At 55.5% G+C, this 69,866-nt stretch overlaps 1 protein-coding gene across 1 annotated transcript; it reads left to right on the forward strand.

Moving 5' to 3' along the window:
* Positions 1–9,681: 9,681 nt before the first annotated feature.
* LOC114697201 (RAP1 GTPase activating protein) lies at positions 9,682–58,984 on the forward strand. The gene is given in 28 exon segments (XM_028875362.2): positions 9,682–9,757; positions 11,553–11,588; positions 33,536–33,629; positions 39,292–39,327; positions 40,161–40,208; positions 40,951–40,989; positions 41,349–41,534; positions 44,895–44,998; positions 45,229–45,307; positions 45,652–45,705; positions 46,595–46,678; positions 46,876–46,976; positions 47,108–47,237; positions 48,163–48,318; positions 48,640–48,711; positions 49,284–49,370; positions 49,663–49,800; positions 51,375–51,506; positions 53,261–53,338; positions 54,196–54,305; positions 55,005–55,118; positions 56,255–56,375; positions 57,041–57,143; positions 57,406–57,509; positions 57,595–57,717; positions 58,014–58,098; positions 58,101–58,170; positions 58,172–58,984. Coding segments are annotated over 28 exon segments (2,661 nt in total). The 5' UTR covers positions 9,682–9,713; the 3' UTR covers positions 58,305–58,984.
* Positions 58,985–69,866: the final 10,882 nt, after the last annotated feature.

Below are 69,866 nucleotides of genomic sequence, written 5' to 3' on the forward strand. Positions count from 1 at the left end.
CTGATAGGTCTGTGGCATGGGAGAAGCCTTGTGACTGCTGCCGGCCTCCAGGATGATGATGGCTGTGCCGGGTGAGCCCCGGGGGTGTTTCTCTCTTAGGGAGTCAAGGCATTTCGGTAACTGCCTGTTCCTCAGGCACCCCTGGGAACTGGGAGCGGTTGGCAAGGTGCACAGGGCGACAGTAGGTGCAGAGCAGACACCTGAGCTGCCTCCTCAAGTCTGCAGGAGCCACACACTTGCAGAGGGAAAAGTGGAGGCCAGGCTGTGGGGTTCAGCCCTCTACCTCCTGAGAGCTGACTTGAATCTCTAAGGGACCGATTCCCCTGTCCTAGGTCCCCACCTTGAGTCAGGACTCCAGCGGCAGGTGGAGGTGGCTAATGGAGGATGACCTTGGTAGTGTCCCCTGCCTGGCTGCTTGGGAGCAGAACTTGGGGGGCCAAACCACTGACCTCAGGGTGTGCTGGGACAAGGCTGGGTTGGTGGTTGGCCAGTCTTTTTCCGTGATACTCTCTTCTGACCTTGGAAATCAGCAGAGAGGCCACACACCCTCTGGTAGACAGATGCAGGCCCTTGTGACAGCCTTGGTGGCAGGCTAAGGGCTACAGCGAGGTGTGTGTGGGCCTTGGCCTTGCCCGTTCACACATACCTCCCACCTTGGAGTCTGTCTCCCTGAGCTCTAAGTACCTCTGGAAACAAAGCTTGGCAGAGCCCTTAGGGCTGAGACCCCATCCGTCCCTGCCACCAGGCTTACAGCTGGAAAGATGTAGGTAGTTGTGGTCCCTAAGGATAGAGAAGCCTGCCGGGCAGTGGTGGCGCACGCCTTTAATCCCAGCACTCGGGAGGCAGAGGCAGGCGGATCTCTGTGAGTTCGAGGCCAGCCTGGTCTACAAAGCAAGTTCCAGGAAAGGCGCAAAGGTACTCAGAGAAACCCTGACTCGAAAAACCAAAAAGAAAAAAAAGAAAGAAGGAAAAGGATAGAGAAGCCTGAGACTCGCTCCTGCCCCACTACTCCCAATGTGTGCAGTCCTTACCAGCAGGATGGGCTGAGCAGCCGAACCCCGGAGGGGCATTAATTGAGCACTTACGGTGTGCTGAGTTCCATGTTAACGCTTTCCATGGACCCATCCCATTGACTTCCCAGCAACTGTTATTACCAGCTATAAGGGGCTCAGAGAGGTTAAGCAGCCTCCAGAGGTCACTCAGGGGGCTGAGATTTTAATTAGGGCTGTGTTAACCTCTGTTAACCACTGTGATGTACAGAGTAAGACTGGGAGGGAGAGGGGGCTGCTGAGAGAAGTGGGCTGTTCCCTAGCAGCCCTAGGAAGTTTGCTCTGGCCACGGGGTAGGGGGGGTAGGGGGCTAGGCTGATGCCAGGACAGGGGCGTTCCCTAACAGTTCTGCTCATCACCCTGTCAGTGCCAATATGGAGAACGTGGATGTCTCGTGATCGGGACTAAAGAAGGCCTCCCTGGCTACCCAAGGACCTTCCTTGATTCTTGCCCTGTCCCCGTGGGGGCCTTCAGAACCAACCCTGTGCCAGTAGAAGATGTATCACAGAGCCACAGCACAGGACGCCCCGAGTGGCCCAGTGTGTTCAGGAAAGGGCTGGACCCAGAAGCAGGGCCATGTGCATACCCACCGAGGCCTCTCTCTCTGGACCTGTTTCATCATGAGATGGAACAGCAGCTGCCTCAGGAGTCACACTGCCTCCCAGGACACAGGGGGGCCACCCAGATGTGACTCAGTCCTACTCAGGGAGACCATCTGTGAAACCAGGGGTCTGGACCCCATCACGGGCTTCCCTGCAGTGCTTAGGCTGAGGACGGTTTGGGGGTTCCAAGCTAGAGGGTCCTGTGTACAGAGGGGCCAGGATAGCCAGAGAACACCCCTCACTCCCTGCCCCATCCTAGTCTGGGGTACTGGACCCCAGAAATAATCTGTGGGGGTGTGGGACCGGGGACTTCAGGGCCAGGTCCTGCATGTCGAGTGGAGGGTCTTGGAGTCTGAGCGTCACCTCTGCCCCTGCCTGCCATGCCCGTGGGGCTGGGCTACCTGGGTAACCAGAGTGAGAAGGTCCCTTGGAGATTCCTTGTTATAGACAAAGAAAGAGGCCCAGAGAGGGGATGGGACTTGTCCCAAGTTACTCTGGGAGCCAGCGTGGAACTTGGCTCCTGGGACAGTTCATACTAACATGTCCACTAACCATGTTAAACACCCACCTCAGCCTTGCTTACTCGGCCTTTTCTTGGTAGGGTCTCACTATGTTGCCTAGGGTAGTCTTACACTCCTGGCAATTCTCCTGTATCAGCCTCTCAAGTACTGAGTTTACACGCATTTCTGTTTTGTTTTTGTTTGTTTGTTTGAGACAGGATCTTGCTATACAGCCCAGGTTGACCTCGAACTTATAATCCTCTTGCTTCAGCTCCCCAAGTGCTGGGATTATAGGCATGCACACCACACAGGGCTGTGAGTCCCTGTTGATTGGTGGCTCCTGTGTTAGGGCTGAGAACTTTTGAGTTCTAAAACCAACTGTGTGAGATAAGTACAGTTACTTCATCACCATTACCTGTTAAAAATCCCAGGCTTTGAAAGTTTATGAAAAGGACCCAGAGTCGCCAGTCAGGAATAGTGGAGCAAGGGATTCGAACACAGGCCTGACTCATTCCAAGCTCAAGTCATCACTAGACCATGTATGTTATGATAGGGATAAAACTAACTTTCTTTCTATCCATAGCTGGCCTAGGACACTATTTATGCATTCCTTGAACGCATATCAAGTGCTGAGTATGATGAGGCTGAGAGTCAGAGACTAGACAGTGAAGTGCAGGACCTCCAGACACCCCTCCACTCTCTGCCTCACCCATAATGGCTGCCACTCTCCTGTCTCCAGTCAGCCTTTTGAGTGCCCATGGTGTCCCTGACCTCCTCTTGTGAGAAATGGGGCAGGACCCAGCGGGTGCACCTGCTGCCATTGGTATAAATAACCACCCTGTGGAAGCCCTTTGTGAGCACCAGGCATCGCCTCTGTTACCGCTCAGCATCAGCCTCCACTCATGGGAGCTGGGCCCCTGTGCTGTGTGGCTCTTGTGGACTCTGCCCGGCCCTGTGTCCAGGCTTTGTGCCCAGGCTGTGGCTGTGCTGTGTCTGGGAGGTAGAGTATCTACCAAGCAGCTGGTGATTATTAAGCACTTACTGTGTGTCTTATGAGGCTAAGGCTTGGGCAAATGGGGAGACCTTGTTCCTTGTGAGGGATGTGGAGCCTCAGCTCCATCCACTCCAGCCTGTGGAAACCAGAGCAGAATAGTTGTTTTCTTTTAGAAAGCGCAGTGAATGTCTCAAGGAGTGTCTGCGGCCATTCCCACGCCCCACTCTTGGGCAGGCCCTTCAGCCCCCAGGATCCTGGGGTTCCTAACCTGCGGAATGGGGACAGCAATCCAACCTAATCTACAGAATGGCAGGAGATGTGCTTGGCACAAAGCCTCAGTAGTGGGTAGCTACTGCTTTTCTGGGATGGGACATGAATGATGGGGATGGAGGTCTTGAGGAGCACCCAGGGAGCCATTGCCAGCCTCAGTTTCCCCATCAGTTATGGCAGATTCACAGTTCTTGCACGCTCTAGCTCCTGGGGCTGTTATGAGATCACAGAGGCCCAGGGTGCGTAGGTGCAGCTCAGCAATCCTCAGAGGAACGAAGGGCGGAAGGAACACAGTAGGCGGTGAATCAGCAGGTGCCACCATTGTGGCACGCAGGTGTGCCATTGTGGCCTGGAGAGGCGCAGCCTAGAGGGAAGGGCGAGGACAGACTGTGGGGCCGCCTCCGCATCAGGGGAGGAGGGAGGGAGGGTGCCACAGCGGGATCTGGGGCGCTTTCTCTGGGGGCTCAGGGTCTCCACCCTTCCAGAGAGACGCTGGGGGGCTGGGGCTGGGGCGCTGTCCCTGGTCCTGGAGTGCTGCCTGCTCTGGCCTGCAGTTCCATCGACGGCCAGATGAGGGCGCCAGGGACCGCCTCTGACTCCCAAGCTGTGTTCAGAGAGCAGTCTTCATTTCCAGACTTAACACTCCTAGATAACAAGCCAACCTGCTCAGCTCATTTCCGAAGCCACTGACATGTCACCATGAGGGAACCAAACAGTGCTCCACTTGTCGGGGTGAATGCCCTGGCATGACCACACTGCAAGATCACAGAAGTAACCAAACCCTTGGCATTTATAACAGAGACACTTTTCCATTTAACAGTGGAAAAATCTTACTGCTGCACCTGACCTCCAGCTCTGGATGGCTCCAGTAATTGAACCTAAGAAAATTTCATTATGGATTAAAGCCACATCAAAAAGATACTCACGGGGTTGGGGCTGTAGCTCAGTGGTAGACCAATTGTCTGACTTACTCAAGGTCTGGGTTCCATCCCCAGCCCCCGCACCATGAGAGAGAGAGAGAGAAGAGAGAGAGAGAGAGAGAGAGAGAGAGAGAGAGAGAGAGAGAGAAGCACAGATCAATACCGGTGTACGAAGTACTTAGGGACTAGGCTGCCTTACCAGTCTGTGCCCACACGCAAGGCAGGGTAGTGTGTGTGCAGGAGTCTGCCTTGAGTGGGACTCTCCCTGAATAGCTCTTTGGGCTGCCACCCTCTGAATGGCTGTGGTGACTCTCAGTAATTGCTAAATTAAAAACCACCTTCCTCTATTTCCCTAATGCTTCTCGGGGGCGGAGTTGTCCTCATTGAGAACCACAGCCAAAGTGGGAGCTTTGCGGCTCTGCTGAGGCTTACTGGGTCCTACACTGGCCGACTGAGTGGAAGGGGGTGCTTTGGGAATTGTTAGGGTACTCCCCCCATCTTATACGTGAACCAGCAGAGGCCAGAATAGGAAGGGTACTCCTGGGCAGCAGCAAGTGACTCACAGATCTGGGGGCTGGATCCAGGTCTCCTGGCCCAGGAAGCAGGGCTCAGGCAGCCCGCTGCCCCGGTAGGTGTTGTGGGTACATCCCGGAGCTTTAACCAACTGCCCTGAAAGTGGGCAGGGAAGGTCGTACACTTAGCAGAGATAGTGAAATAGGGAGGCTAAATGGGTCCCTGCTGTACCACAGGACAGTGGCCTTGACCTCCCCTCTGTATTCTCCTCCGGGGTGCCATGGTTGGTCACACACCTCTCTGACTCACCAGGGACCATTCTCTTTATCTCATTTCTTCCCAGAGGCTTGCTGGTTACCACGTAAGATAGCCATGCATGTGTGGACGTGTCTGTCTGTCCACACACTGTATAAGTGTAAGACAGCCATCGTTAGGGGGTACGACTTCTGTGCACAGATCTGTGGTCTTGTGTGTCATGTGCGTGTGCAAACCTGGCCACAGTCAGTAGGTGAGCACGCTTAGATTTGTGACTCAGGCAAGTAAACTTCATCTGACCTTGGTACGTGTGTGTGCATGTGAGCTGACAGAATGAGGGCTGACTTCCATGTGAGCAGGTCTACACCTATTGTCTAGGCACAAGTTAGACATCTGTATGTGTGCTCTGTACAAGTTCAAGTGCGTGTGAACCAGGGAAACCTTGTGGACAGATGTGTACTCGGGTCCTCCAGGGAGTGTGTTATGTTGATGCTCCTGACCAGAACCAGGACAACAGAGGCATCACTGGCAGCAGCTTGGAGAGGGTAAGCTGAGCCACACCTCCTCCCTCCCCAGGGAATACCCCAACCCTAATGCTTTAGAACTTAGATCACAGCTCCTGGGACTGGATGGATGTCACCGGGCTGGAAGGGTGAGGGGGCTTCCATGGCCGGCGACATTCCTCCTAGGCAAGTGTACTTTGCCAGTGCCTTTAGGCTGGCGAGAAAGAGGTTGGTGTGCATGTGTGAGGGAGATTGATTAACACATGAGCAAACCTGAGCCCTGGGAGGAAACAGATTCCAGCCAAGCCACTCAGGAGCTGCCAAGGCCAGGGCAGGGAGCCCAGACCTGCCATGTCTCCTGCCCAGGAGGCTCTGAGCATATCCCTGCATGGGAATGACTTGAAGGGGAAGGGGCTGTTTGGGGACCCTGGCAAGAGCCCACGAGTAGCATGCGGAGCCCAGCCTGGGATCTTCCCAGGGCTTGCCCTTCTCTCTATTCCCCGGTTCCCTGCTGAGGGCTGGCAAGGGCGTGCTGAAGGCAGGTGGGTAGGATGCTCAGAGTTCAGCCTGGGGTGGGCTTGGGAAAGGAACTACTCTGCACCCCTGCATTCTCCCTTCTTCACCAGGTTTGGAATGCGTTCATTTAACTTGGGTGCACATTCAGGAGGTCTAGAATAGGAGGTTTCTTCCCAGAAGGAGGCTGGCCATGGAGAACAGCCTGGCTCTGTTTTCTTTTTGAGAGAGGATCTCATGTAGCTGAGGATGACCTTGAACTCCTGGCCCTCCTGCCTCCACTTCTCTAGTATTGAGATTAGAAGTGTGTACCACCAGACCTGGCTCTATTATTTGTTAATTGAGACAGAGTCTCACTATGTAGTGTTGGCTGGCCTGTGATTGGCTCTGTAGACCAGGCTGGCCTGGAACTCACAGAGATCCACCTGCCTCTGCCTCTTGAGTGCTGGGATCAAAGACCATGCGCCACCACATGTGAGCCTGATGCCCGGTTTTATTTTGTACAGGAGAGTGGACCCAGGGTTTCATGCATGCTAGGTGAGTGCTACTCCCAGCCTGTAGTTCCTTTTCTAGGTGAGAGACCGAGGAAAGGGGACTCTGACCCATGCAGCCGCCATTCCCCAGAGCCAGCCTGCAAGCACCCCTCCCTGTCACAGTGGTCTGTGGTGGCTGAGGTGGGTCCCTTGTCACGCTGTCTCTCTATGCGGCTGTCTTGGAGTCTGTTCTGTAAATCTGCTCACACAGATTTACCTCATTCTTCAACAGTATTAAAGTTTTGTTTTTATTTTATGTGTATGAGTATTTTGCCTGCATGTCTGCATGTATGTATATATGTGTAACATATGCAGCCTGGTGCCTGAGGAGGCCAGAGGAGGACTCTGTAGCCGCTAGAACTGGAGTTACAGATGGTTGTGAACCACCACGTGGATACTGGGAACAGAATCAGGGTCCTCTGCAGAAGCAGCCAGTGCTCTAACCACTGAGCAATCTCTCCAGCCCCACCCAGCCCCACCCACCCTTTTCCTGAGACACTTGGAAGTGTGCACTGCCATGCCTGGGTCTATATTTCAATTAATTCGTTAAATTGAGTCAGGGTCTCATTATGTAGTGTTGGCTGGCTTGGAATTGGCTATGGAAACCAGGCTGGCCTCGAACTCTCAGAGATCCACCTCCCTGTGCCTCCCGAGTGAGTGCTGGGATTACAGGAGTGGCTACCACACTTGGCCCGTCCTTTCTCATAGCTGTGTGGCCCTGCATCTCCATCTGGGTGGCCAGTTAGTTAGTATACTAGTAATTCTTTGCTATCCTTGTAGAATGAGGCAAACTCGTGTAGTTAGGCCTCCTCCAAATCATGCTGCAATGAAGGTTTTATTTACCACACACACACACTATGCCAGGCAGGATCTCCAGTGCTTTATGATTGGCAGTTTAATTTATGGGCAGTCAAACTGTTTGAATAATTAGCACCTTCATTACCAGCCCCACTTTACAGATGAAAAAACTGAGGCACAGAAAGGTTAAGCACCTTGCCCTAGGTCACACAGCTGACAGACAAGAAGGCTTGGTTGGGACCTTAGGCGAGCCCACAGGATGCAGGCCTCCCCACCCCTTGTCCTTGGCTCTTCATCTTCAGGACCCAAGCTGTGACATAAAGAGTGAATTCTTGTAGGTAGTCTTGCAGGCTAAGAGGGTGCATTTAATGGTTGCTGGCCTGAGGGGCCAGGGGCTGGCATGGAGTGCCCTCCACATCTGTGGCTGAGAGAACATGACCTCACTGACCGTCCCACCCCCATCTCTTGCCAACGAGGCAGCTGCAGTTGGGCAGAGCTCAGAGGCCGGAGTCCACACTGGGCTCTTTGTCCTCGGTGGGAACCCTGCAGCCCCCATGGCCCATCTCAAGGGCCTTCTGTCCCAGCCTCAGGGGGGCCTTCCTGGGGCCAGGCCCAGCTGGGAAACTTGGCGTGTTGGCAGCTCCTTGGCCAGCCTGCCAACTGGGCATTCAGAACCCACTCAGGACTTGGCCCCTTCGGTGAGCCTAGGGAGGCTGGAGCCCATGCTGCAGGGGTAAATGCAGTGCAGAAAGGGCTGGAGTCCTGGGTGAGCCAAGGGCGAGCCAGCCCGCAGCACACACATACTGCCTAGGCTGGATCCAGGTCCTCTGGCCCCACCCAACTCCTCCCTGGAAACCCCTGCCTCTCCACAGAAAGGGGTTGGGTTGTTCTCTTCTCAGTGGATGACTCTGGTGCTCCCACACTCGCCCCTCCCCACTACCCAGCCCCCCACCACCGCCACATACAGAGTGAGCTCTTCACGCTGCCCCTCAGAGGAGGTCCCTCTTCAGCGTCTGCAGCTGGGGTCCAATGCAGTCTCCTCAACCCCTTAGCCCCACTCTGAGCACCCTGCCAAGAGGGCCAGGAGGCAGCCAGACGAAAACCTCCAGAGCTGAAAACCAAAGCAGGAGTTCCGTGTCCTCAAACCATCTCTGACCCCTTCAGGCCCCTCCTCAGGGCTCCTCCACTCATCTGAGCTTGGAGCAAAGGGGCAGGGGTGGAGCAGGGCTGAGGCAGCTGGCTCGGTCACTGCCATGAGCCCTGCCCAGCCCTGGCCAGCCCTGGCCAGCCCTGTCTGGGTGAAGCCAACGGGAGTCTAGACCCTCGTCAGTCACAGCTGTCATTTCCCAAGAGATGAAGGAGCTAGCCTGGCCCTAGCTCAGTACAAGCCTCTGAGGAGCCCTGCCCCTGGCCTTGTTCCTTTGGTGGCCCTTCTCCCTCTGCGTTTACAGCCGTAGACCCTGAAGTCCCCCCAAACAGAAAACCCCACAGAAACACCCAGGGCTCCTGGGGCCTCCCTGGACAGGGGTGAGGGAGCATCGCAGGGTGTGTGTGTGTGTGTGTGTGTGTGTGTGTGTGTGTGTGTGTGTGAGAGAGAGAGAGAGAGAGAGAGAGAGAGAGAGAGAGAGAGAGAGTCCCAGAACAGGGACTGTGTCCCTCTGTCAGCTGGTATCTTCAGGAGTGTCCCAGCTGGATGTGTGGAGAGGAGAGAGCTACTGTGTTTGTTGAGTGACTATATGAGGGGACTCTAGGATTCAACCCTGTTTGTCCCCAAAGGTGGATGGATGAGGGATCCTAGATGCATTTCCAAACCTAGCCCAGGATCCCTCATGCATGCTGAAGGATCGTGCTGAGAGTCCTGAGGGGGCTTCAGATGAGACAACAGGAGGGTCCCTCTCTCTCTGACCTGCGGAACTGGTCCCAGGGCATCAGCCCGGAGACTTAGGGACTACGTGCTCTGTCTCCGCATTAGCTCAGTGTCTCATCGCCCTGGAAGCCAGGCTGACCCAACTTTCCCAGTGGGACACCCTTGGCACCTCTCCCCGGGGAGGACTGGAGGTGGCTATGTAGATGGGGCCGGCGTGGGGGTGGCGCTCTCCTCTCTCGGAAAGTCCCACAGCCCGGAGCGAACAAGCGACGCTTTCTGCGCCACCGGGGCTCAGCTGGCTGGCGGCCGGGGCGCACACGGTCCCGCCGGCCGGCCGGGGCAGCGTTGCCAAGGTGACCCCGCGCTGGGCAGGCTGCGGGCGGCGGCGACCACACCATGAGCGGCCGGAAGCGCAGCTTCACCTTTGGCGCCTACGGAGGGTAGGTGCGAGTGCAAGCGCTGTGCGGGGCTTGCTTGGGTGCGGTGACCCCCCGGGGTGGGGAGGGCTGCGGAGGCTGAGGCGAGCTTCCATCCGAGTCGTGAGTGGGATGAGTGAGCTCCCGCGTGCTCTGCTGGGTGTTCACGTGCGCGTGTGGGGGTGAGAGAGTAAGTGTGGATTGCAGTGTCTATGAACATGAGCGTGAGCGTGTGGAAGATGCCAAGATGCCTGGACCTGTGTGTGTGTGTGTGTGTGTGTGTGTGTGTGTGCCAACTGGGTGGGCACAGGGCTAGGAGTGTGTGGTGGGGCAGACAGCCTCAGAAGGCCCCGCGGGGACCTCCCCTTGGCCTCTGTGGTCCCCCTACTGAGGCTTTGGAAGTTGATCCCCAGGAGCCCTCAGTAGCCGCCTCCTACTCTGACCACATCACCTTGTGGAAGCCAACCACCCTCTATATTTCCTGCTTGACCTGGAGGCTGGGGCTGGGGGCAGAGTAGTAGATGGTCCATCTTAGGTAGGGTGGCTCAACTCCTTGACCCTAAGCACCCACCTGAGGGATCCTGAAGGATGGGATTGTCGCCGGTAGCAGAGATTTGGCAAACCAGAGGGAGCTGGTTACACAGACTAAGCCAAGTGGTCTCTCCTGGGCCAGCCAAGGGGCTGCGTGACCTTTGCCAGCCTGAACTCCTAACTCCCCGAGGGACAGGGCAGGTTTGGTGTGGTGCTGTGGGGTACAGTCAGAGCCCCATGAGCTAGCTGTGTGTAGGACAGGTCCGGTCCAGTATGCTTCCTGGCTGCTCAGTCTCTGAGGGGACTTCCTGCAGAGGGACAGGGTGAGCAGACAGAGAAGCGCATTTTGGGAGTGAGATCCTGGATGTCAAGCAAAGCTAGGCGCCTGGGCTGGGTGGGGCTTCCTGGTCATGACATCCAGGGGCAGCCCAGACGGGAAGACAAGGTCTTCTTTGTGACCTCGGATGAGCCTTGGTCTTCTTACTTTCTCCCCAGCAGGATCTACTCAGTACCCCAACCTCAGCCATAGCAGCCCAGCCTTCCTTCCCTCTGCTCCCTGCTTGCCTCAGGCAGAAGGCAAGGGTTGTTTATTTTCCCAACAGCTGCCCAGTCCTGCGGAACCCTGCTAGGAAGGAGGGGGGAGTCCCAGTGCTCCCCCACCCCAAGGTGCCCTCTCTGAGAACAGTGGGGTGAGAAGCTGGGGAGGCCATACCTACCCACTCTCCTCTAGGCTGGGCTCAGGGAATGCGGCCTGGGGGGGTGGTGGTGGTGCCCATGCACTCAGGCAAGAACATGAGTTGGAGTGAGGGGAGGATTGTCTAGGTCCTCAGGTGATTGGTTCCCGGTGGATATGAGCTGGGACAAGGCTGTGGGACTTGGAGAGATCATCGTGGGATTCTGCCATAAGCCATAGACACCTAGCTTACCTCCCAGCCTGTCCACACTCCTGGAGCCTTGCGCCGACCTAAACTGGAGCCACACGGTCCTACTCTGCTTGGCTCAGAACTACTGACTCCACCTCTGCCAACACTTATATTCCCTGCTTCCCTGGGCCCCAGACCCCCAATCCAGCTTCTGGTCCTTATTTGCATAGCCCCAGCCCACCTACCCAGGTGTCTAAACTGACTGTGTGAGTCTGGCCACATAGGATTTTGGAGGGCATCGGGTACCTTTAGCAGCAGTGCCTCCCCAGGCCACCAGGGGGCAGCATGGAATGGAATGGGTCTGGTGTGCCCTGCAGGGCCGCGATGGATGTCCCCTCATGGGCTGCCCGCTTGCTGTGTTTCAGGGTGGACAAATCCTTTTCCCCGCATCAGAGTGTGTGGTGAGTACTGGGGGCTCTCAGGAGCATCTGGCTACCTTGGCCGCTCCCTGGGGGCACCCCAACCCATTCCTACCCTCTATAATGTCAAATCAGACCTACCAGCCCCTCCAGGAAGGGCATGGGAGACCTTTCCCCCAGAACCCATATATCCTCCCCACACAGTTCTTTTTGGAGCTCAGCCTCGGAGTCAGATCTTAGCTCATGCTGGCTGGGTGATCACCAGTGCTTTGCCACCTCTCTGAACCTCAGTTTTCTCATCTGGGAAATGGGGGTATAGACGTCTATTTAGTAGTGTGATGTTGGGGAACTCAGGCATGTGAACCCAGCTGGCATATGAGAGGCCCTCATTCAAATTGTTCCTTGCTTTCCTCTTCTCCAATCCTTGCCCTGGTGTTGCTCCCAGCTGGGCAGGTGGTGGCCTGCCTTCTTACTGACCCCCAAGCCATCTAGTCCCATTCATACCCAGCCCCAGAGCCACCTCCTGTGTCTGAGGCCTCCCTCTCTCTGGAGGAGGTGACATCTGCAGCTTCCCCAACACCGAGAGGTGCCAGGCAGTGGGTGGAGGTGCCGTATCACCTCGGGATTCTCACAGCACTGGGCACCTGATGCCCCACAGGCGGGCACCTCCTGGCTTCCCTGGCACCAACATCACATGGCCCTGACAGCTGTTCTTCCAGGGGGAGGCTCCCCAGTGGCTCCAGCCCCTGTTCTAGGTTCCTGCCCCTGCTGGGGGCTTCCTGGGGTCTGCACACCCCACGGTGATTCGGTTGCTATAAGATTTCTAAGCAGCCCCCATGGGCCCAGGACCCTGGGAAGCAGGAGGCACACGGGTGTCCAGGCTGAGCTCCGGGGCTACTTCCTCACTTCCTTTTATTACCAGCTGGGCAGCTGGGAGCCCGTGACTCTCTCTTTCTGAGCTTTACTCCTGATGCCATGGGGAGTCAAAGGGGTGTGTTATGCCCAGAGCAGGGCTTAGAGTGGGGAGATGAACAGGTGAGGCGGACAGTTCCCTTGCAAGGTTTCAATCACCAATAGCTGCCATTTGTCAGGTCCCCGCTGTGACCGATAGGCACTTGGTACGTGTTGACCACACCACCGATCGGGGACTGTTCTCTCTAAGTATGCACAGATGAGACAGAGTGACCTGCCCAAGGCCACACAGAGTTGGGATTTGAACTTTGACCTGATGTAGAACCATAATGGGGACCAGCAGCTGCCTCCAGGCGTATCTGTCTTCAGCTCTGAGTAGAGAGATCTCCAGGCCTCAGAGAGATTCTAATGGGGGCAGGTGTGCAAGGCTGTCACAGACCAGCACTCTGAACCGAGAGGGTTCAGACAGACAGGGTACCATGGCTGAGAGTAACTGGCCAGCTGTCTGGCTTTGACCCTATCCGGGATGTAAGGATCTTGACACCTCAGGATGCACCTGTTACCCACAATTCCTTGCCCTGTCCCATCGCTGCTTGAGCCGCTGTCCAAGGTGCTAAGTCTGGGTGTGCCCCACCCTACCCCACCCCTGCCGCCAACCCTGACCTAGCCTAGTGAGTGGCAGCCTTCTCCACAAGTCATGATCTGATCCCTGTGCTTTGCCTCTGCATTCCTCTCTAGCAGAAGTTTATTTCTCACATGGCCTGCATCTCTGTTCACCAGGGACACTTGATTAGAACCACCATGATGTTTTGCTCATGTGTCTCCCCTGCCGTCCCCACATCTTCCTCCAGACACCTTCCTCAGCTGCTGGGTGGTGGGGGAGGGCGCTCCTTTCTAATCCCACATCACGCCTCCCTCTCCCTGGAACGCCCCCCCTGTTTATCTCACACACATTACTGATTGTTCCCTGGTTAGCAGAAAGAGCATGGATTGGGAAGGCTGACAGGTGTGGGTGGAATCCGCCTCTGCCATGTTCTAGTTGGGGACCTTGGGCAGGTCAGTCCCCTCTCAGAGCACTGCTTGATGCTCAACACGTTTGTTTGGAAGTGTCTGCAAGGCAACCTCTGTGGCATTGAATGTGTCCACGTGACTCTGAAATAGGAGGCAGGCTCTGTACTCCTCCAGGTGGGGTGTACTGAAGTTCCTCCAGGACTTGACGTCTTATACCTGTGTGAGTCCGAGATCAGCAGGGCTCTGTCCCCCACAGAGCTATTGCACCCAGCCGAGTGCCGGGTGGATATCGTGGAATGAACCTGTGATTCTGCTTCTGCGGCCCTAAGAACCCAGCTATCCTGGTGTAGGGGCTGGGCATTTAAGGTCGGTCCAGACAGGGGCAGGAAGATAAAGAGTATTAGGGCAGCTGGTGGACTTGCTCATGGCAGAGGCTTCTGGGAAGAACTGTGGAAAAAGCAGTTGATTCATCCTTAAAACTAGGAGCCTTGGAGGCAAAGGCAGAGGCAGAGCCCAGCAGACAGGGTGCTGATGATTCTGGTGGCCTCGGTCAGTCATGACATCAGGCCTGAGAGTAGACCTCTGTTTCACAGGTCACAGCTTAGCCAGAGTATGGCTGGTGGAGGCTGGATTTGAATCCAGCTCCCTCTCTTCCTGGAGAGGGAATCTTGGTCAGGCATGGAAACTCCAGAAACAGGAGTCTTGCTGTGGGAAAGGTAGAGAGAGGCAAGTGATCCCCAAATACCCTCAAAACGGGAGCCAGTGCTGAGTGTTCCATGGGGAGGGCTCACCTGCCACAGAGATGTGTCCCCTCAACACTGTGGCCAGGCCCTGTGTCTCCCTTGGATTATTTTATTCTGGAATAGACTTCCATTCCCACTTTACAGATGGGGAAACAGACTCAGAGGGCTAGTGGCTGACCCAGGGCAGGAAGTCAGTAACTGATGAATGGGACCTGTCAGCTCCCACAGTCTTCTAGACGCAGGAATTGAGAGGCGGCCTGAGGTGGTGGCCTCTGTCCTCAGGAGGCTCCTTCAGCCCTCAGCCAGAGCTCTTGGGGCCTGGTACTGCTGCAGGAGGCACAGGCTGGCCTCATTAGCTCTGAAATGCCAAGCAGGTACAGCCCGCTGGGCCACCTCATCTATTATGCATCTGGTGGGCAGGCCCCTGGTGGGCAGCGGGGCAGAACCCAGGCCGGAGCCAGCAGCTGCTTCTTGAGCCCACACCTGCTCCCAGTTCTGGCCAGGGACCTTCTGGGGCCAACACCAAGGCTGGGCTGGCCAAGGCAATGCCATCTCCTCCAGCTAAGCTGGAGTGAAGAATCCCACTGGGCATGGGGGCAAGAACACATTCCAGCAGCCACTTCTGAGAGGGTGCTAAGTTCCTAGACCTGGATGGGCAGAGGTGGCTGGTGTAGTCTGAGGTGTGCATGCCCTCTCCTGCTGGCCCAGAACCACAGAGGAGTGGAGCTGTGATTATTTACCATGTATTCACTTGGCCTCAAGCGACTCTGGTGTACCTACTATGTGTGGACAGGTTTCCAAGAACTGAGAATCAGCAACAACCATTGAACACCTACTATGTACGAGGAGTTTGCAGCAACCACTAAGTACCTACTGTGTGCTGGCAGGGTTCCAGGTGCTGGAGTTAGTGATCCATGAGACAGGCTGACCCTTCTCCTGAGACATCTATGCTTGGCCAGAGTTGGCTGTACTTCTCTGGGCCTTGGTATCCTCACTTGGGAAATGAGTAGGGAAGAGGACTGTAAGTAGACAGAAACTGGCCTCTGATCCTTGCACTGAAGTCTGAAGCAGGCTTACAGGAGAAGGAGGAAGGTAGCTGCTCGGGGCTCTGCCACCGCCCTTCACACAGGTAGACACACTGCTTTGTCCCAGTGACTCCATGAACCATGTGTGGTTCCTGGGCCAGGAGGAAGCTGAGGCTGGGAGAAAATGTCCTGAAAGGTTTTTAGAAGATCTAGTGTTTAGACTCTTGAGGAAAGGTGGAGCCAAGAAGAGCTGGGTATCCAGAGAGCAGCAGGTGCTCAATACGTTTTGTAATGGTGAGGAGCCAGGTGTCTGGAGGACCGAGGGAGTGTAAGGTCCGAGGTTGGGAGAGGCTTGGACTGTGGGAGTTCTACAGGAAGGATGGGAGTTTAGGTGTGTCAGCCACTGGCCTGTGGAAGCACTGAGTCTCAAGTGCCTGGCTTCATGGAGTCTTAGAGATTGCTGGCTTCACGGAGTCTTAGAGATTGCAGGCTTCACAGAGTCTTAGAGATTGCAGGCCTCCTGGAGTCTTTGGAGGTGGAAGAGACTTTGAAGCACCTCTCATGGCCTTCCACCTGGCAAGGAAGTACCGCTGCATTCACTCATGCCCCTTTAGAGTGTTAGAAGTGATTGGGGGGCCTTGTGAAAAAAACACAGTTCAGGGACTCATGGACCTCTTGAGTACCTTGTACCTCAGCGGAACCCTTCAGCCCCTTTGTATTTTTTTATTACATTTATTTATGTATTTATTTGTGTGTGTGGGGGGTTCAAAGTGCCAATTCTCTCCCTCTACCAGATGGGTCCTAGAGACAGAACTCTGGTTTTCATGCTTGGCCGCAAGCACCCTTAACTTCCTATCACGCCTTCTCGAATATTCCCAGTGACGGGTGGCTCCCTGCCCTTGAAGTGGCCCTTTGCATTGTTAAGCAGTTTAGATGGGTATCAGAGGGTCTTCTTTTTTTTTTTTTTTTTTTTTTGGTTTTTCGAGACAGGGTTTCTCTGTGTAGCTTTGCGCCTTTCCTGGAGCTCACTTGGTAGCCCAGGCTGGCCTCGAACTCACAGAGATCCGCCTGGCTCTGCCTCCTGAGTGCTGGGATTAAAGGCGTGCGCCACCAACGCTCAGAGGGTCTTCTTTTCAGCTCCCTGAGCCTGTACGTGTTCTGGGGTCCCCCCGCCAATGCGCACACAGCCCTTCAGAGACAGGCACTCTCTGAGGCTGCTCTTCCTGGTCAGTGTTGTGTGTTTGCGTCCCGGCTTCCATTTCATCCTGCAGCTCACTTACTGCTGCCCTGAAGCCACAGCCACTCTCCTCGATGGGGCCTCAGAGAGACACACACACACTCTCTGCCAGGACACTTCTTTGCAGATGCAGGAGACAAGAGTCAGGTCCCTTCCAGGTGGGCTTTGGTCCCGGACTGTAGTGGTTTTGCAGTGTGGCCTGGGGAAGTGATTGCCACGAATCCCATGCATATCACCCGCACCATGAAGCTGGAGTGTGTGTGTGTGTGTGTGTGTGTGTGTGTGTGCTTTGCCTGCCTGTATGACTGTGCACTATGTACATATAGTGTGCACAGAGGAAAGAGGACAGTGTCAGATGGTTGTGAGCCACCATGTGGTTGCTGGGAATTGAACCCGGGTCCTTTGGAAGAGCAGTCAGTGCTCTTAACCACTGAGCCATCTTTCTAGCCCTGAAGCTGGGGTTCTTGTTCAAGGTTCCTGGTTTTTCTTGCTTGGCCCTACATCCTGCTGGTGCTCAGGCTGCCCCTTCTGTCAGGAAAGATCTGAACTCCGCAGTTAGGCAGACCCAGGTTCAAATGCCGACTCTGGTTTCCACTCAGCTACTGTATGGCCTTTGCCATTATCCATACCATGTCAGCAGTACTGCTTAGAAATGACTCACTGTGGGTCTCAGGGATGTTTCCTGCCTCGTGAGTATTTGCACTGAAAAAGAAAAAGAAAAAAAAAAAGACTCATTAATCCACAGAGACTAAGTGTCATGTGCCTGAGCAGCTGGGGCGAGTGGATGATTGAGGAGGGTGCCCTCTTGGTATCTTAGGGCCCAGGGTTTTATGAAAGATCATTACCCAAGTAGTCCAGTTCATATACTAAGGTGGGGAACCCACCGAGTGCCAAAGCTTGTGCAAACCAGAGGGCAGGGTGGTGTGCAGTGGAGACCGCAAAGAGGCCATGCCTCTTGGAGTTTCTCAGTCCAGAGAGGAAAAGGACGAGGCCATACTAAAAGTACAGACCATCGTGGCAGAGACATCAAGGCGGCAGGAACTTGAAGCGGATGTTCACATCCCACCCACAATCAGGAAACAGAGCCGTGAATGCCTGCCGTCAGCTTGCTTTCTCTACTCAGACAGTGCAGGATACCAGCCAGGGAATTGCCACCCACAGTAAGCGCTCTTCCCATCCAATCAAAACAATCCCCACAGGCATGCGCAGTGATGCTGGATTCGATCAAGTTGACTGTGAACACTAACCATCTCACTACAGTGACCCAACATAGAAATGGGCTGCATGGCATTGTGCATGTGTGAGACGGAGGGGTGGGGAGACAGAGATTGTGTCTGGTGGGGAGAGAGCTCCATGCAAGAGAATGTTCTAGCAGATCATGGTGGGGAAGAGCAGATGGCATGTGTCGGCCACAAAGCCTGGGCTGTGCCCGGCCACTGAGGGCAGCAGAGTTACTCACCAGGCCATGTGTCTGACCTCCTTTAGGGGACTCTGGAGTCTCTGAACCCTCAAACTAGGACTTATCCCGAACTCCTCTTTAAAGCTGCATTGTTGCTTGGGGCTTTGGAGCCCAGCACCCTGATGGTGCTCAGGGGGGCTGAGCCCCACACCCGGATTCTGGGCCTGGATTGTGGCTGTCTGGATTTAGTAAGCTAGGGAGCTTCTCTGGACTGCAGTTTCCCCCCTTGTTAGGTCTTTAACCTGCAGAGATGGAGAGAGAGAGAGAGAGAGAGAGAGAGAGAGAGAGAGAGAGAGAGAGAGAGAGAGAGAGAGAGAGAGAAATCCTAAATGGTCTTATAATAAAAACCTGGAGCCAGATATTGGGGTAAATGCTGAAAGATCAGAGAGACAAAGGAACAAGCCACTAGAGAAACTTCTCACTACTACTGAATCCTCAGGCCGAATGGAAGGCGAGATCCTGTCTCCATGAATCCTCTGACTTAAAGCTTCTGAGTCCTCAGCCAAAAATTCTTGAGTTCCTGTCTCCTCATGACTTACATGCCTTTCTCTGCCCAGCCATTTCACTTTCTAGTGCTGGGATTAATGGCGTGTGTACTTCCCAAATACTGGTAGCAAAGGCATGAGATCTCAAGTGCTGGGATTAAAGGCTTGTGACTCCCAAGTACTGGGATTAAAGGTGTGTGCCACCACTGCCTGGCTCTGTTTCTCTCCTAAACTGAATCAGTCTCATGTAGTCCAGGGTGACTTTGAACTTAGAGAGATCCAGACAGATCTCTGCCTCCCAAGTGCTAGGATTAAAGGTGTGTGCCACCACTGCCTGGCTTCTGTGTTTAATCTAGTGACTGGCTCTGTCCTCTGATCATCAGGCAAGCTTTATTTGATACACAATATATCACCACAAGAGAGAGGGGGAGAGAGGAAGAGAGAGAGAGAGAAAGAGAGAGAGAGAGAGAGAGAGAGAGAGAGAGAGAGAGAGAGAGAGAGAGAGATTAACAATGGAACAAACCAAGACCCAGGGAAGAAGCAAGGTCACATCAAGCCACCACACACAAGTCCAGGCTTGCTGTGTCTCTTGCCCAGACCCCAGGCAGATCCTGAATGAGAAGAACTAGAGAATGGGTAAGTTGTTTGGGACCCTGGCAAGAGTTGGCTAGAAAGAGTTCCACAAGGCAGTATGCACCAAGGGCCAACTTAGGGACTGGCACAGAGCTGACCCTGACCACGGCAGCTACTATAGTTACTCCACTGTCATTGAATGCACAGCAGGTCAGTCTGCTTGGTGTCATGGAGGCCTCTCCTGTAGATGAGGAGACTATTCCCAGTTCCCCATGTGAATGAACATGCTACCTACTGGTGCCCTGGCACTGGCCCACACAGGCTGGCCCCCTCAGCTGACAACTCTGCGGAGTCCCTCACCTGAGTTCTGCTTTCTTCCTCTGTGCCGTGGATGTATGGGATTCCCTCTTCAGGGCCAGTGAGGTGGGAGGACATGCTGGAGGGAAGCCTCCCTGGTAACCCTGGTGACCCTGGTGGCCCTGGTGACATGTGGATGTATCCCTTCTCAGAGGCTTTTTTTTTTTTTTTTTTAATTCTCCATAAAACAAAGGTCGTCCCCGATAACAGTTTCTGCTGGCGAGGCCACAGCAGGGCTAGGTTATTTGTCCTGCTCTGGCTATTTGCTGTGTGGGTTTGGGTTAGAGGCTTGCCTTTGTCTGAATCTGTTTATGCTCATAATAAATACATAAATGGGGATCTAGTCATCACGGAGGTGTCCTTCAAGGCTTTATTCTTTTCTTTCATTCCTTTTTGTTGTCTTGAGACAGGGTCTCTCAGTTTAATACTGGTTGTCTTGGGACTCTATGTAGACCAGGCTGGCTTCAAACTCACAGAGATCCTCCTGCCTCTGTCTCCCAAGTGTGATTAAAGGCATGCGATACCACACCAGGCCCTGCAAGGCTTTTTATTAGCTATTTGTTCATTTAGCAAATACTTCTGGGCTCATGTCCTGGGCCAGTTGTTATCTGAGCTGCAGTTTGCAGGGAGGCCAGATGAATGAGGTCCCTGGCTTCCCACGGCTTCCTTCCAGCTCAGGGGGGGACAGGCATAAGATGAGCTAAGGGACCAGTGAGGTGATTTCCAATGGGTAATGTGGCCTACAAAAGGAGTCTGCCTTGGAAGGATACTGGGTGGCCCCAAGGACTGATGGGAAAGTCTGTTGTGGGAAGAGTGGTCCAGGCAACAGAAGCTCTGATTTAGGATAGAGAAACAAGAGAGTTGATGTTCTTACCTCAGCCAGCCTGGTGTCAGTCCTCTGCCTTCCTCCACCAGCTGCCCATGAGGCCAGAGGTTCCTTGCGGCCTCTTACATAGGTGCCCATGTGCCCAGGCACCTCCAAGTCCACCCTCACAGGCTGGTCTAGTAGACAGCTGCGTGGTGAACACAGGATCACATGAATATGCCTAACAAGCCGGGTGTCCAGTGGGTCACACTGTGCACTGAGTGAATTCCGGTAACAAGGTTCTGTGGGCTTGGTCCAAGCTTTTGAGGCACGCTGGTTCGTGGGGCACCTCTCCTGGTCTGGTAGGGACTTCAGGGGAGGCTGGAGAAGGGTAGAGCACACGAGATTCTATTGCAAGCGGGGACAGGCTGTGTGTGAAGGCCTGGCATCGTAAAGGGGCTTGGGAGCTGCAGGGGCTGGGGAGGGAGGCCCAGACTGAAGGGGAGAGGGGGGCCACGTGAGACAGCACATCTTCTTTCTTACGCAGAGTGAAGCCATTAGGCAGGTGGGTGGCACAATCCCATCCAAGTACACTGGCACGCAAGCCCACGCACACCCCAGACACAAGAGCGTTCTCTGCCACCTCTGCTTCCTGTCGTGCACACCCAGACACTTCCCACCTATGATGCGCCCCCCCCCCCTTGCTGCAGGGAACCCGGTACTCAGAAGGGACAGACACACCCACAGCAAGCAGCCTGGCTCCTGGGGCCCCGCCCCTGTGCGTGAGGTGGCTGACTACCAGAGAACTTTCCCGTGAGCCTGCAGGGTAGAGCTGCCGCCACCCCTACACAGCGGAGGAAGCTGAGGCTCCTCCACACACAGGCCACACTCACAGATCTTGACACAGCCAGGAGCTGAACTTGGGGCCCTCAGATCTCCAGTTCTTTTCTCAGCCCCCCTACCCTCTGACTCCGGCACCTGCAGGTGGAGCCGCTCTGCCGTTCTCCCTGAGACGGGCACAGGTGACTTTCAAGGCCAAAGTCTTCCACAAACAAGCTGATTGACACAAAGTTATTCAGAGCTCAGGGAGGGGGCTGGGCCAGCCTGTACCCACCTGCCAGGTGACCGGGAGGTTTCTGAGGTGGGACTGGGGTGCAGTGGGGCAAACGTGCAGCTGGTGGCCAGCTGGGCACAGAGCCTGGGTTTGCATTTACAAATGAGATAGACAGTGTTGGCTTCCTGAACACTGGTGTCACACACCAGTGTCCTTCCTCAACCCTCAGGGAAAAGAGTGTGGCATGCCAGGGAGGTGAGTTTCCGGCTCTTCTCTCCTGGCTCTGGGCTCCGATCGCCCTAGGTCAGCTTCTCCCTCTCCTGGTGACTGGAGAAGGCAAAGGAGCTAGGTTCTAGCAGTCTGAATAAATGCTCAGTTTCCCTTTGTCTTTATTTTTTTTCTTTTATCGATTATTTGCCAAACACTTCCTTCACATCCTTTTTATCTGCAGTGTAATAATCTGTAATTTTGCTGGGGGGGGGGGCGGCGGCGGCGGTGGCTTTGGTCCCAGTACTCAGGAGGCAGAGGCAGAAGAATCTCTGAGTTTGAGGCCAGCCTGGTCTACAGAGTGAATTCCAGGACAGCCAGGGCTACACAGAGAAACCCTATCTCAAAAATACAAAAAAAAAAAAAAAAAAAAACCTGCAATTTCTTGTGGATCCATTAACTTTTCTGCATCCATACCTACAGTTCCAAACCCATATTTGTCTTCTGTGGCTGTGATGACCTCTACTTGGTCCAAACGGTCTAAGCCCAGGTCTTGCCAATCTATGGAGCCTTTTCCTGGGTCAGTCTTGTCTCAGAGTTTCAAGATGTACAGAGGCTGATCCTCAATTCTGTCTAACGTCAAAGCTGGAGTGTCATTACTCTGTCAGTACACACGGGAACCTTCTGTATACCTGCCTGAGGACCAACCTCACTGCATAGCCTTGGACCCCATCCATTCCTAGAGGCTCAAAGTGGTGCTGAGTGCCTGGGCCAGCCAGTATGGAAACCCCAGGCACTAGCTTGAAGACCGTAAGCAAGCAAGGGGTGGACACAAAGGACTGGAGTCACCATGGCTCCCTGTTTCCTTTCTTTCTTTCTTTCTTTCTTTCTTTCTTTCTTTCTTTCTTTCTTTCTTTCTTTCTTTCTTTCTTTCTTTCTTCTCTCTCTCTCTCTCTCTCTCTCTCTCTCTTCTCTTCTTTCTTTCTTTCTTTCTTTCAGATTTATTTATTTATTATGTACACAGCGCCAGATCTCATTACAAATGGTTGTGAGCCACCATGTGGATGCTGAGAATTGAACTCAGGACCTCTGGAAGAACAGTTGGTGCTTTTAACCTCTGAGCCATCTCTCCAGGCCCCGCTCCTCTGTTTTCTTAAAAGACAGCGTTGGGACCAGGGAGATGGCTTAGCTGGTGAAGGACCCTGCCTCCAAGCCTGACAACCTAAGGTCAATCCCTAGAATCCATGTGGTGGAAGACAAGAACCAACTCCCCCAAGTTGTCCTCTGACCTCTCCATGTGCACGATGGCATGTGCTCCCCCAAGTAAACAAATGTTTTGTGTTTTGTTTTTAGAAAGGAAGGGTGCTTGGTGAGGTGGCGTGCATCTTTAATCCCAGCAGGCAAATCCCTGTGAGTTTAAGGCCAGCCTGGTTTACATAGTGAGTTTCAGGCTAGCTAGGTTACAGTGTGAGACACTGCGTTAATCAATCACAATCAGTCAATCCGTATAAAAAGGCGGGGTCTAGGGCTGGAGAGATGGCTCAGAGGTTAAGAGCACTGGCTGCTGTTCCTGTTCAATTCTCAGCAACCCCATCATGGCTCACAGCCATCTATAATGAGATCTGGGGCCTTCTTTTGGGGTGCAGGCATACATGCAGACAGAATGTTGTATACATAAAAATAAATAAATAAATCTTTTTTTTTTTTTTTTTTTTTTTTTTTTTTTTTTTTTTTTAAAGTCAGAGTCTAATTGCCACCCAGCCTGTGAGCCTCTTCCTCAGACTCCCAAGGACCTGGGCCTACATATGGGCTATCAGGGTTCTTTATTTTAAAAAAAAAAATTTTTTTTAGCCAGGCGGTGGTGGCGCATGCCTTTAATTCCAGCACTTGGAAGGCAGAGGCAGGTGGATCTCTGTGAGTTCCAGGCCAGCCTGGTCTGCAGAGTGAATCCCAGGACAGGCTCCAAAGCTACACAGAGAAATCCTGTCTTGAAAAAACAAAAAACAAAACAAAAAAAATTTTTGAGACAGTCTCACAGCCTAGGTTGGCCTTGAATTTACTGTATAGCCAACAATGACCTTGAATTTTTAATTCTCCTGCCTCCACCTCCCAAATGCTGGGATTACGGGCATGTGTGCCCCTACACTTGACTTTTCTCCTGTTTTAATTACAAAACTAAGACCTCAGGAAGGGCTGAGGCTAGCTCTCGGTGGTAGAGCGGTTGTCTAGCATGTGCGGAGCTGGAGGAGGGAGCCTATGGCACGGCACACTTGGCTCTCATTAAAATTGAAAGTAGAAGCCGGGCGGTGGTGCCTTTAATCCCAGCACCTGGGAGGCAGAGCCAGGCGGATCTGTGTGAGTTCCAAGACAGCCTGGTCTACAGAGCGAGTTCCAGGATAGCCAAGGCTACACCGAAGAACTCTGTCTTGACAACCCCACCCCTCCAAAAAAAAAAAATTGAAAGTAGAAAAGTGTGTCACAGAAAAAGGCAGAAGTTCCCACTGTCCTGCTTCTTAGACACAAGCTGTGGAGATGTTCACTGTAGTTTTGATTTTTTATGAAAGATGGCATATTTTTGTTGCAGCTTACCTTTCTAATTCCCTCCCTCCCGCCCCCCCCTCCCTTCCATCTTGCTTGCTTGCTTGCTTTGAGACAGAGTTTTGTAGTCCTGGAGCTCATTATGTAAACCTGACCTTAAACTCCCAAAGATCTATCTGCCTTGGCTTCCCAAGTGCTGGAATTTGAAGGTATGCACCACCACGCCAGACCTAGTTTGCTTTATTTACTTAATGTGCCCCAAGCCATTGGGACCAGAGACCCCCATTATCCCTGCCGCCTGGTAGTTCACACTTTGTATGTACCTTGAACTATTTTCCAGTATCATTTTATTATGGTGGTGAGGACCAAACCCAGGGCTGCACACATGCTAGACAAATACTTTTTTTCTGAGCTACATGCCCAGCCTTTGCACATTTATTTGGGGTCATTGTCTCACTAAGTTGCCCAGGTTAGCCTGGAACTTTCCATCCTGTCTCAGCCTTTAGAATGATGGGTACAGGCTTTGACTACCACACCTGGCAATGTTTTAGTTTTTGCGATACTTTGGATGAACTCAGAGCCATGTGAGTGTTCTGCTGTTGGATTCGTCCTCAGAGCACCAGCTTCCTTTAATGGGTGCTGAGGAACCTTCCAGACTTTAGCTCTTGCAAACCCCACTGGCATTGAGTTGCCGGACCCCTGTGCATCCTTGCGTGTGTTTATAGAGGAGAAAGTAGAAACTGAGTCTCCAGGCCAAAGCGTGTATCTTTTGCTCTTGACTAGGAGATGGATAACATTGCCTGAAATACTGTGGTTGTATCCTTTTTGCCCTGGTGCATCTAGGGAAATCCTGGAAGTTATGGGGATTTATCCACTACCCCATCCCTGGGATCCTAAGCACCTAGGGAAGCTTGGGCACCTTGGAAGCCTGACCCAGGCTTCTCTCTGCTCCTTCAGCTGCAATCCAGTGCTGGCCCGCCTTGGCTTCCGGGGCACCAATCCCCCACACAGCTGGCTGTCTCACTGTTCGTATTTACCTTCTGGAACAGAGACTGGTCTGTTGTCAGCACAGAAAAAAAGACAGAGAAGGGGTAGGTTCGAGATTAGCATTTACCACGAATGTTCTGTGTATAAACTTATGAGTCCTCACAGGCTAACATTGTTATTATCCTTCCTTTTAAATCTGTCTGTGTGTGTGTGTGTGTGTGTGTGTGTGTGTGTGTGTGTGTGTGTGTATGAACTCATACAGTGGAGATGGAACCCAGGGCTATGTACACAATGGGCAAGCACTGTGCCACTAAGCTAATTCCCCAGCTCTTTTTCCTATTTGTTTGTTTTGTTTTGTTTTTTTAAGATTTATTTACTTTATGCTTGGTGGTGGTGGCACGTACCTTTAATCCCAGCCCTCAGGAGGCAGAGGCAGGCAGATCTCTGTGAGTTCCAAGCCAGCCTGGGCTACAGAGTGAGTTCCAGGATAGCCAGGAGTACACAAAGAGATTCTGTCTCAAAACAAAACAAAACAAAACAAAACAAAACTTTATTTCTATTTTATGTGAATGAGTGCTTGTCTGTCTGTCTGTATGTGTGCCATGTATGTGCAGTGCCTCCAGAGGCTGAAAGAGGGTGTCAGATCCCCTGAAACTGGAGTCACAGACAGTTGTGAGCCAACATGTGGGTGCTGGGAATTGAGCCCGGGTCCTCTGCAAGAGCAGCCAGCTCTCTAACCACTGAGCCATCTCTCCAGCCCCTCTTCATTCTGATTTTATAGATGAGGAAACATAGGCTCTAGGAGATTGGGTAACTTTTCCAAGGTTACAAAGCTGTTAAGCGTCAGACTTAGGACTAAAATGTGGGTAGCTCCATCTTAGGGCCTTCTCTGTGAACTAGACTGCCTCTGCAGGTGGAAAGAAGTTCATAAATCATAAAGTGCCTACTGTATACTCAATTCTAGGCTAGTCAGAATATACATATGGCATCTAATTTATTACAAATAACAACCCTGCCAAGTAGGTGTTTATTATCCCATTTTGCAGATAAAAAAAAAACTGAGGCCTGGATCAGAGAAGCGCCTCTGAGGGGTTTAAGGTCTTCTCAGTGAAAGGTATCCTTCTGGGTTTTGATTCCAAACAGCCCTTGGCCTAGTTCCTGTCCTCCCATTCACCTTCTGTGGGGTCTCCCAGCTGTGCTTCAGGAGTGTCCAGCCTGAGACCCAGTGTCCCATGTCAAAGCCGATGCTCAGAGAGAGGTGGCAGTCACACACCCACGTACCCAGATAGTCAGAGACAGAACCGGGGCTCGCCCTTGCCATCTTTGGTCAGGAGACGATGACCTTCTCCTTCTCCCGAGGTTTCTGTCCCAGCTTGGAGCCCTCAAGGTGGTGAACCTGATCTTTCGTAGGGCTGGTGCAGAGGGGGAGGGGTGGGTTTAACAAGGCCTCAGTCCTGGGGGTTTGAGCATCTTGCTGGTGAAATCAGAGGAGTCCTGGGCACAGCTAGAGAATCTGGGTATCCATGTGGATTTGCTGGGGGGGTGTCACCCACTGGGGGGGGTCACCCACCCTCACCCTTTGCCAACACCCAGCACCATTGTCTGGCTCAGAGCAGGCGGCAAACCATGTGCTTTGGGTAAATGACGAAGCGTAGGAATGAAGGGCATGGGGACGGGGTGGGGGTGGGGGTGCGTGGGGCACTGATGGGCTGAGTGAGCACAGGAATGCTAGGAGCTTGGAGAAGGGGGACCCCCTGGGCTGCAGAGGCTGATTAGGACAATAGGTCAAGGGTGGGGTGGGGTGACACAGAGACTGTAGGCAGCTATGGAACTCAGTGGCCTGTGGGTGCTGGAAAGGGCACTCTGGCCACTCTTGCTCTGTGTCTAGGGTGGGGGTGGCAGGCCCATCTGAGAGAGCTGGCACATGGTGCTCTGTCCCATGGCAGTGTAGGCAAAGACTAGAAATAGAAAGTGTGAGCTTTGGGTGTCACCACGGGCAAGTCCCTGTCTTCCTGCCGGGCCTGTGGTTTTCTTCCTAGTACAGCATGGATTGTGTTACCTGCCAGTGCATTTCTGGGTAGCTGGTACAGAGGTCCTGGGGGAAGGCTGGTGGTGTGTTAATTGGAAGGTGCCTGGCTGCATTAGCAGATGTCCCCAGCAGGAAAAGTCCCAAGCTGCGTCTTCTCACAGACCTTCTCCTATACGGTGAGAGCCAGAGTCCTTGCCTCAGGACCAGGGGAGCTGGGAGAGTCAGGCCACCTGAGCTGCACAGGCCAGCACTCCAGGTTGGGGCCAGCCCATGACCTCCTCTCTGGCTTGCCAACCTGCTGTTTGCTCAGGAGGCCACGGCCTGGCCCAGCTCCGGGATCCGGGTATCTGGGCTCCCAGCCAGCACATGGTGAGGGCCCCACGTGCCACCCTCCTGCCCACTAGTGACCCCGGCCTGGAGTAGAAGGCCTCTTATCTGCATGCTCCATGGGGGCCCTGGCAGCTGTAGCCCCGAGCCCATCTTAAGACTTTTTGGGGGGACCTGGACTCATCTCCAAAATGGGTAGTGGCAGCAGTGACCTCGTTAGGGCATGTTGTTTTAAGGACTAAGTGACATCACTGTCAACAGCAGCTCTTGGCCCCTCCCCACAGCCTCATGCTCCCTTCCAGTTGCTATGAGGTCAGAGGTACCTAAGACCTAAGGATCCAGGCGTAGCATAGCTCAGGCCTATGTCTGGCTGCCTAGGCTCCTGCCTCCACCTCCACAGAAGCCCCCTACCCACCCACCCCCAACTCCCCACACCTTGCTTTGAAACCTGTTCACCTGGCTGTGCCTAGCCACATTTCCTGGTACCTGGGCACAGGCAGGGATGGGCAGGCAGGGCATGGGGCATGGAGGAGGGCTGTGCCAGATGGCTGAGCTTCGAAAACAATGGGCCTCTGTGCCCCCTGGGAGGGGGCAGCTCCGAGGCAGCCGCCTGGCTCCCATTCTATAATAGAGCCCTCTCAGACTCAAAGCCCCAGGCCTGTGCCGGGAGACTGGGGCTCTGGAGGGCACGCCCCCCCCTCAAACCCCATTCTCACTGGGAGATCTCTGCCCTTTTCCCACCAGGTGGGTAGAAGCACTTGGCGGGCAACCTCTGCCCCCAGTCCCTGCTGGCAGGCACAGGCTGGCAGGCACCCCTTAGGCCTCTGTCCCTGGCTAGCTCTGCCTGCCTAAGCCTTCATAAGCTGGCAAGTTCTCCCGACTACTGTATCTGGTTGCTCATGTGTGTGCCAGGTGGGTGTCCTCAGGACAGGACAGGCAGAGGAGCATGAGAGGTGGAGGCTGGGAAGGAAAGTCAGCAGGGGCCAGATGCACTGGGGCCTCCATGTTTTTGGAACGCCTGTGTCGGCTTGACTCCCCTTCTGGTGCTTGGCATCGGCGTCCTCCAGGCTTCTAGGCGGTCCTTCACAGAAAGCCCCTCAGCTCCCACTCTGTAGATTCAAGAAAAGACGGGGCTCTCTGGCCGCTCTCCAGCTGGGTCACAGAAGGAATGTACCCTGGGGAAGTGTGCCGTCACTTATCCTCAGCCTGCCCTAATACGTCCAAAACCCCTCATGTTCAAACCTGGCTCAGACCCTGCTGTTTTGCAGGGCAAGACCTCGTGAAGCATCAGAGCCCTGAAGGGTGTGTTGTGGGGGAGCTTAGATTTTCATCTCTGATCTGCCGTCGAATGCTGGGCCACCTCCACATGGCCCCTTGACCTCCCCAAGCCTCAGTTTGCCTTTCTGGGCATGAGGAGCCTGGGCCAGAGCCTTATCTGCCAGCTTAGTTGTTCGGTTCCGGTGAGAGTCCCAGGAGAGCCGATAAAGCAAAGGATAAAGAAAAGAAGCCTTTGAAAAGCTCAGAGCCTGCACCCCCCCCCAGGTGTGATTATTATTGTTACCTTGATTCAGTGATAAGTGCAATGCAGAAGAGTTGCCAAGAAACCAGGAGCTGTCTGCAGCAGCTTCCAGCTGGCCCACTCAGGAACTGGGCCCTGTACCCCAGACCCCTGCCTGACTCTTTCTCAGGGAAAGATGGACACCACCAAGAGGTGAGGAAGCTGGGCCAACCAGCTGGGGACCATGGAGTTGCAGGAGCTGAAGGTCACTCTCAAGTGTGCCTGGCCCGGGCTCCCAGGTTGGCTCTCCCTGTGACCTTGGGCAAGTCACCTCTTATGTGGCTGCCACCTGTTCGTATGTCAAGGATGTGCCCAGTGCAGACAGGGCAAGCTTAGAGCCAAGAGCCAAGAAGGCCATGACAATGTCCGCAGAAGCCCAGGGCTGGGGTGGAAAGTTGCTGTGGACAGGCCAGTTGACAAGATGAGGGGCCTGTGTGATGGACAGCTGGGACATACGTAGTGGAGTCAGACCCCAGCCTTGCCCTTTCCTTGCTGTGTGATCTTGGGCTGCTTAGAGAAAGTCTCTGTGCTTCTGTGTTTTCATCTGGACAAAAGTGTGATGAAGTCACACCTCAAAAAGCCATTGTGGGGTGGGGGGCAGGGGGCATCAAGATGGCTCAGCAGGAAAAGGTGCTTGTCACCAAGCCTGAAGACCTAAGTTTGACTCCTGGAACTCACGTGGTGAAGGAGAGAACCAACTCCTGTGAGTTGTCCTCTGCACACATTGTAGTTAGCATACACGCACACACACATACCCACGCGCGCGCACGCACACACACGTACATGCACAAATGCACATCATTTTCTTTTTAAACACCTGTAGTGGTGGAAGGAGACTCTGTCTGTGTGAACTGTAGAAGCCGAACAGGGCATCTGGCAGGGTGGACACCTTACCCTGGCTGCTGGAGTATGAAGAGTGGGAGATTCTTTTAACTGAGCTAGGCCTGAGGGTCAGGAAGGGTTTTGGAAAAGTGGGAAGGGGACAAGATTTAAGGGACCTCCTCCCGTGTAAACAGAATGACAGAGACGAGGATGGGATAGATGAGATGGGAGGGACCTAGAAAGCCAGGCTCCTGAAGGTGGTGGGAGATGTGCAGAGGCCGGGGGTTGCAGGGAGTGAGGCTGGAGAGGAGCAGGAATGTCTGAGCAGAAGCCAGAGTTGAGGGGAGGGAGGCTAAGTCTGTGGCTTCGAAGTATTAAATGAACAGCTGCTATTTGCTAAGAGGCTCTGTCATGTGGGGTTGAAGGGATAATTACTTCTTCACCCAGATCCCCGGGAGTTTTATGGTCTTGGACTCACTGAACGTGACCTTCGGCAAGCACTCAATCTTGCAAGGTTTTAGTTTCTTCTCTCAAAACTTAAGGGCCCCAGCTGGTGAGAGGGCCCAGCAGGTAAAGTTGCTTGCCGCCAAGCCTGAGGACCTGAGTTCAATCCCTGGGACCGTGGTGGAGGGAGCGAACCAATTCCTCTGGGTTGTCCTCTTTCTTATCATCATCCATGTGCCGACCTGGCTGCGGGTACTGGCGTCTCTTCAACTGTCAACACGGTGTGGTTAGCAGTGCTCAGCCCTGGGGCTGGGATGGCTCTGTGAGGATTGGTCCCTCAGGGTTGGCCACACGTTAAGGAGTTCAGATCTTGACTTTGGGGGCCTCAAACTAGGGTGCAGACGCCTGCTCTGCCCGCCTTTCTGAGCCTGTTTCCTCGTGTAGGAAGTAGGCAGTTTGAAAGCACTACCTCGTTAGGCTAGGAGGCTTTTGTTATGACTGCCATTCCACCCATCAGGACTGAGGACAGAATGTCCTCTACCCCAGTCCCACCCCGCCCTTGCCCAGTCCTTTAGGACCCAGCTGAGGAGTTGCCTAGCTGGGGGAGGGCCAGGACTGTGGTCAATAGAGAGGGGGGAGCCCAGAGCAGGGAGGTGAGGGTGGAGGTGGGGGTTACGTACAGGATGAGGGTCCTATAAAGGAGCTGAAGTATCCCCCCACACCTACACACCCCACAGCTGTGAGACACACCCCCTAGTTCTGTCCTGGCTTCAGTAGTTCTGAGAGAGATGGACATGGGATCTGGGGAGCAGACTAAGTTGCTCTGTTAGGACTTGCCACCAAGGTGACCAGCAGCTGTCAAAGCCCGATTCTGGGGCCATGAAATGGATAGAAAGTACTAGTTATTGAGCCTGGCTATGGAAATCACCATCACATGCAGCCAGAGGGTCCAAGGACAGTGGTCCTCACTAAGAGCACCCGTCCGGCCTCAACAGTACTTCTACTAAGTATATTCTTCTTTTTTTGGTGGGAAGGGGGTTCAAGACAGGGTTTCACTGGATAGCCTTGGCTGTCTTGGAGCCCACTCTGTAGACCAGGCTGGCCTGGAATCCAGAGATCCATCTGCCTCTGCCTCCTGAGTGCTAGAATTAAAGGTGTGGGCCACATCTTCTTTACACTGCTGTGTGGGTACAGTTTATCATCAGGATCACCAGCCAACTCCCAAATAAACAACAGGGAGACTTAATGTTAATTACATGTTCTGCCAATAGCTTATGCTTGTTACTAACTAGCTCTTACAACTTAAATTAACCCATATTTCTTATCTACCCTCTGCCACGTGGTGGTGCCTTCTTTCAGCATGGCATGTTCATCTGCTTCTCTTGCATCTGGCTGGCGACTCCTCTGACTCTGCCCTCCTTCTTCCCAGCATTCTCTTTGCCCCGAAAATCCTGCCCAGCTATCAGCCAATCAGCTTTTTATTAACAGTGAGAGCAATACATACTTAGAGTGTACAAAGACTGTTCCGCAGCCCTGCTGGTCAAGGCCGTGAGCTTTGAAGTCCAGCTGTCCTTTGTCTGTAAAATATGGGGGTCAGCAGGGGGCCTGAGAGCTGGCTCCGGAGGTAAAGTGTTTTCACTGCAAGTATCAGGACCCGAGTTCAGATCCCCAGCACCCAGGTAGAAAGCTGGCACAATGGCACACATTTTTAACCCCATCTCTGAGGAGACAGAGACAGGAGGATGCCCGGGTCTCATTAGCTCACTAGGCAATCAGTGAGCTCCAGGTTCAGTGAGGGCCCTTGCCTCAAAAAAAAAAAAAAAAAAGATGGAGATCAACTGAGGAAGACATGTGACATTGACCTCTAGCTTCCAGATACATGAACACACACACACACACACACACACACACACACACACACATTGGGGGGAGAGAAAGGGAGAGAGGGAGAGAATAAGTAACCCCAAACTCCAGTACAATAAGGGCAGAGTGGGTCTCCACAGAATCTACCTGAACACTGTGTGGGCCTCTGTCTAATCTCCCACCCCATCTCCCCCTCCTCCTCCCCCCTGTCAGCGCACACTATGACAACAGAAGTTGTGTTGAGCACATTCCCTCACTCACCAACCTTCCATGGCTTCTTCCTGCTGCCCACCTTCAGTCAGTCAGTCAGTCAGTCAGTCAGTCAGTCAGTCAGTCGTCAGCAAATACTCAGTGGGGCCCTACTTGGGAGAGAGTTCGTTGTGGAATACCTGTGACTGTCCAGTCATGGTGTGAACTGTTTTGGAGACAGGGTCCAGAGGGACTCAGGCCACACCAGCCAGTTGTCTGCCATCCTGCCCACACTGATGCTATGGCCTCAAAAGGCTGCAGCCACCAGGTCTGTCCTTCGAGTCAAGCAATCCGGGACACAGACCTTGGAAGAAGTTGACAGCCCTTGGGGGTAGGGGGTCCCTGTGCTAAGCGGGGCTGAGGCTGGTTCCTCTGACCCAGGGAGAGGCAAAGAGGCTTAGAACTTGCCAGGGTCGTCTTCTGGGCCAGGATCCTGCGGGTCCTGCCTCTCCTGGGTGTGTCTGCCTGTCTGTGCCTGACTCAAGCCTGCCACAGGCCACTGAAGCTCCTCTGGAAGGTGACTCACCCTCTTGGGACTAGCCTGCCTTGGTGGAACTGGGGCTGGGGCGCAGCCATGTCAGGCTGGCCTCGGGCAGCGATAGAAGCCAGGCCTGCTTCACGAGGCCAGAGGTTCCCTGGATCCGGGAACCACTGGGCACGTCTTCCCCTTGACCTGGGAGGTGGACTCGGCAGGATTGTGTGGGAGACAGGCGCTGACGTCACTCTTTAGACCTCTCCCCTGTCCTTCAAGGGTTGTGGGTGTAACTTCATCTAGGCTTAGCGTCAGGTGGGTCATAAACGGTGGCTTGTTGTGGGCTGACTATGTGACCTCTGTGTCCATCGTAGTCCATGTCCTAAAGTAGAAGTGAGGAGCTGTGTCTATAAGGCCCAGGGTGTGGCTCACACAAGTCTGGCCACAGTGGGCCCACTGTGTGGCACTTACTGGCATTAGTAATAGCAGTCCTCAGGCTGCTGCCCACTAAAGACTCTGGGAGGGACCCAGAGAGCTGGGGAACCTAATAGCTCCTGCTTCTACAGCAACATTTGCTGTGCTGACTCAGTTTCCATCTTCAGAATGGGCTGGAGAACTGGTGGAGAACTTGGGGGTCCATTCCTCTGACCTCTGGGAAGAGGAGCCCGCTTGTCAGCCCTGCTCAGGGAGGGCTGCCCCTGCCCTTCCTCCTGGAGAGCCCAGAGCCCTCCCTGCCTCGCTCCCCCAGTTCTCAGAGGACTCTTCTTCCCGGAGGTCCCGGATCTCCCAACCTGAGGCTCTCTCTGACCTCAGACTCCTTTTTCTCTTCCAGGAAGAGTGATGGACAGAAGCAGTGCTTCCCTCAGGCACTAGACCTGCTCCTAGTGGACTCAGTTCCCTCCCATCCTGCCTCACCTTATCCTAAGGTAAGTGACCCCAACCTATAGCCCTGGTCTGTGCCCCGCCATGCCAGGGCTGGGAGATGCCTAAACATGGCTATTGGGAAGATGTCAGATATTCGGTCGATGCCACTGGGGCTAAGTCCCCAAAAGGACACCATTCCTGACCGTGGGGTGGCTTGTGTGGTCTCAGAGGCTGAACCAGTGTCTACAGAATGTTAGCAGTGGGACTTAGGGATAAACTATTAAGCAGCAGCTCCTTTGCCTTCTTTCCATTATCATCATGGCCACAGCTGCCCCCACTATGGGCCAGATGTGCTAATAGTCACAGACCACACGCATCAGGACTGGATAAAAGGCATCTCTCCCACAGCCTGGGCTGTCTCTGGCTCCGAGCCCTGTGGTGAAGACTCTTGTTGCTCTCATCAACAACCAAGGTTTGCCTGGTACCCGCTTAGTACCAAATTTAAAGATTCCTGGCAGGCCAGGACACAGCCCCTACCCCCAGAAGCCATGCCCTGGCTAGGAGATGAGTGACTGAATGGCTTCTGCACCGTGTCAGGGGCCAGGGGCGCTGGTGTTTCAGGGGATTTGGTCAGTGCTACATAGTACTTAGTGTCTTGTCTATGGCGTCCTCTGTCCCTCAGCTCTGTCCACTCTGCTGTAGCCATGGCCATCCAAATCCAAGCTCAGTGATACTGTTATTCGCACAAAGGGCTGCGGGCTGGATGCTGTGGGGCCAGGAGCAGCTGATGCTTTTTGGCTGGTATGGGGCTCATGGACTCTCCGGTACTGAGGCAGGGTGTTCGGCAGTGACTGAAGCCTGCCTCCAGCCACCTTGCCCTTGGCCCTTTCATCGACCTCAGGCAGGGAAACTGCTCTCACCTGGGATCTAAATGCTCAGAGATGTGAAGTAATCTTCCCCAGGGTTGCACAGCCAGGAAGGTTCTGTGAGGAACATCCTCCAGAGCTCTAGAATAAGGATTGACGCCTTTCCTAGGCCAAGAGGACAAAGGACCAAGGAGTGTTATCTATGTGTAGGACTGCTATCTCCATGGAAACCCCAAGCAGCGTGCTTTAAGTCACATGCAGGCTTCCTGGGATCTTCTCCTGCCTTCCCTGGTGGGCAGCAGCCCCAGGCAGGGCCAAAAGCATCCTCAGGAATCAGAGACTTGATGGCTGCCACTTGCTCAAGCAGCTGGGTTTGTGAGTGAGGTCTTCCCGGGCTCTGGACTGTTACTTGTCCTCTCTGGGCTTTGGTCTTTTCGTCTAGGAAGGAAGGTGGGTGTAGCACATCCTTGGAGCCTTGCACCTCAGACAGCCCAAGGTGGGTCCTTCTGATTTCCATGGATGCCCCTTCAGCCTCCTGGCCTCCACCCAGCTGGCTACCACGTTCCAGTTGTGCTAACACAGCTCAGTGAGTTTCAGACCACTCCATTCCCACAGTCCGCTGCTCCTCCAAATTAGGACCCATTCTGTCAACAGTTGTCCCTTTCCAGGGCTGGACATCAACTCCCAGACACTGAGTGACTCCTCTGGGGTTTCCAGCAGGCTCCTGGCTCCTGGAACCAGGCCTGCGATACCCTCCAGTTTTCCTCGGCACCCTTTATTGGTACATGTTTATCACGATCCTGGAACCAGTCTGAGGGGCACATGACCTCCCTGTGCATAAGGGCGAGTTCCGCCTATAACATAGAGTGGACAGTGTCTTCTCTATCAACCTTGCCAGCTCGCCACTGGGCGATGCCTGTGAAGTGTTGGGAATAATCAGTCTGCCTGCGTTCTCAGGGCTGGGCAGGGGAATTCTCTTCTCTTTGGTGAGCCACACTTGAATAGACTCTAGCTGCCCTCTGCAGGACTCAGGGACTATAGACTCTACATACAAGGGCACAAGTCCTATGCCTAGACACTGGGGGCCTGGCCACAGACAGACAGACAGACACAAGCACATATCTATAGCGTATTCAGACTTGCACATGAACACATGAAGGAGATGGACAGTAAACACCCCTACCCATCCCTTCCACCCCCCCCCCACTTCTGTGCTACAGAAACGCACTATGTCACATACAGTCACAACTAGCCTTGGAGTTGCACACGTACACACTGGAAGCATGCACAGCATCCACTCTACCTGGCCTACATATCGCTGGTGATATGAGCAGGCTTGGCCTCCCCCAGGGCCAGTGTGGGAAAGGATGTTCCTCTGGCTGCATTGTGATGGGTGCCCGGAAGTGTGCAGGTCTGGAAGTGGTTGCGTAAATCAATATTTGCTGCTGTTAATTATTAAAGCCAAAGCTACTTGGTGTCTGGAATGCACATCTCTGGCGTTCCCGCTGGCTCTCTGGGCCCGAGCCTGACCTGGGGCCAGGTCTGGGAGGGAAAGGAAAGTGCTGCCTGCCTTCCTCGCAGAGGCTCCCCGGCCCTGGGGACAGAGGGTAGTGGGCAGTGCTTCTGGGAAGTTGCAAGAGGTCTGGCCCCCCGAGCTGGAGGACAGCCCTACCCCTGCAGCACCCAGGATTCTCCAGCCTCTGTCTGGAGGATGGGTGCTATGGCTGGGGGCCTGTCCCCACTGCACAGTGGCTGCACCAGCCCAAGACACAAGGACAGTAGTGTCAGATGGGAGGACTTCAGAGGCCTTGTACTTCAGATGTCGAACTGGGTCAACAGAGGTGCCAGAGACTCCCTTCTACACTCTGAAGTTGTAGCAAGGCCAGAGTTAGACCCTGAAGAACCTAAACTATAGAATACCGGTCCTAAGGTTCGCATGTGCCTTTCTCTCCATTCCAGGCTTTCCCCCAGGGTTGGGCAGGGTGCTGAGGTGGAGAAGAGGTGAGGAGGAGGCAGGTCCACGCTCTTCCAGGGATCCCTGGTTTTCCTAGTGGTGTGATCTCGGATAAGCTCTTGCACCTCTTCGAATATGGTTTTCTTATCTGTCTAATAAGGATAGCCAAATAGCCAAGACAATGACCTCCTTGGCTATGGCAAGACGGTGAGCCACGCAAAAGGGTCCAGCTAAGGAAGTGCTCAAGAAAATCACCGTCTCCAGGACTTTTGCATTCCCTGGGCACAGCTGTCCTAAGAACCTTGTCCTTGAAGCCCAGAGGCAGGCAGGGTCTCCAGCCTGGGAAGGCACAGCTGCTAATAGAAGTGCTTAAGGCTTCCTGCGCGCAGGCGCAGTGTCCCAGGCCGCCGGGGGCGTGGCCTAGATGTCCCGCCCCCCCCGCGCCTCCCGCACCTGGCGCCCCGCCCCCTCGGGCCCGGCGGTGGGGCGAGCCCAGAGAAGGCAGAGCGGCGGCGGGACGGGAGCTCGGAGCTCCGGCTACGGGGCCCGGGGCCGGGCCGGCTTGCAGAGCCGCCGGGTCTGGGGCTCGGGATGGCGCAGCCGCGGCCCCCAGCACCCCAGGGCCGTCCTCGGAGGGGCTCGCTGCCGGCTGTGGCCGGCTGGCAGGTGAGGACGTTGGCAGGGGCGGCCTGGCCGACGGGGGACCCTAGGGCCACCCCTCAGCCCAACTACCCCGAGTCCGGCAAGCTGTGCCCGAGCCCCATCACGGTGGATGTGTGCACTTTTGGACTGACACCCGGACCACACGGAGCACCCCAGTCCCATGGGCAGTTTTCCACAGCTGCCCGTGGGACAGACGTGAGGACAGTGGCCGTTGGGCTGCAGTGGCATTGGGTGTGTGTATGTGACTGCTGCTGGGACCACCTGCTGCCTTTCCTACACGGACGGGGCACAGATGTCACAGGGTGACTTTGTGGTGGCTTTTCCCCAGGTGGGATGCCCCGGCTTCTGGCCACACCACTCCTAGCCTTCCTTTGCCATGTGTCAGGGCGTCTGCTGCCGCCTGTGGGACTGTAACTGTGGGTGTTACTTGTTGCTGTGTGTGTACACTCTGGGTGACAGTGCCATGTGTCAGTGTTGATGTAGTTGTGATTCCGGTGCAGCAGTGTGTGATGTTTCATTGTGCCTGGATGTTTGGTCACCTTCAGTGGGCCCCCTTCCCTCCTCAGCCCATTGCTGGGTGTCTTTGGAAGGGGTAGGGTCAGAGGTTGTCTGGCTGCCCCCCAGCAGATGGGGGCAGTGTTGTAAAACAGTTGACAGGTGTGTTTGTCTTCCTGGACTTTAGGTGTATGTCTGTCTGCCAAACTGCCAGTGGGATCTGTTCTTCCAAACTCAGAGGTGTTGGGTGTGGCCACAGGTGACTGTGGCTCAGGGGCTCCTGGGTACTGCCGAAGTGGACTTGACAGGCTGGGTCTTGCTCTGTGGGCAGGCTTCAGGCCGTGCTCATGAGGGCTTAGGTTCCGTGACCTTCACGATGTGCACGTGTGGTGCTGGGTGGCTGTGCTCAGGACCCCATGGAGCTTGACAACCCCGGCAGTTGCCTGACTCCTCTTCCTTTTCCCAGAACTCTTGTCTGCAGTGTCGGACGCTGTCTTGGGTCTCTTGCACAGCATGCCTCGATCCTGGCAATGATGCCTGGGATTCTGTGTCTGTTTCCCTGAGCACCTAGCTGTCCCTGCCCATGCCAGTGTGTGTCCTGGTCTCAGCTGGGAGAATGACTGTGTTTGCATGTGCAGTGACTGGGTGCAGGCTGCACAGGTGTGGCTTTGCAAATGTGTGGCTCTCGGGTACACGGACCTGAGTGGGTGTTGTGTGTAACTCAGGACAACAACATGTGTATATGTGTGTTAGGCTATGTCTTTAAGAGTTACTGTGCATAGGTGCCATATGGGCCCCTGTGTGTGTGTTTCTTGGTACACAAAAGGTAGGCCTGGTGTAGTGAAACTGTTCGAATCACGGTGTGCAGGCCTGTGTGTGTCCCACAGACAGAGTGTGTGTTTCCTGGTACACAACCCTAGCACATGTGTGTGAGCTCAGATGGCTCCACCTGGGCAGCAGGAACTGCTTGAGTTGAACCTTGGAAGGGTTGAGGGGAAGGCTGCCCTGGAGACTCTGGGGGCTTCCCAGGCCTGGCCCCCAATCTGCCAGTCTCCATCCGGTAGGGATGCCGCCTTCCAGGAAGACTCAGAAGGGAGTTGGCGTTGAAGAGGCCCATGCTGCCAAGCAGCTGCCAGACGCTGCATTAACCCTCTGTGTGTCCTGATTCGCCTTGGACAGGCTGGCTTGTGCATGTGGGGTGCGTGTGGGCTCATGCACAGGTGAAGGACCAATGGCAGGCTAACCTCTCTCCCCAAAGTGTCCCCAGCACACTGCTTGTGTTGAGGGCTGTCTGGCCCGGGCATTGGGAAACTGGCTCTTCCTGAGTGCTGGTGAGCCACAGACCCTCCCTCCATGCCTGGTGCCTGGTGGGTCTTGGCTCTAGGACTGGGTCCTGGGTACTCTCTGGGGTCCATATGCCAATCCTGGGAATGATATCTTGGTATTGGCAGAGGGGGAGATGTCTCTTCTCCTGAAGTAACTTCCTCCTCCTTCAGGAAAGCAGACTGAGTAGGGCGTCTGCCGGAGACCCAGGACCTAAGTTCTGGGCTCCCCTCACCAGGTGACCCAACTGGCCACACTCTGGGGGGTTAGCCTTACAGAGCCCCTCCCACAAAGTCCTGGTCACTCCCTCTGGCACCTGATGAGAGGACCAGGCAAGCTGGGGTGGCTAGAGCCTGTTCCAGGCTTGGTAGTATCAGCTGGGCTTCCCTCAGGATTGACCTCGCTCTCCCATCTCTGTTCCAGAACACAGATCTGTTTGAGATGATTGAAAAGATGCAGGTAAGGACGGGCCAGGGAGCCTCAGAGCTGGCTGGGCTAAAGGTGGCCATCCCCTGCCTGCCTCCTCTCTGTGAACTCATCCAGGGTCCCAGCTCCCATCCCTTCCTGGGTCCCCAGCAAGTCATCCCCACATGTACAGACCAAGCCAGCTCATCAGAGTCCTGGGAGGCTCCTGTGCAGTAACCCCATGCAGGATGGAGGAGGGGATAGATGCATAGATGCAGGTGGGGGAGGCATTAGTGGGCCAGGCAGCCTGGGGTGCAGCGCTGCTCCTTGCTTCACCCCTGCTCACTCTCCACCTCCCAGCTCTGCTCTGTCTGTGGCATGGGTAAGTGTCTGGACAGGGGGGCAAAGGGTAACGGAGTAGGGTGAGAGGCGGCTTGAAGAAAGCTCAGGAGCCTCCTTCATGTCAACACTCTGGCTTGCCTCCCATCCCTCCAGTTTCTTTGCCTCTTCCTCTTCCCTCTCTTCCTCCTCCCCCTCCATCTCCTTCCCCGTCAAGGATCTCCTGATGCACTAGCCCCTCCCTACAAACAAAACACACACACACACACACACACACACACACACACACCCCACATGCCTGCGTACACTTCCCTGCCCCCACTCCCAGCAGCACGTGCGTTCCTGCACAGAGTCCCAGCTCCTCTCCTGCTCCTCCCTCAGCTCATCACCACGGGGATGCCAGAGGCCTGAGGAACGATCTGGCCAACACCCCGCTCTGCAGGTGCCCCTACACACGTGGGCATCTCTCTCAGGGCTTTCTCTTCAGCCCAGGGAGGGCTCCCGGCGGCAGGCATGGCAGGAGGGTAACAGTATACCTTCTCTTGCAGGGAAGCAGGATGGATGAACAGCGATGCTCCTTCCCACCGCCTCTCAAAGTAGGTGGACCAGACTCTGGGCCATTCACCCTACTGGGCTGGGTAGGGTCCAGGAAGAGTGTCCCAGTTGCCACTGTGTGTCAGTATTGGTGAGCAGGGCACCTGGCCCTGGGAATTCAGTAGCTTGTAGAGCCTTTGCCCCGACCCTGGCAAGAGCTTTCAAGCCAGCCCTTGCTGCCTTCCTGCACCACCAAAGGCACCTGCCCCTCCAGGCCACCCCATACCAAAGCTGAAGCCTTGGTTGCTGCAAAGATGGTTGCCGTGACATGGTTGTGTTTCCTTATTGGCCTGTGAGCCCCCGCCCCACCCAGCCCAGGTCCTCAGATAGGCATGTACCTCCATTGGTTCGAGACTCCCCTAGAGGATGTGGCTGAGCCCAGGGGAAGGTTCCAGGGCTGCAGGCATGTGCAGAGCTGTAAGCCTGAAGCTTCATTCGGGGCCGGGGTCTCAGAGCTGTCCTTAGACCCATGCCACCAGGTGCTTGGTAGGAATGTCACTTCTAAGGTCCTACTTGGAGTGTTGCCTCTGTCTGTCCTGGCTTTCCTCAGGGGAGGCAGGGAACTTTCCTTGTCCCTGGCAGAAAGCTTTGGAAGATATCAGACTCAGAGAGCCTCTGAGCAAGCTCGTGTGTGTGTGTGTGTGTGTGTATGTGTGTGTGTGTGTGTGTGTGTGTGTGTGTGTGTGTGTGTGTAAAGGGTGAAGCCCCACCTCAGCTGGTCCTTGGCTTGTTTATATTTTGCAGACGGAGGAGGACTACATTCCCTACCCAAGCGTCCATGAGGTACCAGCCTCAGCCCCACACCCACCCTTACCATGACCCTGGGAGGCCCTCATGCAGGCCTGTTCTATGGAGACTCACTTTCCAGTCCTGACAGTGCTGAGGTTGTTTGAATCCGAGGCCTCTCGGCCACGTGTTTCAGCCCATGGCTCTGGGCCACTCTCTTTCACTCTCCCCCCACCTTTTGGTAGTGCTGAGAGGTAAGGAGCCAAGCAGGTTCCCCAGCGGGTGGATGAGAGCCTTGGGTTTCGTAGCCCTGGACTGTCCCGTAGTACCTGCTTGTCCTGGGGCTGAGGTGGGGGTTGCCCTGGGGCCCTTAGTGGGTGCCGTGTGGATTAGCTCTCAGCCGAGTCCCCCTCTAGGTTCTGGGGCGAGAAGGGCCCTTCCCCCTCATCCTGCTGCCCCAGTTTGGGGGCTACTGGATTGAAGGCACCAACCACGAAATCACCAGCATCCCCGAGACAGAGCCGCTGCAGTCTCCCTCCACCAAGGTCAAGCTGGAGTGCAACCCCACAGCACGCATCTACCGGAAGCACTTTCTGGGCAAGGTGAGTGGCTGGCTAGAGTTGGAGGCGGGGCCCCACCGGAAGTGGCCTTAGGCTGAAGCTGAGTCCCAGGGAGCATCATGTGGATTAATTCATTCACTCGACAAATGTTGCAAAAGGCAGACGGGCATGGTTGTGAGGAGAAGAGACCCCATCATGGTTTGTGCTTTAGCTAGGTTATCTACTGTGTGCCTCAGTTTCCCCATCTGCAAAAATGGCAATTGTGACATCCATCTCATGTGGTTGCTGGGAAGCCTTAATGAGGAGATGCCAGTAGGGGGTTTTGAGTGGCATCTCAAACCAAGTAAGTGCTTTTCAGCATGAGCAAATAAATTATGAGCACCAGCTGTGTACCTGGTCTCTGAGCACCAGTTGTATACCTGGTCTTGCACTGAGCACTAGATATGGAAAACAAAATTGAACCAGACTTGGCCCTCAGCAGCCAGGGGGAGGGGCTGGGAAGACACAGGAGTGTCATAGTTTGACTTGGACTGGTGTCACCCCAGCCTCCCAGCCAGGGACTCTGCCCAGTAACTGCTCCGTAGACTGACCCACGGTGACACTCTGCTGAGTAGTTGCTGAACAAGGTGATAACTCCATAGTTATCAGGTGTGCACTGGGCATGGCGATTATATGCCTGTAATCACCAGCACTTGGGAATCTGAGGCAGGAGGATTACCAAGGCCTACCCTGGCCACAGACCGAGATCTTGTCTCAACAGAAATGAAACGAAAGAAGTTGCTGGGTGGGAGCTGAGAACCCCTGTGCTGGGGCCCTGGATATCACACAGGGTGCTGTCAGTGTGCTGTGAAAATAGGAGAGGTGTGCCGTGTGCTCTGGGGCCTCCGGCCTGCTTGCAAATGGCGGCTGGCTCTCCTTCTGTTGATTTGGCCGCGTTATCCTGGGTGTTTTATTTAACCTTCTTTATCTAACTGCTTCCTTATCTGTAAAATGAGGGTAAGACAAGTTCATGGGAAGCATGTAATAAACATGTGGTTGATGGTAGCTGCCACCACACCTGTCTGCTCCCTCTGTGAGAGCAACTCTCCCATACTTGAGAGAGAGGAAGCGGAAACTCAGGTGAGGTGACTTGGTCTAGATCAGTGTGTGTGTGTGTGTGTGTGTGTGTGTGTGTGTGTGTGTGCGCGCGCGCGCGCGCGCGTATGTATGCACAGAATGGAAGAAGGGGTACCCTTGCAGGATTAGGAAAATATGTGGCCTCAGTGTAGCCCCAGGGCACCAGGCTGCTTCTAGGAAATACTGGTGCTGTCTGGTTTGGGGTGGGGCGGGGCCATTCACTGTGTGGTGACTAATGCAGTCAGCCTTCGCCTGGGGACAGACCCAGAGCACAGCACTTGAGTCTACCCCCTGGCTGGAGGGCGGGAGACCTTCATTCCAGGTGCCCACTGTCCAGTACACTCAGCTGTGCCTAGGAGTCAGGGACTGTGAGCCTGGCATGAAGTTGGCGCTCTAAAGCTTCCTAAAGGAGTCCCAGTGCTTAGCGGGGGAGGGTCTTCCATACAGCAGACACTAAGGTTCAGGTGGGCTCTGTGGTGACCAGGGTCAGGTCAGCAGGACAGAGGGGAGGTGGTGGGGTGGCTAGGGAAGAGGCAGTGTCTAGCACAGGACCACATGCTGGTAAGAGGCAGTGAGGGTGGCCTTAGGAACCGATTTCCAATTTCCTGAGACCATGATCCCACCTTCCACTGTGTCTCTAGGGCTTCTCTGGCCTTGTGGGGAACTCCCAGCCCCTGGACTTCCTGGCCAAGTACCTGTCACTCGTCTGTGGACAGGGTCAGGCATTTTGGGGTTTTCTCCAACCCTGTGCCTAGGCTGGGGTTCAGGGGGCTCTGGTCTAGGTCCATTCATTGGACCTAGTTCAGGGGAGCTGCAAATTCGAGGGTACACCCCCAGCCCTGCCTCTCTCTCCACCCTGCCTCCAGATGCAATGTTCATGTTTAAACAAGATTCACTTCCACGATGATTCCCAGGGCGGGTGTGGCGTACAGTTCCACTCCCAGGCCCAGGCCAGCAGGAGGAGCCCAGGCCAGGCTGGGGCTGCAGTGCCTCTCTTCTGGGCTTAGGAATGTCCCCCCAGAAGGTTCCCCACAAAGGCCTGGGTTCCCATAGAAGGGGTGCCATTCCTGTCATAGGCGTCCCCTCTTCTCTAGGTGAGGAGAGCAGGAACCTGCCTGGTTAGTTAGGATGCGTCACTTCCTGTTTCTCACGGGCCTTGGCTTCAGGGGCCACTGAGCCAAAGGTTGGGCAATTAGCTGTTCGGCATCTTTTCCTTCTAGTGCCTGGCACATGCTAGTGGCCCCTAAACCTCCCTCCCTCCCCACTCCCTCCATTCTGTGGAGGTCAGAAGAGGGCACTGGATCCCCTGACCCTAGAGTTACAGGCAGGTGTGAGCCACCTGACATGGCTTCTGGGAACAGAACGCAGGTCCTCTCTACAAGAGCAGTCCATGCTCTTAACCACGGAGCCATCCAGCCCCATCCTAGCATCTTCTTTCTTGAGGTGGCCTCACTGTGTAGCTCAGGCTGGCCTTGAACTCTGGATCGCCTGTCTCAGCCTTCCTAGGCTGGAATGCCAGGTGTTCACTACCACACCTGTTTAGTTGGCTTTTCTTTCTTTTCTCTTCTCCTCCCTTCCCTCTTTCTTTCTTTCTTTCTTTCTTTCTTTCTTTCTTTCTTTCTTTCTTTCTTTCTCTCTTTCTTTCTCTCTCTCTCTCTTTTTTCTTTCTTTCTTTCTTTCTCTTTCTTCCTTTCCTTCTTTCTTCTCTCTCTCTTCCTTTCTTTTTTGGTTTTTTGAGACAGGGTTTCTTTGTATAGCCTTGGCTGTCCTGGAACCCACTCTGTAGACCAAGCTGGCCTTGAACTCACAGTGATCCCCCGCCTCTGCCTCCCCAGTGCTGAGATTAAGGCATGTGCCGCCACCACTCTGGCTAGTTGGCTTTTCTTATTGAGCGATAGCTGGGTACTTAAGGACTGGGGCATACGTACATACACATACATGTACACACAGACACACAGATATGCATGTGGCTCTGACTTTAATAAGGAGCCAGAGACAAAGTTCCAACAGGCATTCTTACCATGGTGCCAGGCCCTTTACCTCACTCCCCCGCCCCATCCAGGTGGCCTCCCTCCCGTCTCATAGAATAGGAAAGTGAGGCATGGAGAACAGGTGTGCTCCTCAGACTGCCCAGCTGCTAAGGGGTGGATCCATCTGGTGCAGAGTCCGCTGTTGCCCACGGCATCTGCTGCTTGGTGATAGACATCAGCCGGGACGGAGTTGGCTGTCTTGCTTCCAGAAGCCACACGCTCAGCTCCCTCCCTTCCTCTGCCCCTCCCACCACAGGAACACTTCAATTACTATTCTTTGGACACTGCTCTTGGCCACCTGGTCTTCTCACTCAAGTACGATGTCATCGGAGATCAAGAACATCTGAGGCTACTGCTTAGGTAAGGCAGTCAAAGGGGGAACCCCAAGACAGGAGAGGACTGAGGTCCAGAATTCAAGTGCACAGTTCCCCGCACCTGCGCTCCTGACGGAGGCCCAGAGAGGAGCGAGAATTTGCCTGAGGTCACCCAGCAAGGTAGTGCCTTAGCCAGGCCTGGTGCCCTGCTGTCCCCTTTGGTCCCCCTGAGGTCTTCCCACCGTTGGGGCTCTCACCTGCTAGCTTTCTCCCCAGGACCAAGTGTCGGACCTACCATGATGTCATTCCCATCTCCTGTCTCACCGAGTTCCCCAACGTGGTCCAGATGGCAAAGGTGAGGCCATGAGCACCCTGGGTCTGGCACTTCCGGGATCCCTAGGCCTGCCTAGGGCAGCTGCTTCTATGGGCAGCCTCTTACCTGACCCCACCCACCCACCCAGGGTGCATGCTGCGCTGTGTTGTCCTGGGGACCTGTACGTGTGCTTCTAACTCTCTTTACAGCACCCACAGGTCCCAGGTGGCCCCAGTTCTCTCAGCCCCAGCAGTGAGGGTCCCCAGTCTGTCACTAGCCTCTGTTGCTTCAGACTGGCCCGTCTCCCCTCCTTTCTGCTTACCAAGACGCAGGAAGCTCCCTTTCTCCTTGACCCCAGCTCACACCCTCCCTGTCGTCTTTTACAGCTGGTATGTGAAGATGTCAATGTGGATCGATTTTACCCTGTGCTCTACCCCAAGGTACCTGCCCCGACTTGTTCACCAGGGTGGGTGGCAGCGGGAGAAGTGGGCAACTGTGGGTACCCTTGGTGGCTGGGCATCTCCCTAGGGCCTCTTGTTTGCCCCTGACAACCTTACCTTGCCCACAGTGTGCAGTAGAAAACACAGGAGGGTTGTATGTTTACTTATGGATGCGTGGCTGATAAGGGGGCCTGCCTGGAGCCTTGTTCATGCCTAGAATATCTCAGTGCTACCTAGAGAGCTTCCTAGGATGCTCTGTGCTCTAGATTTCTTTCCCATTGGCCTTGCCTTCTAGGGGATATGGAGGGAAAGAATAACACTGATAGCCCCGTAAGTGCGTCCCCATGCTGCTGGCTCCTGTGGCTGTGACAATAATGGAATAAATACAGTGGCTTCTGTCTTCTGAAGGATAGGGCCTTGAAATGTCCTGGGGGGTCCTGGATGAACTTTTTCATCAGGCTGAAGTCCTGAAAGGTGAAGGAAGGGATCTCAGAAATCAAGTCCCACAACTTGGTTTCAGTGGGAGAAACAGGCTCAGAGTGAGGAGGGACCCACCTGCTCAAGGTCCCAAGGCAAGCTGGTTGGACTTGGGGTGTTTAGGAGCATGAGGAAGTTTGCCAAAGTGCCAGGGAGTGAGCTGGGTATTGCAGAGTGGTTTGGGATGGCCTTGGCCATAATAAGTTCATGGTAGAACTTAGAAATCCAGCAGAATCAGAGCCAGGTCCCAGGCAGTGTGCTGACTAGAGGCACAATGTTGAAGGTCTCTGAAAGCTAGCAGCAGGGGAATGATGGAGTCTCCCTCTGATGTTGTTTTGAGGATGGCGTGGGGAGGGGCAGTGGGGGGAGCACAGTGATGCTCCCAGGGAACACTTCGCCTTGCTCTCCATAGGCTTCCAGGCTCATCGTCACCTTCGATGAACATGTTATCAGCAATAACTTCAAGTTTGGAGTCATTTATCAGAAACTGGGGCAGGTGCGTTTGCCCACCCCCCCTCCCCCAGCCTGGCCCTGTGACCCACCCCACCTCGCACTCAACGGTCACCTGCCAGAGCACTCAGTCTCCCAGGAGCTCGGGGACCGTCCATGGGCACTCTGGGAGAAAATGGGGCTGAGGGAGGGCCACTCAGGAGCCGCAGCAGCTTTGTGACTTTGCCCCCGTGTGGTCCCCAGACGTCCGAAGAGGAACTCTTCAGCACCAATGAGGAAAGTCCCGCCTTTGTGGAGTTCCTCGAGTTTCTGGGCCAGAAAGTCAAACTGCAGGACTTCAAGGGGTAAGTCCCAGGGTCAGATGGATAGAGCAGATATGATCATGTTCCCGAGCAGGGAGGGAGCCCCATCCTGGCCCCATGGAGGCCTGCCTGGAGCTGGAGACTGAGCCGTGGCCCGGGGGCCCTGGGGACAGGTTCCGAGGAGGCCTGGACGTGACTCATGGGCAGACTGGGACCGAGTCCGTGTACTGCAACTTCCGCAACAAGGAGATCATGTTTCACGTGTCCACCAAGCTGCCATACACAGAAGGGGACGCCCAGCAGGTAGCCTGGGCACCCATACCTGTGACCCCCATCCACTTGTCTGTTCATCATTCGTTATGCCAGACTCAGTGCTGGCTTTGTGATACAGATACGGAAATGACCTGTTCTCCCCAGGGCGGGCTGCAGGTGGAATGGGGGAGGTGGGAAAGGCCTGGCGTCTGCCTCTGTGGAGCAGTGATAATAATGGCATCTACGAGGTAGAGACTTAGAGGAGAAGGAATGTGAACAGAGTAGATTATACACAGCAGGAGCCCTGCCTCCGGGAGCTTGTATTTTGTTGAGGAACAAGGGGCATGCGTGGTGGGGTCCTGTGGGGGTCCCGAGACCTAGCAGAGCCAGGAGTTAGGAAGTGCTTTAAGATGAAATGACGGCAGGCTGCCAAGTTGCTAACAGAAGGAAGTGAGGAGTCCCACGAAGAAAAATAGGGAGTTCAGGCATGTTCTTCGACCTGACATCCAAATCCAGCTTACCTTCTCTCAGCGTTCCCATCAGGCCATCTGCTTGACTCTGCCCTCCAGCCCAGGGTGCTGAGAGGGTAATAATGATGGAGATGTATATTTTTGCTGGCTTTTTTCCTTGGCTTTCCCTTTTAGCAACACTAATGTCTTTGTTCAGTGATGGACCATGTTTGGGGGTGTTGAGATAGGATTGAGATAGGGGAAGGGCTGAGGTGGGACCTGGGTTTGAGACCTAGGTTCAAGTCCCCAAGGGCATCGGGAGACCTTGGAATCACTTTCTCTCAGCTTCCATTTTCTCATCTGTCAGAGGTATCCAAGGAAACGGGAATAATTTTAAGACAGGGAGCACACACCCCTAGATATGTTCTCTGCTTGCTCCATTCCCCCTCCAGCCCCCACACCCTCTGGGCACCCCTGTCCCACACCCTGCATGGCCAGGCTCTGAAGGCCCGTGGCCCTGTGCTCAGTTGCAGCGGAAACGGCATATTGGGAACGACATCGTCGCTGTGGTCTTCCAGGACGAGAACACGCCCTTTGTGCCGGACATGATTGCATCTAACTTTCTGCATGCCTACGTGGTGGTGCAGGCAGAGGGGGGTGGCCCCGATGGCCCCCTCTACAAGGTAGGTGAAACTGGGGCCTCCCAGGGTTTGTGGGCTGTGAGGAAGGAGGGCCCCTCCTTAGAGGGGCCACTTACCACCCATTTGGTCTGGTCTTATCCCACCTCCTCAGCCTTCACATCCTCATGAGGTCTCCCCAGCAGCTCCACCCTGCAGACTCAGGGCAGTGGCTGGAGGAACCGAAATTCTGGTTTAAAAGGTTCCCGCCCAGAGCAGCCCCAGAGCCTCCTGAACCCCATGGGACAGCAACTAATTTAGGGGTTTCTAGATGCTGTGAGCAGGGTGGGCCCTGGACCCCACAGAAACAGCTTCCTCTCTTTCCAGGTCTCCGTCACTGCGAGAGATGATGTACCCTTCTTTGGGCCCCCCCTCCCGGATCCTGCTGTGTTCAGGAAGGTAGGAGGCAGCCCGGCTCCTCATCACCAGAGCAGGACTAAGTGGGAGGGGGCAGCGGGGGCCCGCAGCCTTGCCTGAGAAGGACCCGAAGCCCCGCTCTGTACGGGGATCTAGGTCCCCTCACCCTTCAGCTGTGTTCCCCCTCTTTATCTTGATAAATGCTGTGACTTACTCTACAAGGCCACAGAGTAAACCGCGGGGCTGTTGGACATTTTTCCTAGATGACTGTGGTCTTTCAGTTCTTTCTCTGAAGACTGTCCTCTAAAATGTGTTTTTTGGGGATGTGTATGCACACATGTCCCTGTCAACCCCTCAGTAGCTACATGTCAAACCTTGGCTTGGTCCCTCCCTCCCCCTGCATGTTCTGCTGGGCCCTCCCAAGTTGGGGGTCCCTTGCAGGTGCCTAGCTAGAGAGCTGAGCCCAAGGAGGAGCCCTCTGGGAGTGAAGGTGGTCACTTCAGACCACAGTATGGCACGGCTCGGGAGCTCTAGCCGGATTCACCCAGCTCAGCCCCTGCCTGTAGTGTTCATCTGACCCCCCCTTTCATCTCCTCCACTCTGGGGGCTCCCAGGGGCCTGAGTTCCAGGAATTTCTGCTGACGAAGTTGATCAACGCTGAGTACGCTTGCTATAAAGCAGAGAAGTTTGCCAAACTGGAGGTAACGTGGACTGGAGGGATGGACACCCTCCCTGGAGGGGAAAGGCATGTTCAGACCTTGGCTTTGGGGGGCTGATGGGGGAGGACAGAGCTACAGGTCAAGTGAGAGGCAGCAGAGGGTAGTGTCCAGCATGGGGTGGAGGGGGCGGATGCCATGCAGGAGGAGAGAAGATTGGGGATGCCAGTGCAGGTACCTAAGGGCCTCCCCATGCCTCGCATAGGGTAGGTGAGGCCGGGATTGGAACTGCCAGGCCAGGGGTTCATCTCTGGGGTCTCTCATGGCCGACCCACAGGAGCGGACGCGAGCTGCCCTTCTGGAGACCCTCTATGAGGAACTCCACATCCACAGCCAGTCCATGATGGGCCTGGGCGGCGACGATGATAAGCTGGAGAACGGCAGTGGCGGGGGCGGCTTCTTCGAGTCTTTCAAGGTGAAGGCCCTGGGCTCTGCGCTGGCCAGCTGGGGCTTGGGCGGGCTGATGGAGGAAGAGTGGGACATGAGAGCTAGAGGCAGCGCGGGTGTGGGGCCTCGGGAGGGTCTGAGGTGTGGCTAGAGGCGGGGTTAGGGCTGGTCTCCCAGTGTGAGTCCTGGGGATATAGCTGGAAGTGGGGTCTGGCTGAGGGCCCGTATCTCTGCTTAGAAGTGTGGCTGGGATTGAGGATGGAGCTTGGTGGACATGCACTTTCAGGTGCTTGGAGATTTGGAGATGTGCTCTGTGCTTCGAGTAGAATATAAAGTGGGGCTCTCGTTTTGGGGTGGAGTTAATGGCTGGAGGGGCTCAGGAGGGGGGTGGTCTGTCTACCTGGGAGCACCACCAAAGGTTGGAGTCCTCTAGATGGCAGCCAGGAGCTGCTGTGGCCATGGGCTGTGGCTTCAGGTCTGAGGGCAGAAAAGAGAGGAGGTCTGTCGTGTCTATAAGAACAGGCTCGGGGGGCAGAGGGACCTTGCCATGTGACCTCCTCTGGTACTTTGTGGTTTAGCCAAGAGCACCAAGTCCCTGTGTTTATATCTGTTTTGCCACTTACCAGTGTGGGCATCCCCCAACCTCAGTTTATCCTCTGAGTAGGAAATGGGGTCATGACAGCTCACCACACAAGCAGTTAGGTTAGCATAATGTGGAGGTCAACTCCTGCCCCATCTACCAGAGCAAGGACAAACTAGAGCTGGGCAGTGGAGGGGACTTGTGCCTCCCTGGGGCCTGGACCCACCCAGCTGCAGGGTACTAAGCAGCGTTTGCTTTTCCTAGGCCACCAGTGGGAGGTGGCCTCACTTACTCAGGCTCAGCTACAGTGGGAACTGTGGGTTCATATAGGAGGATTAGTCCAGTGGCCCACAAAGGACACCAGTAAATCGGCCTAGAGAGCCCTGGCCCAACCACCAGAGTCAGGGACCCATGGACCGAACATAGGTCTAGTGTTTTCTTTGAGCAGAATCTAGGGGTTTCTCATCTGACTGGTGCCAAGCAGTGGCCCTGGATTCGGTCAAAGGATGCCTCCAAGGCAACAGAGTCTATGGGGAAGGGCATAGGATTTATCCCTATGGGCCCCAGGCTCCCCTCTGCCTAGGTCTTCTCCTGGGAAACGTGGGCATTAGACAGTCCCACCTGGTAGGGAGGCTTGTATGGCAGAGTCTGTATACATCACCTGGCCCCCGAGGAAGCATTTGATCTAGCATGGTCTGGAAATGGACAGAAAGAGGGTGAAAGGACCCTAAGAGGGCCCCACAGGGCTCCTGATGAGCCTAGTCAGCAGATACCTGCTCAGTATTGCCTGCCGTGACATCCACGAGACCGTGTGCTGGTGAGACATCCAAGCCCTCTGTATACCTGCCTCTTGTGTGGCACCAAGGGAAACTGATACATCACAAAGAGACGGGGCGTCCTAGGGTCGCCCAGAGGGTGCCATTGGTGGGGAGGGACCAGATGCCTGTATCCCTGAGGTTTCCCAAAAGTAAGAGGCCCCCAGGAAGCCAATACCTCCTTTACGCCCACCCCTACCCCCGCAGAGGGTCATCCGGAGCCGGAGCCAGTCCATGGATGCCATGGGACTGAGCAACAAGAAACCCAACACCGTGTCTACTAGCCACAGTGGGAGCTTCACCCCCAACAACCCTGACCTGGCCAAGGCAGCTGGAATAGTGAGTGTCCCCCAACTTCCTCTGCCCCCCCACCCCCCGCTCCTGGGCCCTTGGTTCTCCCTGCCTCCTGAGGCCTGGCCTTGCCTCTTCCCACTGCCCTGTTGTTCGTGTGCCTATGCTGGGCACTGGACTTGGTGTAGACACTGCTCTCCATGGTCAAGTGCCCCAATCAGGATACTGGGATACTGTTCCCCATCCCCTTGGCCTTCTCCTCCTGGCCCTTTGTTTATTTGGGTGTGACTTTCTGCAGCCTCTGCGTCCCAGTCCTAACAGAACGCCTGCTGTCATTTGTGTGCTGGGAACCGGGCTGCTGTGTGGGCATTTACTGTCAAACCTTGGGTTTCTGGAAGCACCTCTGTTATGTCAGGCATCACTGTGTGTCAGGACCTGGGCTGCTGTGTGGAAAATGCACTTTGTGAGCACCTACTGTGGTCCCAGCCCTGAGTTCTTGTGAGCACCTACTATGTGCCCCACCCTGGGCTGCTGTGTGGGCATCTACTTTGTAAGCACCTACTGTGTGCCCCACCCCTGGGCTGTTGCGTGAGCATCTACTGTGTATCAGGACTTGGGCTGCTGTGTGAACAAATGATGTGTGCTAAGCCCTGATTATCAGGGGACATCTGCTGTCTGTCAGGACGTGTGTTGCTGTGTGGACATTCCTTGTGTGGCATTCCGTGTCTGCGGCAGCCAGGGCCTCGATGCCTGTGACTGCCTTTTGTGTGTCTGGAACTGGGCTTCTGTGTGGGCTTCTCTTGAGTGAACCCTTTCACTGTGATTACTAATTGTCTGCCAGGCTCTACGGACATCTGCTCCCCACACTCAGTGAATTCTACAAACCTAAATTATGACTTAGTTGCTTGCGCCATCTAGTGGCTATCTCAGACACTGGCCCCATTGCTCTGCCCCTCCACCCCCACTTACCCTCTCATACCCACTAACTCACCCACACTCCCGTCTACCCGGCCACCCACCTATGTATGCATCTGTCCATTCATCTGCCCATCGTACAATCCATCTACCCATCTGTCTACCTACCTGTCCATCTGTACATTCCATCTACCCACTTACACATCCATCCATCCATCCACCCATCCACCCATCTGTCCACTTATCCATCAGTCCGTCCCTCTGTCCACCTACCCAGCCTCCCATCCTCCTCTTGCCGTCTGCTGCATGCTGAGCCCTGTGCTTCGTGCTGTGAGGCTGTGTCACGTGGCAGGAGTTTCCCCTCCCCTCCCCATCTCTCGTGTGGTCTGGTCTGGCCAGGGGAGCAAGGTGAGGTCTCTGCTGTCCAGTGGTCACCAAGTCCATTGTCATCTAGGAGCTGGCCCAGCTTCTCCCCAACCCAGGTTCTCAGCCCGTGGAGTGGCCTGGCCCCCTGGGGGTGGCTGTGGAGGGCCCCGGGTTAGGGCCAGGCCAGCCGCACCCACCGTGCAGTAACCAGACCCATTTCTGTTTTTGTTTTTGCACAACTCTTCCTCTCTTCACGTGGCTTCCTCCTCTTACTCCTCCTGTTTCCTCCTCCTTCTCTCCCTTCACCGTCCGTCATTCCTCCCCTCACCCTGTCCGCTTGCACCCCCCCGCCCACTCTTCCTGTCTCTCCTCCCCCCCACTGTGCCCCACTGCCCTCCCGACCCGTGGTTTCTCTCTGCCCACGTGGTGTGCTCTTGCGGTACCCACCTGCCACTGCCTCTGTCTCTCCCTCCTCCCCTCCTGTCCGCCCCGCCTCTCTGTACCTCTCTGCCCCACGCCAGTCATTGCTTATTCCCGGGAAAAGCGCGAGTAGATTCGGACGCCGGGGCAGCGCCTTAGGCATAGGAGCTGTGGAAGAGGTTGTCATCCCGTCCGGGGGGCCGAGGCTCCGGAACCGCCTGCACCTGCACGCGCTGCTCTCTGCTGGTTCTCAGGACGGAGGCCATATTGGGGACGTTGCCCCCCCTTCCCAGGACAGGCCCAAGGGCGTGCAGGGCAGAGTGCCACAGCTCTGGTGATGCTGGGACCTGGTCAGAGTCCTCAGGCCCTCGCTAGGAGACTCTGGCCCCGGCCTGGCCCCTAGAACCCTGACTGGGTCCTTGCCGGGATCTGGCACTCAAAGACCTAGCTGCACGTCTCCCAATATTGCCGGTTCTGCATGAAGCGCCATCTCTCTCCTTTCCCTGTGTCCCCTCCACACCATGAGCTGCCTGCAGGTCCTGTCCCTCCCTTCACGCCTCCTCAGGGCCCACTTCCTACCTCCCCATGCTTCTGATGCCGGGCATCCCGCCATAGTGTGTGTAAAGGGGATGTCCCTATTCGGGGGACAGAGCCTGAAGTCTGAGGGTGCAGATGCCCTGGTAGGGGCTGGGGTTGCCACTGCTTTCTCACTACTACTTTTAGGCTGCAGCTCCCATGAGGCCCAGGGGCAAAAGGCGGGGCCGTCTGAGGATTTGTCCTTCCTTCTGACCCTAGTGGCTGCCCCCTGCCCTTCTCGGACTAAGGTCCAGCACAGCCGTGCTGTGTGTTCTCCGGAGCAGCACTGGCCCTCTCTGGGTCTGCCCGTCTATCAGGCCGCCCTCCGGAAAGCACATTTTCTCTCCTTTCTTGCTCACCACCTGTTGGCTTCAGGGCGCGGTGGCAGGGCCCCAGGGGGAGGTGGGGGCCACTGGGGTTCCGAGGCAGGTGGGCACTGAGTCAGAGTCTCTCCCCACAGTCCCTGATTGTCCCTGGGAAGAGCCCCACGAGGAAGAAGTCCGGTCCGTTCGGCTCCCGCCGTAGCAGTGCCATTGGCATCGAGAACATCCAGGAGGTTCAGGAGAAGAGGTGGGTGAGTGGGAGCCTGACCGGCCGGGGCATCCAGCACGCCTCCCGCCCTGACCAGCGGGGGCCGCCAGCCTGCTGCACCACCCCACCCCCCACCCCCCGCCCCTGCCCTCTGCCGCACACCCTCCAGTGAGAGCTATCACCTAGGAGGAAATGCTCCACCTGACGCTCCATAGTTCCACTGGTTCCCTGGGGCCTCAGATCAAGAAACAGCTTGCCAGTTCGTTCAGCCAGCAAGGGCGGAGCAGAGAGAGGGGCTGGCGGCATCTGTGAACGCCTGTGGGCAAGGCTGAGCCCGGAAAGCCGACAAGAGGTCCTCATCCTATCTCAGCTGTGTAGCCTTGGGCATGCCGCTGACTTCTCCGAGACTCATCAAGGCAAAGGGCAAGCGAGATAGGAAAACAGGCCGCAACCCGGGGCTGTGGTGCAGGTTCCCTGTCCGGAACAGGATGCAGTCGCCGCCCGTAGTCTCACACCACCTGAACTCAGACTATAAATCCTGGCCTCAAGCCCTGGGGTAACCACATCCCCGCTGGGCGTCCTTTAGGAGACCATCACATCCAGAGGAAGGGCCAGCTAGCCAAACAGTCCACCCACGGCTACACCATGCCCATGACCACTCCTCACGGCCTGGGCCCCATTCTACCCCACTGCCAGGCTCGGTGCTGAGTCCCCCCGCTGCCCCCGTGTGCCCCGCAGGGAGAGCCCTCCAGCTGGCCAGAAGACCCCAGACAGCGGGCACGTGTCCCAGGAGCCCAAGTCAGAGAATTCTTCCACTCAGAGCTCCCCAGAGATGCCCACGACCAAGAACAGGTAGGGCTCCGGGTACCCTGGGCTTAGGGAGAAAGCGTCCCATTCTGTTTCCTGACGTCGCATGGAGTGCCTTGTGTACCCCTCTGTACTCTGGAACACAGCTGTATGCTGTGTGTACCCGGGGCCACAGAGCTGCAGGCCTGGAGAATCTAACCAACAAACCACATCTGCACAGAGAGCAGGGGGAGACGGCAGGGGTGCAAGGAGGAATGAGGTGTCCTTAGTAGGTCTTTAGACAGAGCTGAGAGAGGAACCTGCCCTGGTGGACCTGGCAGAGATAGGGTTCTGGGAGGGACCCCAAAAGTGCAGGGGCCCTGAGGCATGCCTGATGGATAGAAAGGCCACAGGCAGTTGGAGCAGACTGGGGGACGGGGCCATGGGGTGGTGGTGGGAACGAGGTCAGAGGGGTGGGTGGAGACCTGCTCATAGATTTGGAGGCTCTGTGAGAGCTTTGAGTTTTACCTTAAATGGGATAAAACCCCACGAAGAGAGCCATGTTTTTAAACATGCTATTGAGAGAGGCTGGCAAGTGGGCGGGAGAGGCTGGGAGGCCTGAGGAGGCTGCTGCTCTGTTGGGCTGGTCCCTGCTGGAGTAGGGTGGAGGGTGGAGGTCAAGGGGACTCACCATGGGCTGGAGAGTCAGACTGCTGTACAGAGACAGAAAAGTGTGACGGGGACAGAATTGGGTTGTGGGATTTTTGGGATAGGCGAGACTTTGGGCAGGAGACACCTTGAGCTGAGTGACCTGAGGCTGAGTGCCACCCTCCTTGGGCTTCCATGTCTGTGAGATGGGTCCCAGAATAACAGACTATCTCAGGGGACCAATGAATGTTAACTAGACTAAGCCATTTAGTGTCACAGTTGTTGAGCACCAAGCCAAAGCCATCAGACTTTCCCTGGGGCAGCGAGGAGCCACAAGAGGGCATTGAGCATGGTGGGGGGCCCATCCAGATCCATGCAACAGGAACAGCTTCACTGGGAGTCCATGGAGGCTAAGAGGCCTAAGAGGGCTGGAAGAGCTGTAGCGGTAGCCATAGGCTGCTGGGCTGGCTCCAGGCTGGGCTTCGGGGAGGGTGGGGAACCAGGGGAGTGGGGTGCAGCGCCCGAGGCTGCCAGCTGACGGCACTGTGTGGCAGAGTGGAGACTGCCCAGAGAGCCGAGGTCCTACAAGGCTTTTCCAGATCCTCATCCAGTGCCAGCAGCTTCGCCAGTGTGGTGGAGGAGACAGAAGGTGTAGACGGAGATGACACAGGCCTGGTGAGATGCCTGAGGGCTTAGGGGCCCCGCAGGGGTGGGATGGGGCCCCTCAGGCCTCTGGAGGTGCTTTGGGCAGAGGGATAAGCCTGGCGGTGGCTGAGGTGTTGAGGGGAATAGCCCGTTCATAGGAGATGCAGACAAATCTCAGCCTTCCACGGCTCCCCGGTGCTGTCCACAGAGACCCCTGAGGACCCAGGCGCTCCTCACGCCCTGTCTCATCTCTTCCTGAGACACCCTGAGCTCCTCTGCAGTCCCTTAGTGTCACGAGCTGACCCCACCCTCAGGCCTCTGTACCCAACACTGTCTTTTTCCTGCCCTTCTCCTTCCCCCTTGGCCAGGCCGACTCACACTCTCCCTGTGGCCTGGGCCTCCCCTTCAGGACCCTTGGCTGGTTTTCATCTAACATACTCCCAGTGGGTACCTGCTACTGGCCTGGCCTGTATCCTGGCAGACACAGGTCCTGCCCGCTGGCCTTCTAGAGTGGAGTTACAGGGTTCTTCACAGTCTGTTGGCCTCTGAGACTCCAAGCTCCCTGAGGTCAGGGACCGGGTCTCTTCTATCCCCGAGACCCGGACCAGGAGAACAGATGCAGATGTGTGTGGCGTGAACGAGGGATGGGGGTGGGTGGGGGCCGCGGGCGAGGCTGACCTCCCCCCCCTTCCCAGGAGAGCGTGTCGTCCTCAGGAACTCCCCATAAGCGGGACTCCTTCCTCTACAGCACATGGTTGGACGACAGCGTGAGCACTGCGAGCGGGGGCAGCTCCCCAGGTACGAGGAGAGCTGCGCTGGGGGGGGGGGCGGGCACAGGCTGCAGGGGAGCGTGGGAATGGGTCAGGCCGTGGTCCAGGGTAGGTGGACGGGTCTCGCAGGACAATAAAGCGTGGCCGGGAGGTGAGTTAAGAGTGAGGTTACCTAGGGGAGGAACTTGGCAGGTTTGGGGGACCCCAATGCCAACCCCCCATCCATGCCTGCATCTCCTCGGTGCCTCCTCTTGGCCAGTGAGGTGGCTCCCTCCTGCCCCCTTTCCCAGGCCTCACGCGGTCACCCCACCCAGACGCCGGCAAGTCGGGGGACCCTGCGTGTCCCGAGATCAAGATCCAGCTGGAAGCATCTGAGCAGCACACACCCCAGATGGTATGAGGGACCCCTCCTGGAAGAGGGTAGAGCTGGTTGGGGACAGGGATCCAGGGGGGACCCCGATGGCTGGATGCTCCTCTAGGCCAGGAGGACTTGGGCTCATCCAGTGACTTCTGGTTCCCTGTGTCTCCTGCCCCCACCTCTGGCTGCATCTGTCCCCACAGGGCTGCTAGCTGCCACCTCATCAGAAGGCAGGACTGAGCAGGTCAGTCAGTACTTACCTGATCCCATGGGGTGGAGGAGGGGAATGTCCTTGGTAGCTGGGGACCTGGGCTGGTCTTGGTGCCTCTTGGCCTCAGTTTCCCTATATGTGCAGTGGGGCTCAGAGTGCCCCCATCACCTCTGCCTATGAGTTGTTGGGGAGCTCGATGGAGCCAAAAGGAACTGGGCGATCATGGACCGTGGGGAAGGCTGGGGATGCCCATGGGATGGAAGGAGCCCATGCCTGGCCCTCCCAAGCTGTCCTCCTCTTCCTCTGAGTTTATCTCCCTTTCCCTGCAGATGAGGCCTCAGAAGCACAAGGAGAAGATGCTGCGCCCCATCCAGGCAGCTGGCCCTCTGCCCCACAGCCACCCCAGCCCCTGGTACCCCTGCCTCCAACCCCCCTGGCCCACCCATCTGGGCTGTCTCCGCAGGGCGGAGCCATCCAGAGCTGGGAGTGGATGCTGCTGGCATCACCCTCCCCACCCCGAGGTGGGGCTCTGGGTGTGGGCAGGGACTGTGGCCCTGGCTTGCCCCCACCTGGGCCTCTGTCCCCTGGGTTCCCCTCTGGAGTCACGGGGAACAGAGTAGGAGGAGAAGGAGCAGTGTGTGCATACACTCCTCTGTAGAAGCAGCAGGGGCAAGGTGTGCAGAGTGAGCACTGAGCAGGGAGTCCTGTGGGGCTTCTGCTGTGGGACCTTGGGCAAGGCAACTCTCCTTCCCTGGGCATCTCTGCTGCAAGTGGACAAGATTATTTCAGAGGTCACTGAAGACTGAGTCCATGCACCGGCCCCAGAAGGGGGCCATTGTCCTCCTGGGGACCTCCTCTCACACTGACTGCTTTCTGAGGCCCCAGGTGGGCTAAGGGGCTGGGGCTGTTGTACCTGTCACCCTACCTGAGCCCCCAGCTTTACCACAGACCTGCCAACATCCTTTCACTGCCTCCACATGATGGCCGACTATCCCCTGTTGGGAAGAGGGTCCTCCCTGGCTCCTCATCTGGCACCCAGCTTAACCCTGCCTGGGCATTCTGGGCTGAGGGGTCTCAGCTGGTCTGGAGTCCAGGCCATCCCCCTGCCCACCACAGCTGTGGAGGGGGCTGCCAGGCATAGCTGCTGTGAGCCATGTCCTTGTGTGTACCTGTTCACTCTTAGGAGCCATGCCCAAGTCGAGACTTCCGGCCCCAACACCCACTCTGGAAGCCCTGTGGCTGTATGTATGTCAGTAAGGGTTGTACAAAATAAATTCTATTTATCGCTATTGTACTGAGAGTTGAGCCTGGCTTTGTGTGAACCCTGACTAGACACACTCCAGATAAATGCCCAGAGGACCCAAGGTGGAGGGAAGGAGCTGGTCCCCTCCAGTGCTGCTGAGTCTGGGGCCACCTCCAAGGCCAGGAGGCCACAGGGTCTGTGAACACCAGCTGAGGCCTCCTCTCCATGGCCCCCCTCTTCCCCCGCCTTGTGCCCTTCCCCACGGAGGAAAAGTGTGGCTCTGGAGTCAGCCCTGGCACTGCCTCTCCTTAGCTTGGTGGTAAGGAAGTCGGTCTCCTCTTAAAGGAGGAGGGCTAGCCTGTGACCTCCTAGGGGCTAGATCTGTGAGTATCTAGTGAGCTGGTGTACACAGTTACCAGACAGTGGCCAGCACACAGTAGGTGCTCAACTAACAATTACTTCCTTTCCTTGCTCATGTCCCCCAAATCCCAAGGGTTTCCTTTGTGTGGCCACCAGGGGGCACCAAAGGATCGCCAGCAGGGACAGAGGAGAGGTCAAAGTCACCTCAGGCGCTCACAGTGTAGCGCCTCGGCTAAAGGATGGAGTGTGCCGGGGTGAGCCGAAGGGCAGAGAAGGAAGAGGTCTCTGGGAAGAGGGACCTCCGTGTGGAGAGGGTAGAGAGCACCTCACATGGGGAGGGGTCCAAAGTCAGGACCGTCCTAGAGGGGATGAGATAGGCTAGGGTGCAGGCCAGAGACCACATGGTCTTGAATGCCAAGCCCAGGGCCAGCATGCAGATAGCGGAGAGACACCTAGAGCGGTGGTGGCTGCTGATGGAGTCTGAGTGGGCCTGGCTGACTGGAGGAGCCATGGAGGATGGGTTTCTTCAGGGACAGAGCCACAGGGGATTCATGGGTGGGACACGGGACTTGAGGGTGGTAGCTGTCTAATTGAGCTCAGAGGGAGCAGCCATGCTTAGCTTCTCTAGAAGCTTGGTACCCATATCTCACTCCCACCTTCCCAGGAGGATGCTGAGGTATCCTGAGACACTGTGAGGCTCTCTGAGATGTACCATGCCTTTCTTGACAGGGCCCTTCCATGACCCTCAGCTGCTTCAGGCCACCCAGGGACCATGACTCATACCCAGATTCCAGCCTTGACCATCAGGGTTTGGCTCCAAGCTGCCCTGGCTCGGTGGTTCCCCCTCCTAGGTCACCCCATCTCCCACCAGCTCAGCTCTACAGTGCATTCTGGCCCAGCCTAAGGTCTACAGCCGTGACATCCAGCATAGAGCTTCCTGGGCACGGACTCGGAGTTCACTCTCCTGGTAATCTTGGCTCTCTGGCCCTCCGCTCCCTCTTCTGTGGTCCCTGGTATGGGACTCAGTGAATGAGGCCTCACCACGGTGGTCTCGGCACAGCTGGAGTCATGGGGCTCAGACAGTTGTGTGTGGGGGCTGGAGGCAGAGTTGATGGAGCCTCCGAACAAAGGTAACTGTGGACATCCTTATTGCTAAGCCTTCAGACGGTGCAAACCACTCTGTGTCCAGAGGCTGGCTCCACACAGGAGTGTAGCTGAGAGCCTTTGGGAATGCTTCTAAGCTCAGCACCACAGGCTTTTGAGCTGAGCATCCCTTCATGCGGCTTCGCTCAACTGTGTATCCACTTCTCTGATCTACCCCAGAGCTGAGCTGGAGCAGCAGGGCCCTGGAATAAAAACAGGTGAACAGCCAGGAGAGCAAGCCCTGGCCAGCCCCTCCTGCCCCTGCCTGTTTGTACCAGCCTGGCCGCAGGAAGAAGACTCCAGGCCTCAGCGCATGGCCCAAGCCGTTACTCTCAAGCTCCAAGGTGGGGCTCAGGGAGGCTGAGGATGCATCTGGCCTCTGGGATCAAAGTGGACAGTACTGTTTCTCTTGTCCCCACGCCAGTTCTGTGCCTGCCCTGGGTTCTGAGGTGGGGAGGGCAAGCCAGGACACCAACCCGAGGCTGGAATTAGGGTTAGGGCGGGGGGCACCAGCTCCGGGAAGCAGCAGGCTCTGTTAGAAATAACCCTGGTGCTGGAAACAACAGCACTTCCCCAGGAGACAGGGGGGTACCTCACACCCCTGGCATCCCCAGCTCCCTGAGGACAAGTGTCACCTTGACACAGGACAAACTGACTTATGGTCAGGGACACTGTCATACTTCTAAGGAGCCATGCATGAAGCCTGATGCAGAATCCATGCCCAAAATGAGGGTCTTCACATACCACCCCACCCCCCACAGCAACTCCAGAACAATGTTGGCGAAGAGGTGGCTGAGGGCCAAGGCTGGTTCCGTACCAGGGGACCAGGACCAGGCTGTTCCCTGCTTCTCAGGCTGCAGGGGGTACTCAGCCAGGGACCCTGGAATAAAGAGGTTCCCCCTCCCCTTTCTCCTTCCCTGAGCCTGCCCTATTGAGGCTACAGCCTGGGATGAGGCCTCCTGAAATAACCAGATCTGGTTAGTGAGGCTAATTTTAAAAGCCACTCTGGCTGCCCCATGGGCCCTTCTGGGAAGCTGTGAATGTTCCTATGTGTGCCCCTGGGAGGGGCTCCTACTGAACACCCCACGATGCTTCCTAAGGCCTGTGAGCCCAGGCCTAATGCCTGGGCTTCAGAGGCCCAGGCTCCGCTCTGCCACGGTGCATACCCTCCCCCCCCACGGCTGCTCAGCAGCTTTGGCTTTCAGTCCTGGTCTCTGGACCGTCCCCACCCCTGTCTTCTGCTTCTGGGTCTCAAGCACCTCTGTCACGGTGTCCCCTCTGTCTCTGACCCTAAAGTCTAGCCTCTGCAGCTGGGACTCTACCCCTCTCCAGACCTATCTCCCAGGAGACCAGATACAGCATACCGAACAGTCCACAGCCTGCTCTGTGCAGGCTGGTGGAGGTGGGTGTCCACCTGGAATCGAGGGCAAGAGTCCTTGAGCTGACAAGAGCTAGGTCCGGCATGCAGGGGCCAAGTCCAGGCACGACCTGGACCATCTGGCCAAGGCCAGGTGCCAGCTGGGGGAATGAGCTTCAGGGCAAGGGTTGGCAGGCAGCAAACAGAAACATGCGGTACCCAGTTAAATTTGAATGTCAGGTAAACACAGACTCATTTTTAGCTTAAGTATACCTCATACAATATTTGGGACAATCTTATAGCAAAAAAGAAAAAAAAATGATTCCTGTTTACCTGACATTCACAGTGAACTAGGCACCCTGTGTTTTGTCTGGCAGTCTCGTCCTGGTGGCCCTAGGAGTGAGGGGCGGCCTCTCAGGGACAGCCAGTTCTACAGACTGGTTTGAGGGTAGAGGCACAGGTCCTGCCTGGCGGGGGGCAGGACTCCATTTTCAAATGGGGAGAGTATTTGGGAGGCATGGTGAAGGGCACACGCCATCTAAGCACAGTCACGAGGCAGCAGAAGAGAGGGTATGTATGCTGCTGGGCCCCCGGAGCAGGCACACAGTGGGACCTCTCTAAGTGTTGAGTGAATAAGACTACTCACAACCCATCCCTGTAGGGTGCGGGGCACATGGCCAGAAGGGGGCTCTAGCACCCCGCTCCTAAGTTTCTGGGAGCCAATGCCTGGTGCACTGGCTCCAGCCCCAGGCTCTCCAAAGGCAGCTGCAGTCTGGAAAGAGGAAAGGGTTGAGGGCTCCTCTTTCCCTAGCCCACTCCATCCCAGGCCAGTATTGGGGCTCAGCTCCCATCAATGGTGCAGGGGACAGGCCTGAAGCAGGGAACTCTGCCTTCTGAAGTGGAGGGCCAGACCTGAGGTACTGTTCTATGCTCTCTGGGGGGCATCTGAGCCATGGGACACTTAAGACCCAGTGCATTGGAAATCCTTGACCCTGGGGGATGAGGTTTCAACCATGATTCCATAGTCCATTCATCTCAGGGGTCTCCCTGGAGGGAGCAACTGGCGGAAGGTCTGTGTCCCTCTTATCCCTCTCAAGACAGAGCCCATTAAATAGCTTATCCACCCACCTAGTCACTCATTTATCCATTCACCCATCTATTCATCTACAAACATCCACCCACCCATCTATCCATCAGCTATTCATTCCTCTACCCACACATCTACCCATATATCCACCCACCCACCCACTCATCTACTATCTATCAACATACTCACCTATCTACCTACACATCCATCCCTCCACCCACTTATCCACTCACCCTATCCATCCATCCATCCATCCATCCATCCATCCATCCATCCATCCATGTGTCTATCCACCTACACATCTATCTACACATCTAGCCTTCCACCTACCTATACATTCACCCATCTACTTATCCATCACCCATCCATCCATCCATCCATCCATCCATCCATCCACCTGTCTGTCCACCAATACACCTATCTATCTGCATATCTAGCCCTCTACACACCTACCCATCATTCATCCACCTAACCACTCACCCACTCATCTACACCTATCCATCTTAACCATTTATCTACCCACCCACCCATCTATCTACCCACACATCCATCCATTCACCTATCTACCTACCTGCCTATCTATTCATTTATATATCTATCCATCTACCCACCTATCCATCCACCCATCCACCTACCCACTCATCCACTCATCCACCCATACATCTACCCACACATTCACCCATCCATTTACTCATCTTCCCATCCCTCTGTCCCTCCACCCAATCATTGACCCATGCACCCATCTCCTGCTTATCAGCTCATCTTTTCAACAGCTCATCTATCCACCCTATCCGTCCCTTCCACCACACTTCTACCCTTGCTGGCTTGCTCACCATTTCTATTCACTCAGATGACTCACCCCCTGAGTGCCCTGTCCAGGACTTCTGCTGAAGGGTCTTCGAGTAATTTGTCCAACTCTGTGAGGGACACCTATGCTGTGCCATGCCTCATTCTGCTTCTGGCTCCAAGCCTGACTGTGGACAAGTCACTGGAGACTCAGAACCTCAGTGTTAGCAGCTCTCTCCTAAGGTCTGTGAGGATGATGAGGCTTGCAGGTGTCCAGTGGGCATCCGGTGGGCATTTCAGAAGGGAACTGCTACCACTGTTCGTTTTGATGATCAGGTCTAGGTCCCTGAGAGGTGGGCATGGGGAAGCCAACTGGTTTTATGGCCGTCACTGACTCTGAGATACCCGCTTCCTTGGGGGCTGCAGTTGCCCCTCCCCATCATCCAAATGCTGCAGTAAATCCTTCAAAGAAAGTAGGAGTCGGAGGGGGTATAGGGCATCACCCTTTTCCCCTGAGGGGGGTGGGGGGTGGCTGGAGCCTGTCTCCTCCTACACCGAAGGCCTCTGTTTCCCCAGAGTATAGGAAGGGGGCTGGGCTGACACCCCTGTGGCCTGGCCGGGACCTCTGTGTCATCCTGTTAGTAACACTTTAGCTCTGAGCCTATAATCATATCTGTCCAGGGAAGAACCAGCCCAGCATTTCTTTAAATTGGGCTCTAATTGCGGCTTCTAGTGGAGTCAGATGGAACCCATCCCCCAGCTGGTGTGAATCAGTGAGGTTGTCCTGGCCTGCTCCCCCGCACCCGGCCCAGGACCCCCCAGGAGCCATGGTGGGGCTGTGGCCGATGTCCCTGGAGGGTCCACTCTGTGCCACGCTCTGTCCAGGGGACTATGTCATCTGTCCTTTACTCTGTGACACAGGGGCTACAGGAACTTTCGCTTGGATGTGGCCGAGTCTGGATTTGAAACCAGCCTTGTGTGATCCCAAAGCTTTGTTCTTGGCTTGAGGCTTAGAAGTGCTCCACCCGAGCCCTCCAAGCAAGCTCCTTCCTGGGGTCCCCCAGGGCATCCCGGGTCACCTGCATTCCCATCCAGCCTTCCTCATTCACAGTTGTCTCAGCCATCTGCCCCTTCCCCTGGTCACAAAGACCCATCTGCCTTCTGCTTGCTAGTAGGCCTCCCTGCCCCCCTCCCCCCAGTTCAGGGTTGTGTTCACCACTCTGTTCCCCAGCCCATCCCCCACAGACGTGGGAGCCAGGCCTGGAGAGTGGGGTGGGGCTCGGAGCCAGAAGCAGTTCCCTCTTCGGTGGGCAGGAGAGGAGCCTGCGGTTCTGTGTTTGTTCTGGAGACCCAGCCGCTTCCCCAAGGAGACAGCCAGTGGTTCCCAGGCCACAGCCCCTCAGGCGGAGCCAGACCACGGCTGGCCAGGCCCTGACGGGCTCCGCCAGGGCCTGGCGCTGGGTGGTCTGGGCAGCAGCCAGGGAGGCCTCAGTCCTGGCCTCAGGGAAGGAGCCATGACCAGAGCCAAGCTGAAGGGGACCTGGAGGGGTCCCGAGGTCTGGGGGGTGGGCTGGACATGGGGCAGAAGCAGGCATCAGGCAAGTGGTGCTTGGGGATGCTCCGAGAAGACTTCAAGCTCCAGACCCTAAGTCCAGGAAGACACCAGGAACATCACAAGGGATGGTTTCCACCCAGCTCCTGAGTTGGCCCAGGCAGAAGTCCACCATAGAACTGATGGCCTGTGACCACCTGACTCCAGTTCCACCTCTTCAAGACCTGGGCTTTTCCATCCGTACCACAGTTAGGGAACAGCTCAGAAAAGGCTCTTCCAGTTGGGCAGTGGCCCAGGCTGGAGGGATCTGTCGGAGTTCATTCTCAGGGGCTTCTCCTTGCCCTACTTGAGTCTGGTAACAAGTGCACCCCATTTCTTCATCTACGTCTCTCCTCACCCTCCCAGAGATGGGTGGCCCCGGGGTAGAAGGAACACCCTGGCCATCGGCTCTCTGTAACCTTGGGCAAATCACTTCCTCTGGGTGCCTAGAATTCTGCATGTCCCTGTGACCCTCTCTTTGGGCAACTGGTGCTCTCCCTGTGCCCCAGGCTCCCCTGACTGCTCACTCAGCCTCTCCACCCCAAAGTCCAGTGTGTGCCACCATCCACCTGGGATCCAAACCCAACTCTACTTATTCTCCCCAAATCTGGTCCTCTGTAAATGACACCTTCATCTATCCACTCAGGCCCTGGGCCAAAAACTTAGAAGGGGGAGCCCCCGATTCTGCTGTTTCCTCTCCTCTCTGCCAGACAGCACTTCTGGCTTCAGCTCCCCAACATGTCTGTGATCCAGCCACCAGCCACCACTCCAAGCCGCCACCACCTCCGGCCCCGAGGACAAAGGCCCACGGGCTATGTAGCAGCCTCCACTGCTGTCCAGGCTCCTCTGATAGCAGCTGAGGCGACCTTTACAACGCTAAGGCGCAGGCCACGGCCCTCCACTCTTTGGGCCCCACGGTGGCTGCCTCTCTGCTACCAGAACACACAGGCTGCCACATAACCGTAGTCTCGGGCTTGCTCTCACCCAGCTCCCCCCACTGCCCTTCCTCTGATGTCCCTCTCTTTACCCCTCGGACACATCAGTTCCTTCCTGCCTGGCTTTGTCCCTGCTTCCAGCGACCTGTCCTTCAGCTGTCTACAGATGCCACCATCTCCCGAACTGGCTCCCTGTTCCTGTCACTTTCTCAGACAGGTCTTCCCTGATTACCAGCTACATGGCAGCACTCAGAATTTGTTTCTGATCTGTAAAGTGGCGCCAGCCCTGGGGTTCCACCTGCCCTCTGACCCTGAGGGTCGCTACCTGGAACCCTTGGTGGAAGAGACGCAACTCCTGAAAGTCTTTTGACCTCCACACATGTACTGTGACACACACACCTATACTCATGTTCACAGACATGTATCACGAACATGTGCAATAATAATAAATCAGATAAAAAAAATTTTTTTAAGAAGCCTGTGCTCTGAGCTGGTAGGTTTGGATCCCTGGCTCCACTCCTCGCTGATGCTAAGCTTTCCTGGAGCTTACCACCTTTCTTGCTGATCCTGTTGATTCATCTGTAAAATGGGATAATAGCCCTAGCCCTCCAAAGGTGGGTGGTAAAAAATAAATGAGCCCATGCATGTCAAGGAGCACTTAGGGACGGTGCCTGAGACCCAGGGAACGTCATGGAAATTGCTGGAGTCGGGACTGCTTGTGAGAGCATTTATGTGCCTACTGTGTGGATAGCCTACTGTGTGAGGAGCCTGTGTCTGTGTTCCCACAGGCAGAACGGAGGTGGTCCAGCCGGCATCCCTAGTCTGTCCTGTCCTTTCTCTGCTGTCCGCTTTCATGGCCACTCCACCTGGGGTCACTAGTGCCATGAAGGAGGCAGACGAAGCCACGTCGGGACTGGAAACCCGAATCCTCCTCAAGTGTGTAATCACTGCCCCCCCCCCCCCCCCCGCATCCCGGGAACACCCCAGTGGGAGGTCTTTAGTTCAGCCCAGGGGGTAATCACAAACTTAGCTGTCTGAGCCTCTCCTCCAATTCCCCCCAGGGAACCCACAGTCCTGTGGCTTGTCCGGCTGGAGCCCTTGTCCTTGGATAGATTAACAACACCTTAGAAGTACAGGAAGGGGTGGAGACTTCCATCTACCGCTGATTGGGCCTGGAGCGGGCTAGCATGCCCTTTGAACCCCAGCTTTCCCATCTGTAAGCGAGGGCGATACTGTCAACCAGACAGGATGATGGTGGGACAGATGTGCCAAGCTTGTTTTTCCTCCAGGTGGCAACTCACCACTTCCATGTCTGGGGCACTAAGTGTGGTGTGTGTCACACAGTAGGTCTCTTGCTGCCTCCAGCTCTTGATTTCAGGGCATTTGGAGGAATGACACCACTCAGGGACAGGCCTAAACTCCTCCGCAATAACCAGGAGCCAGATTGCTGAGGGCAGTGTCTGGGCCCTTTCCCACCTTTTCCCCACAGCCCCAGACTTCCCTGCCTGGTCTGGTGTAGCGGTCTTAGTGTGGCTGCCCAGCCTCCAGCATCATAGAAATTTCCTCAAAACGGGCTGCTTGAGAGGATGTTACAGCAATGGTGCTCGTTTTCCAGGTCCTAGACCTTCTGTGTCTCCTCAGGGTCTTTATCAGCAACCTGCAGGCTTCTCAGACCGGCACCTGAAGCCCCGCTGCCCATGACGCCTCTCCTGCGCAGGTTAGGGGCAGCTGCCCAACCCAAACTACATTTCCCAGCATCCTTTGCACTTGGGTGGACACGTGACCAGTTCCTACCAATGTACTCCAAGTGGAAGCTAAGAATGCTCAGGTCCCAAAGCAGGGTGCTGGCTCTTCTACGGAGGTACTGGCCAGACAGAAAGGGCACTGGTGCTGCAGGTAGAGGTAGTGGCTTCTGGTGGGAAGAGCCTGGGTCTACACCTCTTAGCCAGGGTACTCATCCGTTGATATGGAAATAGGCTCACACTGTGTTATGAGGAGAACCTGCCTGCCCATCTTTGCCCTTCTTGCCTGAGAAACCTGAGGACAAAGGGACTTGTGAGCCACTGGATGCCAATTGTGATGGCTGTGGTTGCTGGGGACAGAGCTGGGCCCATGCCTAGACCCCTGGCTCAGACTGGGACGCATAATCCACAGGATCAACAGCCAGGGTGACTGACAGCGGTCCTCTAATGTGTGTGAAGGACCCAGCCCTCTGGGGCGTGAGCACCCGGACAACTTTGACAACCTCTCACAGAGGAAGAACTGCATGTTCCCAGTGGGGTCTTCGGTGCCCACAGCATGCTAGGCAGGGGTGTTGGGGGCTGCAAGGCCATGCCCCGGTCCACAGCCCCCATGGTTCTGATTCAGCCATGCTTACCCCCTTTCACACGTCCCAAGGCTCAGCAGATGCGTCTGTGCCCTCCAAGATCCTGACTCCTATAACTGGTCTGGGGTTTCAGCCCTTCAAGAGGCAAGCTGGGAACTCAATGTGATCTTTCTCTGGTCCAGCCCTTAGCCAGTGAGGGGAGCTAGAGAATAAACATCCCATCTCCTCCACACCCTGGGCGCGACTCTGAAGTGTGCCTCTTGCACCTTGCTGCCAAGTCACACAACCCCGTGTTCTCTTTCTGTCTCCACTTCTTCGGTTTCATAACTCATGCCCAATTCAGCCTGAGACACAAAGCCACAGTTCACACGCCCTGTCTCCAGTCCCTGTGGTGACGGCGTCTTAGGTGTTAACATGGGTGGACTGCAGGTAGTACTGGGAAATGTTTAAAAACGGACTGCTCCCATGCGAATATAAGGAAGCACTTAAATGATAGTCCAGGGACTCAGCAAAGACTTCGAAGGCACTGGGCTAATTACCTCAATTCACTGTGATACACAGTTCAAGATGAGGCAGGGGTCTCTGGCCTGGAGAGACTGCATACAATTTAATCTCTCATCCCAGCATCAGCTTGGCTGTGCTTTCCCTTTTGGCTTTGACTGCTAGGGAGCTTGGAGAAAAATTTGCTCAGTGTCCTTTCAGACCTGAAGGATGTCCACTCCAGATATTCAGTCTTGGTTCCTGTTTAACTGGTGTGGATTGTGAGTCATTGGCATTGGCTGGGACTGGGTGGGCAGGAATTTGGAAATGTATTATAAACAAATAAAAGATGTCATTAAGTGCAGGAACGCTGGCATCGAGCAAATCTGGATTCAAATCCCTGTCCACAACGTGGGAGACCTTGACAATCATATGGCCTCCCACTCTGTGGGTGTCCTCATTCATAAACGTGGGTGATGGGAAGAGTTTCCTCAAAGAGGAAGCTGAATGACTATACACAACACCAGCCGCAGTTACTGGCTACAGGCAGGGGCCAGTGTTCACTCTCATGAGCAAAGCGACTTGAGGCAAGAGGAGCAAACTTGGGGGACTCCGTGTGCCCCAATGTCTGGAGCATTCCCATGCGAAGTGGGCATGGGAAGATCGGTTGCTAGGGTGCTCGAGGCTGTGCAAGGGGAAACACATGTCCACCCCACTCACCACGATCCTCTAGGACTGCGTGTGTGAGCATGTGCCGCACAGCATGTGTGGGACATTGGAGGACAACTTTGCGGAGCCAGCTTTCTGCTCCTACCTCCCATGGGTTCTGGGGATCACACTTGAGCTGTTAGGCTTGTGAGGCAAGTGGCTTAAC

Source organism: Peromyscus leucopus, chromosome 2, assembly GCF_004664715.2.
Source record: "Peromyscus leucopus breed LL Stock chromosome 2, UCI_PerLeu_2.1, whole genome shotgun sequence".
Taxonomy (NCBI): domain Eukaryota; kingdom Metazoa; phylum Chordata; class Mammalia; order Rodentia; family Cricetidae; genus Peromyscus; species Peromyscus leucopus.